The following is a 72,089-nucleotide window of genomic DNA, read 5'->3' as shown; positions in this document are numbered from 1 at the left end:
AATTTTGTACAAGAATTTGATCACCTTATCTTACATTTGAACTTCTTTGAAATTCCTTTTAGGTTTGGATTCTTTGCATTAACTGTGCAGAAACATCTGAGGTTAGCTTCCATATAATGGGATGGCACATAAATGCCTCAGCTGCAGTCCTATAATAACTGCAGATAAGAGGCACCAGTTCATGCACTAATATTACCGAAATGGTCAGATGAGGTTCTTAATTGAGACTTAAGACAAGAAACGTTGCCCGAACCATGTTGTATATTTGAGCAAGGTTGACCTCCTTTGCTTCTCTCATGGTACACTCCTCTACCCGCCGAGCCCCTTCTGCTTCAAATTACTCTTGGCAAGCATCGAATGATGAATTTAACGCCTAGGACTGCAACATTTCTCTATGATTATACCTTAATTTTTTTCCAACTAGTTTTCTCTAAGAAGCATTGAGGAGCAAGTTACTAGTCATTACTTGTAAACAGGGAGATGTTGAAACAGTCTTCACTTATTTTTTTCAAGTAAACTTTCTGTATTACTCCATGCGATGGAATTTCTCAGTTTTATCTGTATGTCTGCTATGAATATCTTGAAATGTCAACTGATGATATTTCCGACCAAATATTAGCATATACAGACGCGGATGGGTTAAAGTTCTTAGTATTAAACCTATTATATTCTTAAGAGATTTTTACATTCCTATGCCACATAGGAAACCTTGTTACCCTCAATGTTTAAGGTTTGACTTAATTACACTTAGTATATCATTACCAATTCTATACTATAATTAATTAAGGGTATAATTAATTGTACATTTTTTACTCCTTAATTAAAGGAATCCGTACGTTTCTCTCTCCTTACCCCTCAGTCCCACCCACGTTTTACCCATACTCACGTTCTTTTTGCCATTTTCCATCTTCTGAAACCAAATTCTCCCTCTAAATTCACAGAAAATTGAAGAAATCCTTCAACAAAGTTGGTTCCCCATTTTACTCCAGTTGAAGTTCATCAATGAAGAACAACAAAGTTCATCAAAATTGAAGTCAAATCTTCAAAGTTCATACATACATTTACCTTCAGCTTCAAATTTTCTCAATGAAGAAGAACAAACCTTCAAAGAGACAAGAGAGCAGCAGTTCCACCATTGACAGCCATTAAAAAGCTTTGAAGCTTTGAATTCAAATTTGGGTTTTCAAAAATCATTATTTATTTTGATTGGGTGTTGTTGAAAATAATTGGGAGTATGTTTTGGAGTTTATATCTCAATTTTGAGGGGTTTTGGTGAAGATTAGACTTGGTTTTGACTGAAATTCAGATTGAAACTCGAAGAAGAAGAAGACGACGACATATTGCAGAAATTGTAGATAAATTATAGATAAATTGTAGATAAATTGTTGACTGTTTTTTGCAGAAGATTTTGTAGAAATTTTAGTCGTTTTGGATTTGTAAAAACAGAAAACAATGCATCTACAATCAGAATACAAATAATCTACAATTTATCTACAAAATATCTACAAACTGGATACATTGAATTTTAATATCCCAATTCCCATTTCAATTGTAGCATAATTGGCATTTTCGACATAATTGCATTTTTTGTAGAAGATTTGAGAGAAGTTTTAGTCGTTTTTGATTTGTGAAAACAGAAAACAAAGCACCTACAATTAGAATACAAATAATCTACAATTTATCTACAAAATATCTACAAACTGGGTACATTGAATTTTTATATCCCAATTCCCATCCAATTGTAGCATAATTGTGATTTTTGACATAATTACGTTTTTTTCAGAAGATTTGTAGAAGTTTTAGCCGTTTTTTATTTGTGAAAACAGAAAATAAAGCATCTACAATCAGAATACAAATAATCTACAATTTATCTACAATTTATGCAATATGTCTTCTTCTTCTTCTTCTTCTTCTTCTTCTTCTTCGAGTTTCAATCTTAATTTCAGTCAAAACCAAGTCTAATCTTCACCAAAACCCCTCAAAATTGAGATATAAACTCCAAACCATATTTCCGATTATTTTCAACAACACCCAATCCAAACAAATAATGATTTTTGAAAACCCAAATTTGAATTCAAAGCTTTCAAGCTTTTTAATGGCTGTCAATGGTGGAAAATATCTGGAAGAATATTTACTTCCATAATTGTAGCGCGCCTAAATAGGAATATCTGGAAGAATATGATTTGATCTGATTTACGCCAAATCTTTTTAGAATATTCTGTTCCTCAATTTTAGCTCGACAAATTAGGAAGATTCAGCTACTATTAATTAGTATTTAATGATTGGTATAATAACTGTAGAAAAAATGTGGACATGGCAGGTAAATTAGAAACTATGCACATTTTTGGTAATGAGGTTTCATATATGGTATATGAAAGAAAAAATCTCTATTCTTAAAGTTATGGGTTTCAGACCCACTATGTATTGCAATTTTAATGAATTTTTACACTAAATTTATTCTGCGCATCAAAAGTACTGAATTTAGATGAACCGGGTATTATAACACTACATACGCCTATGAGCATATATGAATATTTCTTGAATGAACTTTTGAGTAGCTGGTCCAAGTGTCTATAAAACTTAAGCACTAAGCAGCAACACTATGTACTTTGATGACTGCTCCTCTAGCTACCACTTGGAAAATGAAGACAATTTAATGATGGTCCAGCTTAAAACAGCAGTATAGATTTTTTGCTATTTTTTATATTTGAATTTGGTTTTCAAAACTCATTGACGACTAATTTGGATTCATGCCACGTAGCGCACACTAAAGAGAGAATGTTCCTGAGTTTCTCCATCCCGAGGCTCAATATCTGGTTAAGAGTGGAGGGTTTCTATTTAGAGAAAAATACACAACGGAGCATCTTTCAAAAAGTATTTAAGAAAATGATATTAGTTCTTGTTTATTCCATATATAGCATATTTTTTTACAATAATAGCATACGGTGAAGATTATGTGCACAATTAATGAGTAACATAAATTATGGGATCAGTTTAGTTGCTAAATTTAGAATTCAACTCTCTCTCTCTCTTTATTCGAAATTTCTTTCTTTTAATTTAGCATTTTAAAATATTCTTTGAATATTTGTAGTACTTTGAATATTTATATGAATAGTATAAATAAAATATGTCATATACATTGTTTATATATATATATATATATATATATATATATATATATATATATATATATAAGATTCAGTATACTCTGTATATTTATATACTAAAAATACCATTGTAATTTATAAACTATTAATACCATCATTATACTGTGTGTTAAAATTTATATTGACATATAATTAAAAATAAAACTTTATACCAATAGTATATATAATTATACCATTTAATTCGATATTGTTTGACAAAAATTTGTATGGTCATGTTAATTTGCAACAACAAAGAGACATAAAAAAAATTGAAAATAAATGTATGATATGTTTTCAAAATGAAATAGTCCATTATTCTCATATATGTACGTAGCAAGTAGCAACAAAAAAAAAAACGCTCTAATCTCATCATTATTGCTCGGTGCTAATTTAGGAAGTATATTTGCTTAAGGAGAAGAACTGGGATGCTTTGGATATTTTTAGGAATTAAATGCTTTGGATTTTTTTAAAACGTGATTCTAGATCCATATTTATAGCTTGCTGCTAAGAATGTATTTATTTAGCTGCCTATTTTGTAAAATACCTATTGCTGCTAGGTATATGAAATTTTTTCTTAGATATTGCCTACTTATGTTTTTTCCTCTTCTATTTATCCCGTTACACTCTTAATTTGAGATAATTTTGGTGTTTTTTCTTGGCTGAAATCTACTGGATTGGCAAGACATTGATTAGGCCAACTTGAGTTGTTTTGGGCTGACATGTCTGTTCAGTGGCCCAGTTAAACTAGGGGTTTGAGTTCAGAACCTTGAGGTTGCAAACAAGCTAAACTAACTTTTAAAAAGAATGTTTCTCTTTATCATCAAGATGTGTGGTGAGATGGATAAGATTCCTCTATTATTAATCAAAGGTCTCGAGTTCGACCTCAGGAAATTGAGAAATCTCTTATAGGGAGCGCTTCTCCTTTATGCGCCCCTGTTGTACGCAAATCCAAATTAGCCGGATTAGTGGGTTATGAACGCCGGATGGTTACATCTAAAAACAATAATGCTTTGCTTTCAAACTTTTCAATAACTACTGTTCAATATTCTTTTTACAATCACTAGTAAGACATATAAATTAACTTAATATACAAAGTCGTGTGCTTAGTTTGTTAGGATTTGAGGAGTCCATTACTCAAATGGTCACTCAACTATCACAAATTATATTCTAAAGTTACTTTTCTTTCGTTTGTAATAACAAAGTCACTGAACTATGTCTATTGTACTCAGAAGGTCACTCGACTACATTTCTCAAATTTTGGATTGCCAAATACCTATTTTACCCTCTAAATTATAAATATTTATCTTCTTTTTATTTCTTAAAACCTTTTAATATTATGATTTTTTCTTTAATTTATATTATGGACTTACCTATAGAATAAATAAATATTATTTATAAATTAAAAAAATAAAAAGTATTCAAGCATATATAACAAAATAATGAGCATAATAAAAAAAATTAATTAGAATAATTTGTTAGTAATAATAATTTTAGTATTAACAAGAAAAAATCAAAAATTTATTTACAATTCAGAATGAGAGAACATAAATGTTGTAAAATATATATTCCATGCAGGTAATATAAAAATAATTATTTAAATAAAGGTATTTTTCTAATATACATTATATATTCTTGAAAATTATGCTCAATTATATTATATATATTCCATGCACGACATAACATAGCATATTTTACCCTATACAGATAGTCCCCCTGCTTTCCGGTGACATAACTTTGTGTCGTCGGAAAGTTGGTAGAAACATAATAATATAATTGAGCATAATTTTTAATAATATATAATGATTATAAAAATACCTTTATTTAAATAATTATTTTTATATTACGTGCATGGAATATATATTTTTCAACCTTTATTTTCTTTCATTCTGAATTATGTAAATAAATTTTTGAATTTTTGTTGTTAATACTAAAAGGTTTAAAAAAATAATTAAAAAAAAGATAAATATTTATAATTTAGATGGTAAAATAGGTATTTGACAATCCAAAATTTGGAAAATCTAGTTGAGTGACCTTCTGAGTGCAATTCGCATAGTTCAATGACTTTGTTGTTACAAACGAAAGAAAAGTGACTTTAGGAGATAATTTGGATAGTTGAGTGACTATTTAAGTAATTGACTCGGATTTTGCCCTGAATTTCTATTCTATTAGGATTCTCTTTCTTGAAGGAAGGGAAAAAGACTCCTAAAAGGATAAATCTCCTTAATATTTGCTTCTCACAACGACACAACAACTTCCACAATGTAGTCATAAAGAGTTTTGTTTAAGGGGGAGATTTTTCTGTCGATAGTTTTTGAATTCCGCATTAATGAAACTTCTCTTTTATATTAATTTGATCATATGTAGGTCAATTGACCAAACCATATTAAATTATTATGCCTAGTTTAGTATATTTTTCTTTTATACTCTAATTTATTGTCCATCAAGCTTTGTATTGTTAGTTTCCACATGCACCATGTTATTTCGATCCCAACATAATTAAGCATTGTTATACAAAATAGAAAAGGAGGGAGTGTATTTCAATAGGTGTAGGTTCAATTCCACTATTCTCTTAGCCTTCCCCTTAACCAATTTATGTTTTCTTTCCTTCTCTGTGTTGAAGAAAAGCATAAACTTTAGAACACTTGCCCAGTTGCGTGGATAGTGTTCTTCAATATCATTTCCTATATCCTTTCTACATTTTCATAAATAGTCGTCCATTCAATCGCTTAATCTAAATAGTTGTTCATTCCATATAGCACGGCTTTCATAGTCATGGATTGTAGTAGTAATATTTTGGAAAACTTACACAAATATCCCATATAAATCTCAACTTACCAACAGTGGCGGATTCAAAATTTTAAAGTTATAGGTGCTCGCCGATAAAAACTTCAAAAGAAAAGGAAAAATGAATTTACTTGTGGGTGCTCGCTCAATATTTATCTAAATATTTGTACAGTTGCCTATATAAATTTATTAATATGTTCAAAGCTAATGGGTGCTTAAGCACCCATAACTCCCTATGTTCATCCGCCACTGCTTACCAACCTCTAGCCATTAGTCATAGACTTACCAAAACTAGCCAACAAAAATTGAAAACCCAAATAATAGGGTTCTTTCTATCAAAAGAATCACATGCAAAAATCACCTTCCATATTTTTATGCGTGATTAGCAACATTAGATACAAGACGGAAAGGAATTTTCATGGACGGGGTAGCAAATAAGGTGATGAAATGTAAAAATCTATACAATATTTCAAAAATCTATTTTTTTTTCATGTTCAGCTTTACTTCGAATTTTCAATTCAAACCACCTCAAAACTTCACCAAATCATCCCAAAAATGAGATTCAAGCTCCTTAAGTTGTTCCCAATCTATTCTAATAACACCCACTCAAAATAAAGCAAAAATTTGATATTTTTTTGCTACAAATAGCTAATTGGCTAATTTTAGTAATATTTTATCAATTGGCCAATTTTTGTAATGAGCTACTTATAAATGGACATAGCTGGGTAATTTCCCTAATATTTTCGGTGGCGATGAAGACAAAATGTAGTATTTTATGGAAGATAAAATGACCAAATCTTGATAGAAAATGACCGAGTAACTAACTTGTAGTCACTATCATTAGATAAAGGAAAGAAAAAATAGTACTATCATCTGTCATTTCCTAATATGATAAGAACTCTAAGAAGCACAACAAAAGAAAACTCTTGAACGAAAAAAAAAAAGAAAAAAAGTAAGAGATATATATGTATAAATATGAGTTTTATTTTCTTCACCTTTGCTTGAAGATGAGGTTCATCCAATGAAAAAGGAAAAAAACATAACATCACTATAAAATAAAATTGAGAGAAAATTGAAAATTTGTTCTCATTTGGTTACTTTTAATTAGTAGGATAGTACTATATCCCATATTTTGTTCCTTGATTAGTTCTTTTCAGATATATTCGTGAAAAATCACAATAAGGTACAAGCTTTGGCCACCATATTAATTGATGCTTCTAATTAATTGTTCTAAAGAAATTGGCACTACAACACTTCTGTTATCAAGAATATCATTTCACTTTAAAACAATCTTTAGAGTTTAGACACATCAAATCAGGGGCGGAGCTAGAAACGCGAGTACGAATTCTGTCGAACTTAGTAGCTTTTGTTCATAGAATGTATTTGTGTAAAGAAATACATCAGCTACGAATATTAAATTTAGAACACAATTATAAATACTTGAAGTCGTTATTCTAAAATTTAGAACCCATAAAATTAAAATTCTTCCTCCGTCCCCGCATGAAATTGATGTTTTTGTGATGTTGCATGCAATAAACATCACTGTGCCCACCATCTTTCACTCATCGGCCACACTCAAATTTGATTGATACATGCAAAATTCTTATAATCAATGAATCTCTTTCATATTTGCAACAAGAATAGTGTATATAAGTAGCTAGTGATTTGAGTAATTCACTTGGAATATGTATATTTATCATTAGATGAAAACCAAAAAAACAATGAGTTGGGTAAGCATGTTTATTATTAAAGGAAAAACAATACAACTTTTTACACAAGTAGATTGGATTTACTGTTTACGACCTAACTGGTATATATAGATTATATATTTATATATAGTTATACGTAGAGCTGTCAATATGGGCCACCCAGCCCAGCCCATACGGGTCTTGGCATTTGATGGGCTGGGCTTGATCGACCCACTATTTTTAAGGGTCTTAAATTGGTTAGCCCAGCCTAGCCCAAACCTACGTGGGTTGCGGGCTCCTACGGGTCGCCCACTATTTTTTTAGAAATATTTGTCATATTTATTTAATTTAAGTTCTAATCTAAAAAATAAATATTTACAAGTCATATGATATCTTGTTAGACAGAAGATTTTACAAAACTTAATAACTTTTGATATTGTTTCAATAGATTACAATAAAACACACACGCACAAAAATAGGATAATATTTTATTTATAACAGTCAAAAGTCAAAATAGACTTCTCAAAAAAACTTCAATGGAACTTATTGCATATCCAACACCATACATTATATTCATCAAGCATATTTGAATTTGCTTGTGACAACAAAATTAAGGGAGAAAAAGAAAATCAAACACACCTCTATAAAAGTGAAAGAGAGAAAATAACACTACGTCTTTTTAGGGTTTAGGAAATTTAGGATTTTATTATTTATTTATTTTATAATTTTAAAATACTTAACTTTATTTTTAAAATTTTGAAATTTAATACTTTGTTCTTTTAGTATGATGAGCGTAGTAGTCTTTGAGTTTGGGCTACTCTTCTTGTTATTTTCAATTTTCTATTTCCTTTTAATTTTTTATATTTTTAATTAAAAAAAATTTAGTAGGCCAACGGGCCAACCTATTCCAGCCTAGGTTAAGCCACACGGGTCACGAGCTTACTTTGGTCGGGGTAAAAAAGTCTTGCTCTTAAATGGACTCCAAAAATCTTAGTCTGGTCCTACTGAATCAGGGGTCGCGTGCATCAGCCCAACGGACCAATATTGACGATTCTAATTGTACACATATTATAGATGAATTTTATATCCGTCGATTACTTTTAATTTAAGCGGTTGAGTGAACAACTATTTATATAATCTTCAAACTAGGAATAACATTGAGTTGAGTCACTTACATAGCTAGTCAGTCTTCATATGTGTCATCATAATATAAGCTACTATATAAAATAGTACAACAATGTCCATGAATTTTTTTTTTACACTTGTGTGACATGTGTATGCAACTTTTATGCATCAAAATTTCATAGGTTATCATAGGTAGATTCTTTAACCTCGAATACATACAAATGAGAGTTTCTCCACTATACAAATAATGTAAATTATTTCATTTTCAACAAAATGTCCACTTTGAATTGGACAAAATCCCTTCCAAAAGCATCCAATATCTTCTAAAAGTTAGACCATATTAAAGTCCTAACCAATTTGAATAGAATATAAAATAATAGTGATAATAAAATAACATGATATAAGAAAAAAAAAACAAAATAGAAAACATTTTTTATAATTAAAGATTTGTTATTTTGTGCTTGTGAAAGCCTTGAAAGATTGTATCTTTGATTTGAGAAGCATCTCAAAATAGTGCATTGTCCTTTTGATTTATATTATTTATATTATCACAAGAATCTCAAGCTTAAATTAATAACCAAATGGGCCCATAGCCCATACCCCACCAACGCTATTTTGGGCCACTTCATCTGTCGGTAATGGGCCCCATTTCCCTTTTTTCCCTAGTCCTTTCCCATTTTCACTTGAGAGAAAAAGATTCTTAAATTTCTTTCTTGTGTTTATGTTTTGATAATGTAAAACATAATTCATATATTCAAAATAATTATAGATAAAGTCTTATACTAATCGATAATTGATAATCTGTTAAAAAAAAAAGCAATGAACTTACTATAATATATTAAGTTACATTAATCGTATAAAAAATTGCTCCCTTCATTCCAGTTTATGTGAACCTTTTTACATGTCGAGATTCAAACTATGTAAACTTTGTCAACATTCTGAAATGCATTTTGTCATCATATTTACATGACGAAAATTGTAATTTATAGTACTTTTCATATAATTTTGGATATCTGAGTTAAGATTTAAAATATTAAGTTAATGTAATTAAATTTAGATTCAAATATTAGTCGAGTCGAAAAGCGAAAAAGTTCACATAAACTGAAATGGAGGAAATATTGAATTTCAGCAGGGGCAAAACTAGGGGCGCAAGACTGTTCATTTGAATCTCCGCTGGAAAATTACACTGTCAAAATTATTTTTATTTATATACAGTAGATGTTAATTGCCTTGAATTTTTCGTATGCTTATTTCTTTATTATTCCAATCCCCTTACTAAAAATCCTGCTTCGCTATTAATTATCAATGAATATAACTTCATTACTTTTTTCTTTCCATTTATAGATTATTAAATCCAACGGCCGACAAAACAGTGGAATACAAATTGTTCAAGATTTGGTCTAAGAAAGACGCTATTGGGATGCAAAGTACAGAAATTTGTAGTCAAAAATATAACCAGAAAGTCAACCTTTTCAATCTGGCAATTTCATACACACAAATCTGTAAAACCTCTTTGAGGTGTTAGTTTTATAAAAATGTCAAAAGATAGAGAAAAGAAAATAATAACAATAATAATAATAATAATAATATAATAATAATAATAATAATAATAATAATAATAATAATAATAATAATATGGAATGACATGCTTGGAAATTTATTGCCTATTAGTAGTTAGTAGGTATTAACATTTATTGCTAACAATATGTAGCCATACATTTGATTTCCTCTTCTTTCTTTTTTATTTGTTTTATTTTTTAATTTCTGGTTTGGAAGATAACATTTGATAATTTGTTTATGGAAGTATTAAAACCAAAGTTCATATAAAATTTGCATCCCTGTTCCCTTCTTTATAAAAAAATATTTGTGCAAGTTACACATTTGACCCGTCGGTAAATTATAATTAGATCTGCTAGCTAAATATGTAAATATATATTATACATTTAATAAACAAAAAATATATTTTATCAACTATTATATTTAGAAACGGCTATACTATATAGTTTTTCCAAATTATTTTCTTGCGTTCTCTAGTCCTTACGACCCAAAAGAAAGAAAAGAAAAAGAAAAAATTTCTTGAAGAAAAAAGAATAGGATATTTTTTTATCTTTTTGGACACTGGCGACTTTTTTTGTAAAAAAATAAATAGATAACTTCTGGTTATGTCAAGGGCAACTCTTGCTAATTATCTCTCTTTTTCAAGTCCAATATACTAAATGAAATATGATAAGCAATGTCTGCTAATGACGTTATAAATAGCACGGGCAAGCCAGTTTTCGGACTGGTCATTCAAAAATAGCCAACGTTTGCCCTAGTGGCGAAGTCAGGAATTTTCGCGAGGGTGTTCAAATTTAAAATAAGTAAAAATCATTTTCGATAAAGAGTGTTCAATATATATTATGTATCTCTAAAATCTAATATTTTACCTGTATACGTAGTGTAATTTTCCGACAAAGGGTGGTCAATTGACCACCCTAACCAAGGTGTGGCTTCGCCCCTGGTTTGCCAAGTCATTGAGAAATATATAGCCATTATTTTGCTGCAACAGAGATCGATCCAGCATAATTTACTGGAGTTCGGTGCACTTGTGTATGAACTTCCATATGCTGGACCGGTATACTTTGCTGGCTCCAGTATAAGGAGTTCCAGTAATATACTGGAGTTCCAGAAAAGTATACTAAAATTATACTGGAGTATTTTCCGGATTTTAAACAGTGTTTTCGTTCAAATTTATTTTTACATGAAAAGTGGTAAATTTCGATGTCTTCTGAAACTCTCGCTATTTTTGAATTTCTCGCTAATGACATCTTATTTTGTTTTACTTTTTTCAAAGAGGACAAGGAAGGCTTATGGTAGTAAAATTGAGTTTGACATCTTACTTTGTTCTACTTTAATTTTTTTTAATTATCAAATAAATTTTACGTTTTGTTTGAATAATTAAAAAGCAATTGTTAGTTGAAGTAAACACACTCATTTAGTAGTTAGGAACGGCAAATGGGGCGGGACGGAGCACGGCGGGGCAGGGCAAAATCTTGATGGGACAGGGTAGGGCAAAGTTTTAATGGGGCGGGACAGAGCGGGACGGGTCAAAATACATTTTCAAAAACTAGTAAATGGGCAGAGCAGGGGTAGGGCGGGACTTTAGCTCAAACTCACTTGTACGTGCTTACTTCTCTAGCTATTTTAGCATCAATAGATTTGGTGCCTCAAATTCTTGTTGTTTTGTTTTCTTTTTTAAAAAACTTGTTTTGTTTGCTTGCTAACATTTGTTAACTAGTAGCATACTTGCAAATATAATAGTTTTACAAAGTATCAAATTGTTTATTAACGATTCTATTTTATGCCTAGCAAATAATTTATACATTGGTTGGAGCAAGTAATTTATAATAGTAGTATAACTCGTGAATCTGTTGCTATAAAGAAAGTCTTACGGGATAGGAGATACAACAACAGAGTACTTCAGATTACGCGCACGCTTGATCATCCTAATAATATTGTTAAACTAAGACATTGCATAAAAGAAAAAAATAATGGTATTTATTATTGTATTGAAATTAATAAACTGATGTTGTGTTTAAAAAAATTAGAGGAAATTAATGGAAGTGATGCTTCGTCATGCAATTTTACAGTCAAATTAGTTCACTAACGAAGTATGATAACTAAAGGAAACAAACCGTTCCAGAAGTGATTTAAACAATTAGCTAGTTACTTGGAGTGGAACTTTAATATAAGAAAAAATTTAGTCTTTGATAAATTATATAAAAATTTATATTTTTTCAATCAATATGCGCAAACAACTTTTATTGACATGTCAATTTTAAATATTTAAATAGAAAGTTGAAAAGGTAAAAGAAATTAAAAGCATACTACAAAATAAAAAATAAAGAGAAAAAAATGAAAAATAGTCTAAACGGGTCAGGGGCAGGGCTTAATAAGGCGGGGCAGAGCTTAATAGGGCAGGACACGACAGGGCAAAATTCTAACAAAAGGCTAAACGGGACAGGGCAGGGCGGGTCAAGGCCTGCCCGACCCTATTTACATCCCTATTAGTAGTAAAGATAGTTAACTAGAAAGCTAAAATAGATATTGCATCAGTAGAGTAAAATTATTTTCCCGGTAGATTATCATTTTAAAATTATAAGAAAACCCTTTCTACTAATTTATCCCCAAATATGTCTTATAAAGAAAGGAACGAGAATTGACAAAACGAAGGAACAAAGAATTGGAGTTAAAATCACATTAGGAGAAAAAACGAAACATAAAGAAGGCAAAACCTATACCTTTTACATTGGAGTTGGAAGCGGCAGAAGTGCTGGAAAAAAAATTACGAAGACAAAGTATGTTATAGGTTGGAGATTTGGAGTTAAAATAAAAAATAAAAAGTAAAATACTAAAATAAAATTATGGAGTAATAAGTTAGGGTATAATTGGAAAGAAAATTAGAAAATAATCCCACCACACCAAATCGGTTGTTTAAAAAAATGGAGTTTTCATTGTTTCAGAATAATAGATTTAACGATACAATACAATCAATTTTTTATGAAACAATCAAAACAAATATTGTTTTAAGATAACAATACAATACGATACAATGGGTAACAACCATCCAAACAATCTGTTTGTACGGCTGAGTTGTAGAAAGTATTATTTTTTTGAAATTTTTTCCTGATAATTATTAAACCACGTTTCTAGAAAAAATGTCCAATTACGTACATATTTTTTTCAAGAGTTAATCACGTAGCGCCCTTCCACCATCAATATAAGATTATCAATAAATTTCTTTTAAATCCTAAATAAAAGTATATAAAACAAAACAATGCTTCACAAGTGTGAAATATTATTGTTCACTTTTGGCTTCTTTTCTTGACGATTGCACGATTTCCTTTATTTCCTCTTTTTATTTATTTATTATATAATTATTAAAAAATTCATCTACGTCCTCTGCATTTGTTAATTTGTAGATGGACACTAGCTTTTCAAAAAAAAATGTGAACGACAACTTAGAATTGATAAATATATTTTATGATAAAGAAAGATTACGTTATATAATGCATGAAAGGTGATAATATTTGACTGATAAATAATATCCCTGTTTTAACTTATTTAAATTCGTGTTCAAGATTAATATAAATGTATGAAAGGTAATAACATTTGACTGATATATACAATATAAGTTTGGCGAAAGGTATGCAACTAACCACCTTTCGACTACTGTAGCTCCGCTCTTGAATACTTATACTTAACTTTTAGGAGATCTGATGGTGTAAAAACTCTTTTATAATGTTAGAATTTTTTTTTAAAAAAAATTAAATAAAAAACTCGTCAAAGAAATAATACTTATTATTGACTTTCACTATTTTCGTCCAAATATTACTAAGTATAACGGCTCCTTTATATATCCATTACATTTTAAGTGAAGGACAAGTTGCTGATTTTTCTTACCAAGCCACTTCAGATGTTTAAAAACTACTTATGTTTTTTTTTTAAATTCTTTTTATTATTTCAGTAAAATTGTTTCACTGTGGCCTATAGGTCACGGGTTTGAGCCGTGGAATCAGTCACTAATGGTTGTTTTAGGGTACTACATTGCCTACATGATATCCTTAGAGATGCCGCCCTTCCCGTACCTTGCATGAACGCGAGATGCATTATGCGCCGAACTGCCTCTCTTTTTATTACATCGGAGAAAGGGAACAGACTACAGAGACAAGTCGAGGATTTGAAATATATTAATCTACAATTAAATATTATAGATATTCAGTAAATTTCATAATAAATATATAGAGTATTATTTCGATAAAAGTCACATAAATCCACTGGTTTCTGAGTGTAATCGTCTCTTTTCCTAAAAAATATTTGTATATGTCTAGTTCTGAAAACAGAATTTGACTGTACAGAAGAAGGTGTAATAGATATAGGAGATAAAATAAATATATAATCAACTTTATTTAAAGTAGCAAACAAAAGTTAAATCACTCGCTATCTTTAGCACTATGGTTCACTTTCACAATTGTCTATCAAATTATAATTCATTGTATCTGAAATAAAGAACTGATATGTACCCAAAGAAAATGAAATTTACTAATAAAGACTCTACAAGGAGACCTTATATACATTCTTTTTCTTCTTATTTCCCACTTGTCTTTGGTATTCGATCGGAAACAACCTCTTTGCCTTTACAGGGTAGGGATAAAATTGCATACACATTACCCTCTCCAGACCCCACGTATGGAATTAAGCTGGGTTTGTTGTTGTTGTTGTCTTTGGTATTAGCATGGAAGTCGTGACTAATCCGAATTCGCATCGCGTAAAGCCTATTAAATGAAGAACTGCTCCCTATAAAAATATATATTCTTGAAACTCAATCCCAAGACATCTAATTAAGAGTAACAACAACAACAACAACAACAAATCCATTATAATCCCACAAGTGGGGTCTGGAGGATAGTGTGTACACAAACCTTATCCCTACCTTAAGAAGGTAGAGAGATTGTTTCCGGTAGACTCTCGGCTCAGAAAAAGTAAAGGAATCATATTCATCCCACTACCAGTTAGCAGAGCCAACTTGTGTTGAGGGCTGTCAATTAAATTCCATTGGCGGGAAAATTACACTGTTTAACTAGGTCAGAAATTTATTTTTATGTATATATATACTATACGTTGGCTCCCGTTATTTTCTTTATATATTTACTTTTTTGTATTTTACTACCCTTAGATAAAATTTTTGGCTCTGTCACCCGCCACCATCCTACTTATGAGATTATACTGGGTCGTTGTTGTTGTTTTAACTGCCCACCATCAACCTTAATGGTCTCCTGTTCATCCCACCACATAAAGAAAGGTTCCAATACTATCAAAGACATCATTATTCACCATATTTACATCAGCATTGCTCAAAAATCAGAAAATGGACCCACTTTTCGTCCTTCATTTCTAGTACACTGACATTCATATAGTAAAAAGAAGGGTAAAATTAATCTTACCGAAATGGCAAAAAGATTTAAAAAAACATACCTACTTCATTAATTTATTGCTTTAATTTAAAGGCAAGAGTGTCTCCCTCATACACCAATATTGCCTCTTGTTGCCGTTGCTTCCATTCAAGGATAGACATAAATCATTGAATCTCTAGAGAACCCCATTTATCTTTTTCTTTTTCTTTTCTTTTCTTTTTTATAATATCCCCGTATTGCATTTTTTAAAATTAAAAAATAAAGTACACACGGACAAATAAAGAAAGGAGCACATTTAATAAACACCGTTCTCATCTACCTCCCTTTCTTTTTTCTTTTCACATCTCATTTTGTCTTCAATTGCTAAGTTTTTTCCCTTTTAAAGTTTAAAAATGACCATTTCTGCAAATGGCCTCTTTTTCAATTTGTCGAAAGGAAATAACTTGAAAATGCAGTGCATCAGGTGTTAGGGTTTGCCCTAAATTCTACCATAATTAAATTACAGTCTCTTAGGTTTACCTTGTTAGCTTTCGCATGACGCATTATTATTTCGATCCTAACAACAGGTATATAAGATGACTCGATATTAGAATGGAGAATGGATTTTTTTTTTAAAAAAAAAATGCTAGAATGTCATGCATGGGATTCAAACCTGCAACGTAAAGTAACTTTTTTAACACATATTCATTATATAGAAGTTTCTCTTATATAAAAGGAACTCGACAGTATATATTAAATGTATAAAATGTGTTGCATACGTTTATAAGATAGTTCGGTGCATAAAGTATTTCGTATTCACACAGAGTCCGAAGAAGGATCACACCCCAAAGAATGTGATGTAGGCAGTCTACCCTAATAAATCAATAAAAACTGCTTTTACGGCTCGAACCCTGAAAGAGATTCAATTAAACTCCCCTTGAACTCTTATGTTCAAAAGAATTATACAAATCTTACTTTAGACAAAAGGAGAAAATATGATACTGTTTAACCAAAAAAGAAAACAAAGAAAAAGAACCAATGAAGTTAGTGTTACACTGTTACTATATGTTATATATGTTGGGGTCCACTCATCTTTTTTATTTATATCAAACTGTACTACCATTGCTCTTCCCCTTCTATATACACCTTCCTTTCAACACTCTCTTGTCTTTAACCTGCATTCATATATATACACGTATAATAGCTAGCTCTCCATTTACTAAGTTTTCAATTTTTCTTCATATTTTCTCTATCATTTTCCTTCTTCAATTCAATAATGTCAATCTTTTTTCTCCCTTTTCTTCTCTTCTTCATTTTGCTCCCTTCTACAAATGCTGGTTATTGGCCACCTTCTCCTGGCTATTATCCAAGTTCCAAGTTTAGGTCCATGAGTTTTTATCAAGGTTTTAGAAACCTTTGGGGTCCTAATCATCAAAATGTAGATAATAATGGCATTAATATTTGGCTTGATAGAAATTCAGGTAGTTTTAATTACTCCCTTCTTTACTTGAATAGTATTAATTACTACTTCCTAGTTTACCCCGGTGCGCACAGCATACTTACCACAGAGTGCTCACCTGAAGGGCAAAGGCTATTGCAGAAACTATAGCGGCTGCGGGTTTTCCTGGGGTTCCAAAAAAAAAACTACAAAAAAGTCTGGATTTAGTTACGAAGTTCGTTGCGAATCCGTCACTAACATAATTTACTGATAATCTGTCGCTAATTCGTCGCTAAATAAGATTAGCAACGGTTTGCGGTTTAACTATAGAATATTTCCGTCGCTAATTTCAGTTTTTTTACTAGTAATTATATGGAAATTCTTCCTCCTCATTGACATATATTCTTGGCGATGATATATATAGGAAGTGGATTCAAGTCAATTAAACCATTTCGATCCGGATATTTTGGTGCTTCTATTAAACTTCAACCTGGTTACACTGCTGGTGTTATTACTGCTTTCTACGTAAGAATTTCGTTTATATATACAGTGTAAATATTTTTAATTAGTACATTTTAGTTGATTTAGTTCATTAATGAGTGGAATATATGGCAGCTATCAAATAGTGAAGCTCATCCAGGGTACCATGATGAAGTGGACATAGAATTTCTTGGAACAACATTTGGGAAGCCTTACACATTGCAAACAAATGTTTATATTAGAGGAAGTGGAGATGGGAAAATTGTAGGAAGAGAAATGAAGTTTCATTTGTGGTTTGATCCAACAAAGGAATTTCATCACTATGCTATTTTATGGAGTCCTAGAGAGATCATGTAAGCACTACTTAATTTATTATATGAATTCTTTTATTTATTTCATTCAAGTAAAGTTAATGATAGCACGGGAGTTTTGGAGCAACAACAAAGTTGTCTCTGTGTGATCTATAAGTCAGGAATTCGAACCGTGGAGTCAGCCACTGATGTTTATATCAGGCTGCTTATATCACACCCCTTGAAATACGGCTCTTTCTGGAACCTGCATAAATGTCGGATACTTCGTGTAACGGGATGCATAAGTAGAGTTAATGAAGGAAATATTCTACCGACAAAAATCATTTGACACTAAAGTATGGTTGTCCTCCAATTGAATTTAGTCATGGTTGCCCACCAATGAATTTAAGGACATCTGTTATATTTTATTTATTACTTTAATTTCTCTTTTAGTATAGAGGGGACCATGTTAAGAGGATTAAATTCATGTTGTAGTCCTTTTTTCCATAATAGCTAAAAGGTCCACCATTTTTTTTCACTCACATAGATTGATTGTTAGTTCCAAAATACATTAGGCCCCCACACACACAAAAAAAAAATTACACTTTTTTTTTTTTTTTTGTGAATTTCCTAAATCTGAAAAATAATTCATTATTTGTTATTTTGATTGGTTTTGGTTCAGATTTCTTGTGGATGATGTGCCAATAAGGAGGTATGCTAGGAAAAGTATTGCAACATTTCCACTAAGGCCAATGTGGTTATATGGATCAATATGGGATGCATCTTCATGGGCAACTGAAGATGGAAAATACAAAGCCGATTATAGGTACCAACCATTCTACGGAAAATTCACGAATTTTAAGGCAAGCGGTTGCACCGCGTATTCACCACGATGGTGCCACCCTGTGTCCGCTTCGCCATCCAGGTCCGGAGGCCTTACCAGGCAACAACGCCTAGCAATGAACTGGGTTCATAGTCACTACTTGGCCTATGACTATTGTAGAGACTCCAAAAGAGACCATTCCCAAACACCGGAATGCTGGCGTTAAGCCAACTGCTGAAGCTGTGGGATGTAAAAGTACATCGGTGCAAGTGTCAATCTTTCATAGGATTATCCTATTTTGTGTGAACTACCCTTCTTTTTTTTTTTTTTTTTTTTTGTATTGGGTGTGGGAATTGTGTGGTGGGGGGATGGGGAGGAGTCTTGAGACGGGCCCACTTTGTTAATAGCAATTGTTGGAGTAGTTGAGCGTCCAAGCCTATATCCTCCAAAAGGTAAAAATACAAAAGGGATGAAAATGGTGTGTCTTTTTATTTATGTAATTTTGTGCACATTAATTTACCAATTTTATTAGCCTATATAAACAAAACGAGAAGTGCATTCACTTTGTTATTTCTCAATAAATTAAAGCAAAAGTGTATTGTCTCTTCTTCTCCTCCATCAATTCTTGTTATGTGTTGTCCCTTTTTGAACATCACATCTCTAGGAGTAACCTACTGAATATATTATTGTTTATGTTTATGCCATCTTCTGTTTGTTACATTTTTATTGTCCATAATTTGTTAGATTACATGAGAGTATGAGACATCCATGTAGAATGCCCGTTTTAAAAACATTTAACTTAAATCAAAAGATGACATTATAAAAATTGTTAATCCAGCTCGTTGGTTTATAAAAATTATTAGCAGCAACAACAAGAATAATAATAATTATGCTTTAGTCCCAAATATTTAAATGTTTTAGCATTAAACTCATTATATTTTTAAAGTTAAGGCAAAAAAAAGTGTTATGTACGTAAAGATTGCAAGCTTCTTGGTGTGGAAATGTAAATGTTTTGTAGTATACCACTTTATATCTTTCCACATACAGAGGGAAAATCGTATTCGCTGTTTAATTATATTGATCTAATAAAGACATGACATATATCTTTTTAAGAATATAATCTTCCTACTTAAATTCTTAGCAATATCAAGCCAATTATACAATCTACTAATCACGTTTGGGCATGCAATATTTTTTTGAAGCACTTCTTTGGACAATGGAGAAAAACCCTCTAAAAACAACTATCAACCAAATAAGTTAGTAATATTTTTCTGAAACTTTACCGAAAAAATATTTTGAAAATATTTCCCCAAAATATATTCCTGGAAAACAGTCTAAACATGACATCGGCTTTGTATATTTGCTTAGATGCCCAAAAACTCCCAAAAATTTAGAGCATACACCACATGAAATCTTTCAATATGGCCCTACAACTATTTCATACAACTAATTTTGCACCTCAAATTAATTATCTGACACATGTCCTTTCAAAATGATGTGATTTAGTTTCTTTAGAACACTGTTAATGAAGTGATTTTTTTATTTCAAAAATTGCACTCCTGAATTGAAAAATAACAACAATAACAACAAGCTAAGTAAATTTCCCAAGTAGGATTTTGGGAAGGTAGTGTATACGTAGACCTTACTCTAGAGGTTGCTTCCGATAGACTCTCGGATAAAGAAAAGATGGAAAAAAGCAGTGGCAACAATTAATAACAACAGCAACAAAATATTAAGACAACCGACGCGAAAGATAACAATCAAACAGTAGGTAGCAATAATAATCGAAGAATAAAAGGATACCATACTAATACTAAAACAACGGTACAAGAAACAAAAAGTAAAACGCTCGACTATCTACTAATCTTCTATCTTAATTCTCGACATCCACACTGTTATATCAATCTACAAAAATAACAGCAATGAGATTCAATATTTCATGCAATAAATAACATTTAAAAAAGGACACATTTCCTATGCACTTTTTCAAGTACATATTCATATTCACTAAGATTTAGAATAGGTCTATTGTTAGGCATGTGAGAAAGTGTATGACATGATTAACTTTTATTTTCAACATATCATGTGATTTTACTATTTTCTACCTATCTTTTCTCATCATTCAAAAGCAAATATTCTTGATTTTCTTTCTCCAAAAAAATCTAACTAGACTTTGCCTACAACAAATGAGTAATGATTGATTAAATAATGGTATCTTAGAAAAAAGGGAAGATTTTCTTTTGAGCAATATTGTGTCTTATATGATGGGATGCAAATATTTAAGTCTCTTTAAATATTGCACTCTAATAATTAGTGCAAAAAGTTATTGGAAAGTGTCACTAAATTACATTATGGAACAAATCTTCTTGTTTTTTCTTTTTTCCTTTTTCTTTTCTACTATTAAATGAATCTTTATTGCAGTTGTACGCATCCTATGTCCATTACTTTATTTTTTTTATCATATATTTTTATCCAATTTTATATTAAAGTACCTCTATTCCTCTTAGTGGTGTCTTTTCTCTATTACATATATTCCTTGCTTTTCCAAATTTATTAAAACAAGTTTAATTACAACTTAAAAGGGAAACATCTCCCTTCTATGTTGACAACTAGTAATAAGGGAGGTCCAAATATCCATTTCTTTACATGGTTTAGAGACATACTAATCTCACTTCTTGGTTTACTATATTGGACCCTCATTTTATATTGTCTACGCTCCAGATATTCAGTCATCGACATGTCGGAAGGTGTGTGAGCCCCACACAATTGTGGATGGTGTCTTTGGTCTCGTTATAATATGTTGTTGGGCAATACTCACCTTATGAGTTAGCTTTTAATGTTGAGTTAGGCCCGAAATTCATTTCTTTACACCACACCAGCTAATAAAATTATTTAATAGCATTACATATTAGAAGTACTTAGTAAATTACCTTTATTTCTTTTTTTATTGAGTAATTAATTATATATGGCTTTTTAGAATAGTAAGAAAAGGATGGGAAGAAACAAATTTAGTGTCTTCTTGATTTTATAAAGTAACAAATATTCTAAATCAAATATTTTTGGGATAATGACATCGTATAGCCGCTCTCAATATAGCAACCAAAAATGTATATTTTGTTGTGTTTATGTATGTTTCTGTATGATATATATAAATTTCTCACTTTTGTGATTATTGAATGTATATAATTTCGATCGCGGGCTAAAAGTAATATTTGCCCAATAATTTTTATTGATGTGACAAATAAAAAGACCGGATGGAGTTTGTATCTAGGAATTTAGAATTTTTTTTTTTGACAGATTGCAATATATCAGAAACAAGAAAATAGTGATTTCAATCAATTTAAGAATCAATAGATCTCATTTTCAAAGTACAACAGTACAAGCATGACGATATAATAGGAATTTCGACTTTTTAGTGGAGGCATCTTTCTGTGATATTAATCACTCAAATCTTTATTCCAACTTTATAATTATTAGAGGGACCAAATTAAAGACAAGATTTTTTAATAAAGAATCAAACAATTAAACACCATGACAAAAGAGACATACCAAATCAACCCAACACGGATTAATTGGACTTATATCTAAACCCTTTTATGGTAGCACATGTTGTATGGACAACACATTTTTATTTTTAATTTAAAATACCCCACATGTTAATTATTATAAAAGCAAAGAACATTTCAGATGAAAATTAGGAACATATTGGGAAACTAGATCATACAATAATTACATGGTTATTGTTTACCTTAAAATCCGAGTAACAATTAAACTTGTATTGTAGTTTTAAAGATATGCGATTTAATCCAATACCAATTGATAAACAAGGAGTTAAATATATTAATTGAAGAAGTTAAGCAAACCAGACCAGTGTGCAAGCAAGTCTCCACCTCGAGCTATGGCAGCCTCGAGGTGGGTCAGCGAGAATAATAAATTACAAGGCAATTCAGATGAAAAGTAAGCAAGAAAGTGATGTATGTATATTCTCTTGTCAAATGATTGATGTCGTTACAAATGAATGGGCTCCCCTTTATATAATAGGGGAGTCCTAAATAAGGTACATTTCTATTTTTAGTAGGGAATCTTATTGGACAGCTGTCTAACCGCCTAGTACAAATCCATTCCAGAATTTACGCCGTGAACTTAGGGTCGTTGCGGGAATCTCGGTCTTTCTGTTATAAAACCATGACGGTATTATCTCGAGGTTTGTCATACTCGGCCTCGGTGTTCATCGAACACTTCGATCTTCAAGTCTTGTAATCTGCAATCGGGCTCGAGCCCGGTCCATTTTGAACTTAGGCTCGAAGCGACTCTCCGAACCTACGAAATCGAGCATACCTGATTTTGACCGTATACAGATAGTCCCCGCGTTTCTTAGAGTAAGATGATAAGAAACGATTTGATCCTTGATCCTCTGATGCCTCGATCATGATGTCAATCCCATGACGTCAGTGGCAGAAGTGATTGAAGGGTCGCATCCGCATAGTTCCCAAGGCCATTAATTGAAGGCGGCTGATGGTCGTCCATTAGCTACCTCAAACCGTTGAAGCGGCCACTATAAATAGGCCAATCTCTCAACCTTTGCAATCTTTACAAACACTTTCTCAAATCTTTATAAACTTCTCCATTTTCTTTGAGTCCATCCTTCTCTTCAATTTGTGCTTGTCACAACATCAACTGCTTCTTCCTTCTTGAATTCCACAAAAGTGATTGCTAAAACATCTAAAACTGTCCCTCAAAAAGAAAAAGCCTCCTCATCATCGCGGTCGGGCAGTGGTATAACGACGGTGGAACCTCGTATCGAGGAGTGCATTCTTGGGCCATGCGAGCTATCTTCCGATTTCAATATCGATAGGCCTGCATCAGTTCTAGGCCGATGCGAGCCCATGTCCCCGATACATCTGCTCGATATCTAAAGACGATCTCGAGCAGGTGAAAAAGGACTGCAATTGGGAGGATAAGGAGGTGGTGATTCCTTCCCCTGAGGAGGACATCATTACCCATGTGGAAGGGTACTAAGTGTGTATACTTACCCTTTCACACTGGGTCCCACAGACCTGGTCATACTTGATTTCTGTCATCAATATCGGGTGACCTTCGGCCAGATATACCCTTCTTTCTGGAGCATTGTCATTTTGCTCAGGTATTTCTCGAGCAAGGTCAAGGGGATGTATTTTATCCTCGACCATCAGGTTGTACAACCCTCGCCTCTATCGAGGTGGGTTGATAAAGCTCCAGCGTCGGTCCATGAAGGCGTTGTTCTCGATCATTGATAAGGACAAGGACCGAGGGTGGATGGGTCGGTTCGTCCGAATCAAGACCTCCGACCTAATTCCTGCCGAAAGAATTCCATTCCCCGAGGAATGGAACATGAAACGTAAGTACAACTCCATCGATGATACTCAGTGTTTTTCTTTCTTTACTCCTCTTCGATTTACTTTCTTTTTGATGGTGCAGCTTCCCTTGGTTTCCTGGTGCGATTCTGGACCTTGCAGGTTGGGTTCGACAATTGGCCTCCACTTTTTCACATGTTGAACGTTGTTGGCGCGATTTGGCTAGGGGTCGGTGGGAAGCTAAAAACCATGGTGAGNTCAATTAGACATGCTTCCCTAAGCTAACAACAGGCTTAAATTGCAAGTGGTATAAACAGGAAAAAGAAACACAATTAAAGTTACTTAAAGAAAACCGGATTTTCAACAATTTTAGCACAAGTACGCACTCGTCACCTCACGTACCAGGCATTTCAAATATCAATAATACCAAATCCTAAGGGGAGTTTCCCCCACACAAGGTTAGACAAGCCACTTACTCGAACCGGCTCCAAATCAACCCGAAACCATGTTCTTGCCACGAGTATTCGACTCCAAATAAATTCTAAGCTAATACGCAAAATTTGGTAAAAATGACCAAAATGCCCCTCGGGCCCACGTCTTGGAATCGGGTAAAATTTATTTTCAGAATCCTCATACTCTCACGAGTTCATGCATACCAAAATTATCCAAATCCAAGGTCAAATTCCCAATCAAAATTTGAATTCTAGGTCTAAGAACTTTCTTCCAATTTTTCCCAATTTTCATCTCCAATCCGAAATTAAATGATAAAACTAACAATAGATTAGTGGAATACAACTAGAAAGGGATGAGGAATTATTACCCAATGATCTTCTCTTCAAAAACCCCACAAAATCGCCCTACCCCGAGCTCCAACTTAATTTTTCCAAGTTTTGAACTAAACCCTTGATCTTCTTCACATGCTGAGTGTTGTTGGCGCGATTTGGCTAGGGGTCGGTGGGAAGCTAAAAACCATGGTGAGTTCCTTTGTTCACATGTTGATGTTTCTCTGTAAAATACTTACTTTCCCCTTACGCAGGACTCGGAGACAATGTTGTTATGAGACCGCCTCCACCCGGTAAAGAGGAGATCCCGAAGCCAACCAAAGAGAAGAAAAGGAAAAGGGCTTCGCCACTAAGGACCCCGAAGCCCAGGAAAAATGGGGCTCGAAAGCCTAGGGCCGACCCTATAGCCCTGTCTGCTGACGCGGTCTAACAACTTTGGGATGACAAAGAAGAAAGAGAGGACAGTGACTGCTTGCTGGTAGCTTGGAGAGGGGAAGCACCGAAGCTTCAAAGGCCACTTAACTGGCGGTGGCTGATGCGGTTCAATCTCGAACCGAAGAAATCTCGAAGGGGAACTCGAGTAGAGTCCCCGAGCCATCGGGTGATAAAAGCGCACCTCGGCGTGAAGAACGTCTGGCGGGTAAGCCCGAAGAGCCTAATTTCGAGGCCTCTCAAAGAGAAGAGAATGTCCCAAGTGACTCACTTGGGATAATTAACATAGGTGAATCGCTGTCTGGCCCTATGTTCTCTGAAGGGCAGTTCCGAGATGCACGGGCTATGAAGACTCCCAACGTGGGGACGACCCACGAAGGGAATGATATTTTCCAGGGATGCTTTGCGGAGGTCGAAGATGGTCGCGACCCGGACGCTTCATTTATTTTTGACGAGGCCCAGCGGCTTCTTGCACAAGTAAGTTTCGGCCTCCATAATTATTCTTGTGTTTTATTCTCGTTTTTCCAAGTCTGACTTTTTTCCTTTGTGTGAAGGCCATGACGCTCCATCGAGAAGCGCTTTCCAAATCTTGAGCCGAGCTTGCCCGATGTGAGGCCAAACTCAAGAAGCTCATGGAAGAGAGGGACAACCTCAAACTCCTCTACGTTCAAAAAGAGGAGGAGATCAGTGACCTCCGAGCCGAACCGACGAGGGCTCATCGAGAACAGACTAGGCTCATTTGAGAAGGTAATGTAACCTTTTGGGAGTTTGTTACGTGTTCATTTGACTTAGCGATTAACATTTTGACTTTGCAGGCCCAGCAGAATGAAGAGCTGGTGGAGCACCTTCGAGAGAAGGTCAAGACGAAAAAGGTCGAGACCCTAGGGTGGAAGCAGCATATGGATCGTCTTACCTTGGAGAAAGACATGCTTCGGGCCCAGTTGAGTTCCGTCAAATGCCAACTTCAAAATGTAAAGGGGGAAAGCTTGGCCCGGAGCCAGAAGTTTGAGTAGCTCGAAGCTAAATAAGTCACCGAACTTGCAAAGGCTAAATCTGAGGCAGAGCGTTTGTGGCCTCTTATCGAGCTGACGTCGAGGCTGCCAACATTCGGGCACAGGAGATCTCTATTGTTGCTGAAGTTAAATTGCCGTGCACTATCGATCACGTCAGGCGACAATCCCGGAGAGAGACTCTCAAGGAAGTGCACGCTCGTGGCTTTGACCACTCAGCTGATATTAAAAATGCAAAAGCTTTGGAGGACGAGACTACAACTTTACTCGCCGATGATGAAGACTACGTTAGTGGTTCCAAGAGCGGAGGAGATGAGGATGAAGTCCTCGAGGAGGAGATTCTCGAAGATGTGGCTCCCAAATATGCGGCTCCCAAAGTAGACTAGGCCCTTAGGATTTTATTTTTTGTGTAAGGCCCCTTGTGGGCATTGTAAATACCTTCTATGTATAAAAAATTCCTTTTCTTTCCGCTCCAACTCCGATTTGTAGTAAAGTCTGCTTTGTTTTCGTCTTGTGAAATTTTTGGATGTTATAACTTCAATAATTGAATGAGAACTGGCTCGGACTTAAAGTAAAACAAACCCTTAGGTTTTTTAGTAATCAATGGGAAATCTTTGAACTTATAATAGAATACCTCTTAAGGTTTTTTGATGAATCCTTGAGCTATGCTTAAGTCAATTTTATGCGAGCTCAGGATGGTGCGACCCTTAGGTCCGAGTTGAGTGAGAACAAGATCTCGAACTCTAAATGTTTTGGCCCTTAGGTTATTTTAGGTTGGACCGGTATGGCCTTTGAAAGATGGCTATCATTTCCCCCTTTTTGGCTTAAAAGACTTAGTAAAAATTTCTTTATGCCTTAGCATGTATTTTTTACCCATTGGGTTTTTTGGGGGTCCGATGTCGATTGGAACCCCTTTGCCTTTTGTGCCTGAGCACGCTTGTGTTAGAATAATTTGATACCTCTTAAGGTTTTTCGAGGGCTGATTTTATAGAAGCCCTCTTTAGTCGTTTTTACGGGGATAGCCTTTTAACCAGTTTTTTTGAAGTATTTGAAGGCCTGTTGTTTATTGCGGGATTCGAACATCTCCGAGCCGCGTTATTTGGCCTTAGCCTTTATTTTTATCGTAGCCTTTAGTATGGCCGTAGCCTTCGGGTATGCCTCTTGGACTTAATTCCGATAACATTTTGAACTTGTTCGAAATGTCAGTCCCCGAGTATGATGGCCTTGGCCTTTACGTCGAGCGGTGCCTCTTGGAGGTCTTATGAATTCGAGATTAGATAACTCGAATGTGTTGACCTTCGATGACACTCCCCGAGTATTCGAGGTGGATTTGCGTTTTGGCCCTAGAGCCATTTCTCATAGAATCACAAATATGGAGCTCGTATTGTAGCAAATTTCTTTGAGACACAAAGCGTTTGATATAGAAAGAATGCTTCTTTGTATAATTCATACATGCGTACATGTTTTGCCATCGAGACTCGAATATTCTATATGGACACGGTTCATCCGATCGTTTGGCCCATTACAAGGTTTTCCTATCGAGACCCTTTTTGGCGTGAAGTATTTTTCTCGAATAGATAACCTCTGAGGGTGATGCCCCCCAGTATTCGAGGTTGATTGAAAAGAAGCCTTGGATACTGTTGAATTTTTCTTAGGTAGCACATAATTGTTGCCTCGTTAAAAACCTCGCCGGAAAAACCCATTCGAGATAAAAATCGATCTTAAGGGAAAAAGAGTGCAACGTGTGCTTTAAAACCTAAGACCTTCGTGCTGAAGAGTTGCCTCGATGCCTCGATCGGGAACCTGTAATAAGTTAGTACTAAATACAAATGGAAAAGAGAGGGAGTCATACCTCAACAATAATATCGTTTGAGTAGTGATATGTTCCAATTGTTCGGCAATTGTTCTCCTTCCACCGTGCCAAGTTTGTAAGATCCCTTTCCGATGACACCGATGACTTGATATGGTCCTTCCCAATTCGGGCCTAGTTTCCCTTCATTTGGGTCTCGAGTATTGAGGGTGACTTTCCTTAGAACTAAGTCCCCGATTCCAAAGTGGCGAAGGTTGGTTCTTCTATCGTAATGTCTTTCGATTCTTTGCTTCTGTGCAACCATCCAAACGAGTGCAGCTTCTCATTTTTCATCTAATAATTCGAGGCTAGTATTAATAGCCTCGTGATTTGATTCCTCGTTCATATCAAAATCTGGCACTGGGTTCTCCGACCTCGACTGGAATTAAGGCCTCGGAGCCATATACTAAGGAGAACAGGGTTGCCCCCGTGCTGGACTTTGATATCGTTCGATACGCCCAAAGAACTTCGGGTAAAACTTCTCTCCATTTCCCGTTGGCGTCGTTCAACCTTTTCTTTAAGTTTTGAATGATAGTCTTGTTTGTCGATTCGGCTTGTCCGTTCCCGCTCGGCTGATACGGCGTTGATAAGATCCTTTTTATTTTGTGTTTTTCGAGGAACGTTGTTACCTTGCTGCCATGAACTTCTTTCCGTTATCGCATACGATTTCGGTAGGTAAACCGACTCGACACACGATGTGATCCCAAATGAAGTCTATAACTTCTTTTTCTCTAACCTTCTCGAAGCCTGCACTTCCACCCATTTACAAAAGTAGTCAGTCATAAATAAATGAATTTAGCTTTACCTGGGCTGTTGGTAGAGGGCCGACGATGTCCATTCCCTATTTCATGAATGGCCATGGGGACAGGACTGAATGAAGTTGCCTCCGGACGGACAAATCATCGGTGAAACCTTTGACATTTATCACATTTTCGAACAAACTCTTTAGTGTCTTTTTCCATGTTATCCCAGTAATACCATGCTCTAACGATTTTGCGAATCAAGGACTCGGCGCCGGAGTGGTTTCCACAAGTGCCTTCGTGGATCTCCAGTAAAATATAATCAGTGTCCCCTGGCCCTAAACATACCGCCAATGGTCCATCGAACGTCCTTTTGTATAACGTTCCATCTTCATCCAATGTGAATCGAGCAACTTTAGTTCTTAGGGCCCTCGACTCTTTATGGTCCGATGGTAGCTTTCCATTCTCAACTAAATATTGAGTATATTTATTCCTCCAATCCCAAGTCAAACTTGTAGAATTTATCTCGGCATGACCCTCCTCGACCACAGATCATGATAATTGGATGACAGTCCTTGGGATAATATCATCTTCCTCAACTGATGATCCCAAATTTGCAAATGCATCGCCTTCACTGTTTTGTTCTCGAGGTACGTGGTCTAGAGTCCACTCCTTTAAGCGATGCAAAGTTACATGTAGCTTGTCCAAATACCTTTGCATCCTGTCCTCTCGAACTTCGAAGCTTTTGTTTACTTGGTTCACCACCAATAAAGAGTCGCATTTAGCTTCAATGACTTCCGCCCCCAAGCTTTTAGCTAGCTCGAGACTTGCAATCATGGCCTCATACTCGGCCTCATTGTTAGTCAATCTAGAAGTTTGATAGATTTCCTAATAGTGTTAACTGTGGGTGGCTTAAAAATGATGCCAAGCCCGGACCCTTTCATATTCGAGGCACCATCCGTGAAGAGGGTCCATACCCCCGATGATGTACTCGATTTTAGTAGAAGTTCCTTTTCCACTTCGGGTACGAGGGTTGGTGTAAAATCGGCCATGAAGTCTGCTTAAATTTGAGACTTGATAGCCGTTCGCGGTTGATATTCGATATTGTACCCGCCAAGTTCGACGGCCCATTTGGCCAATCGGCCCGATAATTCGAGCTTGTGCAAAATATTTCGGAGTGGATAAGTGGTTATCACACATATGGGGTGACACTAGAAATATGGCTTTAACTTTCTAGATGCGCTTATTAATGCAAGTGCCAATTTCTCTAAGTGTGGGTACCTAGTTTTAGCATCTCCTAAGGTCCGACTTACGTAATAAACACTAAACTGTGTACCTTTCTCTTCTCAAACTAGTACACCACTTACCGCTATTTCAGAAACTGCCAAGTATAAGTACAGCTTCTCATCTGCTTCGGAGTGTGGAGCAGAGGTGGGCTCGATAAGTATCACTTCAATTCCTCCAATGCTTGCTGACATTCCAGGGGTCCATGTGAAATAATTTTTCTTTTTGAGTAAGGAAAAGAACCTATGGCTTCGATCTGATGATCTCGAAATGAATCGGCCCAAGGTAGTTATCCGTCCGGTTAGCCTTTGTACGGCTTTCACACTGTCTACGACGGTGATATCCTCGATGGCCTTAATCTTATCGAGGTTGATTTGGATTCCCCAATTTGATACTATGAAGCTGAGGAATTTTCCCGGACCGACCTTGAAGGCATATTTTTCGGGGTTATGTTTCATGTTGTACTTCCTCAAGATTTCAAATGTTTCCTGCAAATGATTCAAATGGTCCTCTGCGCGCAAGGACTTAACTAACATGTCATCAATATAAACTTCCATTGATTTACCTATTTGTTCTTCGAACATCTTATTTACTAGGCGTTGGTAAGTAGCTCCTGCATTTTTTAGCCAGAAGGGCATTACATTGTAACAGTATGCGCCATACTTGGTGATAAGCGAGGTCTTCTCCCGGTCTTCCGGGTTCATCTGAATCTGATTATACCCGGAATAGGCATCGAGAAAGGTAAGGATCTCGTGGCCAACCGTGGCATCGATCATGCAATCGATGTTAGGCAGTGGAAAAGAGTCTTTAGGGCATGCCTTGTTTAAATCCTTGTAATCCACGCATATTCTAAATTTGTTCCCCTTTTTAGGGACTACGACTACATTGGCTAACTATTCGGGGTACTTTACCTCCTGAATGGACCCTATTTTGAGAAGTTTAGTTCCCTCATCCTTTATGAATTCATGCTACACCTCGGACTGGGGTCTTCTTTTTTGCTTCACCGGTTTGAACCTGGGGTCGAGGCTTAACCGGTGTGTTGTTATCTCCGGTAGGATCCATGTCATGTCTAAATGGGACCAAGCAAAACAATCCATGTTATCAATAAGAAATTGAGTAAGTTTTTTCCTGAGTTCGGGGGCCAGCCCTGTTCCCAGGTATACTTTTCGTTCGGGTAGATACTCGATCAGTATCACCTATTCCAGCTCCTCGACCGTTGACTTGGTTGCATCTGATTCTTCGGGAACAATGAAAGTTCGAGGAGTAAGGAAATCCTCTTCTCCGATTCGGTCGAGGTTGGGGACGGTGATTGCTATTTGGCCATCTGCCTATCTTTGGTGCTCGATTTTTCTGAGGTCGAAGGTGCTGATATCGGCGTCACCTCGTCGACTGCAAACATTTCCTTTGCAGCGTGTTGCTCCCCGTAAACTGTTTTCACACCACCATTGTCGGGAATTTCATCATTTGATGAAGGGTCGACGGTACTGCCCTCATGTTGTGGATCCATGGCCTTCCGAGCAGTGCATTATATCTCATGTCGCCTTCAATGACATTAAATTTTGTATCTTGGATGGTCCCGGCCATGTTTACTAGTAGGATTATCTCCCCCTTTGTTGTTTCACTTGCCATGTTGAAGCCGTTTAGGAATCGAGATGCTGGCACAATTTGGTCCTACAGGCTGAGTTGCTCTACGACCCTCGATCTGATTATGTTTGCTGAGCTACCTGGATCCACTAGAACACGTTTAACTTGAATTTTATTTAACAAAATAGAAATTACCAAGGCATCGTTGTGCGGCTGAGAAATGCCTTCCGCTTCTTCGTCGTTGAACAATAAGATGCCTTCGGGCACATAATCCCGAGTTCGCTTTTCTTTGATGATCGACACCTTGGTACGTTTGAATATAGGCCCTTGTGGGACGTCGACCCCGCCGACGATCATGTGAATAATATGTTGAGGCTCTTCCTGCTCGTTCTTTTTGTTGGCGTCTCTTTCTCTGAAGTGATTCTTAGCTCGATCACTGAGGAACTCTCGACGGTGGCCATCGTTGAACAATCGAACTACCTCCTCCCTCAGTTGTCTGCAGTCTTCGGCCCTATGGCCATGTGTGCCATGATATTTACACATCAAGTTTGGATTCCTTTGAGAAGGATCGGTCTGAATAGGTCTGGGACACCTGGTGTCTTTGATCCTTATGATGGCCGATTCAATCCCCGATGCATCGACACTGAAATTATACTCCGATAGCCGAGGCGCTTCGGTGGGATCGGCGTGCTTATTAAAACCACTCTTGCTCATAAGTCCCCTAGAATTTTGTCCTTGATCATTCCTCTGATCATTCCGGGGAGGGTTGCGTCCTGAGCCCTTGTTCCTTTGATCCACGATATATGGTTGATATCGCTCCATATTCGACCTTGGTTCCCTGTCGACGTCCCTCTATGTTTTAACCGCTAACCTATTTGGATGTACTGAATTGGAAGGGGCTCCTAATTGGTCGTCCTCAACCGTGATCTTCTATTGATATCGGTTGTGCACTTCTGCCCAGGTTACAGCTGGATACTCGACCAAGTTTTGTTTTAACTATCGTGGGGCTATTGAACTCCGCTCGTTCAACCCTTGGGTGAAATCCTGAACGGACCAATCATTTGTGACCGGTGGCAACTCTATGTGTTCTATTTGAAATCGGGATACGAACTCCCTTAGCATTTCATCACCCCTATGTCTTATCTTAAAAAACATCCGATTTCCTTATTGCGACCTTTATGGCCCGGCGTGCGCCTTCACGAAGGTGTCTGCCAGCATAGCAAATGAGTCGATGGAATTCGGTGGCAAGTTGTGATACTAAATCATCGCTCTATTTGACAAAGTTTTCCCAAATATTTCAACAAAACTGACTCGATCTCATCATCATTTAAGTCGTTTCCTTTGATCCCGTATGTGTACGAAGTGACGTGTTCATTAGGATCGCTTGTCCCATTGTATTTAGGTATATCCGGCATCCGGAACTTCTTAAAAATGGCTTCGGAGCTGCACTCTGAAGAAATGGATTTTACACGAACTTTTTTGCATCCAAACCTTTTAAGATCGGGGGTGCCCCCAGTATTTGATCAACATGGGAGTTGTATGTTTCCACTTTCTTGTCATTAGCTTCGATTTTTTTCTCTCCCGACTCGATTCTTTTGGTGAGCTCCTCGAGCATCTTCATAATTGTAGGATCAGTCCGCGATCCATTACCATTCGACCTTTCTGGCACTGGTTCAGTACGGCAAGTGATTTCTGATTCGACCACACTCAGAGTTTTATGTTGACTTTGAAGCTGAGCGATAGCAACCTACTGAGCCTGTAGCATCTCGAATATTACCTGGAGGCTAACTCCCCCATCTCCTACACCCTTTGTTCCTTGGCCACCAGACCGGCCTTCCCTACGTACACTCCCTTCGGGATTTGCGCCTAAATCCGTATTCAAAGCAATGTGCGAACTGATATCAACCGGATTGACCGACACCTGGTGGTACCCCGGCTCCTAGAGCAATTACGTTATCATTTTCCCCGTGAAATCCATTACCATCATCACCATGTGCGGGTGTGTTTTGAGAATTTGTCATGTTTTAACCTGAGAACGAAAAATTCTTGACAAGAACAAGTGTAAAAATAACGTGTATCAAAATCAGTACCGAAACAATCACTATTATCCTTATCCCCACGGTGGGCGTTTACCCTAAAATCCGAGTGACAATTAAACTTGTATTGTGGTTTTAAAGATATGTGATTTAATCCAATACTAATATATAAACAAGGAGTTAAATATATTAATTGAAGAAGTAAAGCAAACCAAACCAGTGTGCAAGCAAGTCTCCACCTCGAGCTATGGCAGCCTCGAGGTGGGTCAGCGAGAATAATTTATTCCAAGGCACTTCAGATGAACAGTAAGCAAGAAAGTGATGTATGTATATTCTCTTGTCAAATGATTAATGCCGTTACAAATGAATGGGCTCCCCTTTATATAATAGGGAGTCTTAAATAAGGTACATTTCTATTTTTAGTAGTGAATCTTATTGGACAGCTGTCTAACCGCCTAGTACAAATCCGTTCTGGAATTCACACCGTGATCTTAGTGTCGCGCCCCCTTTTTTCCTCTTTTGGCAGGGAAGTCCGGGTTTCGACATTCATGGGGGGAACACTCGTTTCCTTTTGGGAATTGGGTGTTTGAAGAGTCGTCACCTAACAGATTATGGTGCATTAGGGCACCTAGAATAATTAACTCGTGTAACTAGTTTGCATTACCAAAGATTAGGGTAAGGGCTCGAAATAACCTTGAGGGGAAGGTGTTAGGCACCCCTCGCGATCCACAACGGTGGGTCCCGGTCGCACTTAAACTATGTGAATTAGTCATTTTAACAAGTAAACAATTTCAACACATATTTGCAAATAAAGGTATGTTTTCACATCCAAGTACGATTCAGGTAATGGGAGCAAGAGAGAGGTTTGAACAACTTGCACATGTATATGTAAAGGAAAGAAAGTTTATAAAATTTAAACACATAGGGAATTGGTAAAGGGAAGTCCTAGGTTGATTAGCCTACAGGATCATACCCATGTAATTCCCGGTAATCACTCCTCAATGAGGGGCTACACGTGACATTAGCGCGCAGTCATCATATCCTTTTACTACCCATTACCCTCCCCTTGGTAGTTATGTAAGCGAGTTTAATTTAACGACCTCTAAGCGTGCTGCTACCCGTCCCTTTCTTATGGTCCTGGAGGAATTTGGGACCACTAAATCTGGACATTTCTAGACAATCTAAGGTTTCTAAAAGGTAAGAATCTAGGCGACCGGCAAATAACATATAGGACAAGCAAGTAAGACATGCAGTTAGAAGGCTCACATTTACCTCCGCATGTATATAGGCAAACAAACAGCACGTCTAAAACACAATTTTTGAAGAAAGTTCAGAAATCCTAAGAACATGATATCTAGATGAACATCACAAAACAGAACATGCAGCGTTTGTTTTATAGGAAAGTGGCAGGATCCTAACCAGTTTGCCTACTGGTTATACAGCTTCTTAAACCTGGATAATTTCACATATAAACAGAACCGGTTTCACAATTATTTAACGCCCTAAGGCTTGGCTAAGTGCGTAAATGCAACCACAATTCTGAGAAGCTTTTTGAAGTTCTTTATCTTATAGGCATGCTTTCTAGTGATATTAATTAACACAACGTTGAGGACTATTAAAGAAACGAGTAAGATAATTGATTAACTGATTCAGAACCTATAGGCATGATTTCTAATTAAACTGATTTTTAGATCCTATAGGCATGATGTCTAGGTAAAGCTGATTTTAAATCATATGGGCATGATTTCTATGATTAAAGCTGATTTTAAATCCTATATGCATGATATTTAATTATATATAAAGTGAAGCAGGCAGAATTTATTTGACCAAAGCGAAACCCTATAGGCATGTTATCTAACAAAATACATTTGAACAAAAATGAACCCTATAGGCTTGTTATCTACCCATCTATACCCATAGTATACAACTACCCTCCCTTTTCACTAGTCACCCCAATATTCATTTACAATTAATTATTACAGACCAAGGAGTGAATAAAAAATTACATATATAGAATAGAAATTAAGCTATAGGGAGCCTGAAGTAGGCCCAAAGCAAATCCTGGTGTACCAAGCCTTCACTAGTCTCAAATGCCCAAGATTTCATAGCCCAATTCATGTCCAGGTGTGTCAGAGTTCCCTAAGGACCTCAAAGATCCCTGGCAGTTCTCACACCCAAACATTCATCAAATAAAGACTGATTATGTGCAGTGTGGAAGTGCCAGCCCTGATATGCGAGAGTTCAGAGAGATCTCATGGACCTCTAAGCAGTACACATACCAGAGGGGCAGAACTTAATAACCTAAGAATAAGTGAGAATGCTTGACATGATTTGAAAGAGTTTTGATAAATAGTATAAAGAAGGGCCTTAGGAGTGAAGAGATTTTCTGAAACCAGCACTAGTTAGGGTGGTAAAATAGTTTGAGAAAAGCATGAAAAATATTTTTTTAAATCAGAATGCAAGTCACAAAAACAAACAGCTTGCAGGAACATTTTGCGGCAAACAGATTCCACACATGGAGAGAGGGGTTGGGGACACATAGAATACACCCTAGTGTATAAGTGAACAGATGCACAAACTTCTCAAGAAACTGTAAGTTAATTACAAAGATTACAGCAAAGACATGTTGAAAGCACATAGATCTTGGACACACAATCAGAGTACTTTGTAGGGCTAGATGACTTAGCAGGAACTCATTAGTAAAGTAGAGTAAATAAGATTTAGATGAATAAACTAGGCAAGCACTTCATGAACATTATAGTCTAGATATACTAAGCACAGATAGAACAAGCAGAATTTAGACATGCTGGGGGGACAGTAAACAAGCAATGTAGCTTGGAAATGCTAGTGAGCAAACAAGATGCATGCAATTATCACAAGGCAGAATTGGGGATGCTAAACAGTAAACAGATCCTTGTGGGTAAATAAACTAGTCATAGCTTCTAACAGGACAAACTCCAACATGCTAAGTGAGACAGTAGTTAGGCAGTATGGTCTAGGCATGCTGGTTACACATTGAGCAACATGATAGTAAAATAATAAACATGATTAGAGGTCACAACTAATGAACTGAAACAACAAGGAAACACATAGTTTGGAATTTGAATTGAATCAGGACATACCAGCTAAGGAGATAATACAGAGTAAAGAGCAGAGATGGTGCAAATAGCCAGCCTTGGCTTACAGTCGGCTAGGTTAGTGAGAATTACAAGTAACAGAAGAGAATAGAGATCTTTGAGAGTGTGAGAGTATTGATGAACTAATGTTCCTCCCTTCAAAATCAGAATGGGGAGATTATATAGCACTTAGCAGAGTAAAACAAATAAGGCAAAGAATTATTAAGAGTTCCAAATAAGGTATGCAAGTAAAATTAAATAGTTAATTGGGGCTAAACTCAATCAAATAATTCAACAGAATCCGAAAAGCACCCCTTAAATTAGGGAGAATCAATTAACAACCAAGTTAGAGGTTCAATAAGGTAAATAAATCAATCAAGGACCATCTAGGAATCGGTTAAAGCAATTAAATCACATAAATCAGGCTAATAAACTAATTAAGGCAAGTAGTACCAATTATGAGTCACAAAATAAGGAAAATAGGTATTTAAAAAAACCACAGAGAAGTACCAATCTCGGCAAAAAATATAATTTGAACCCTAATTAGGCAAATAAAATCAGATCAATCTCTTTTAATTGACAGAGCTAAAGAATAACGGGCAAATATTAAAATAATCAGTGAAATAAGCAGAAAAACCTAGGGATTAAAACATAGATATAAAAAATCAGTCGAACAGGTAAAGAGAACCACAGTCCAACACTTAAGAAATTTAAATTTTTTGCAGAAAACTTAAATGGATGAAACCCTAGTTTGAAAACACTTAAAGAAGAAAACTTGAAGGCATGTCAATACACAGAGATTCGAACAAACAGAAATCATAAAAGTCAAACCCTGAAGTATTGTAGTGTTTAAAAATCGGTTAGTAGTAAAGAAGTAAAAGAACCCAAAAGAATAACCATGGAAGTTTGAAAATGCTTCAGATACCCAGAGGTTCGACCAACAAATAACAAGAAAACAAACCTTAATATAACAAAAAATGTTCAGACATCAGTTAACTAGTAAAGAAGTAAGGGAATTTTTTTAGGAAAATCAAACGATGAACTCAGGATCGCTCCAGATCTACGGAGATCTTAACTGATTCAAGTCCAAACATTAGGTTTCTTGAAGAAAAGAGAAAGGGTAAGAGAATCTGGCCTTTGAATCAAGGATTTGAACCGTGAGACTTTGATAGAAATCATTCACGGACCATAAACGGACTTTTGAAGAGTTTAAAACGAGATCTGGACCAGATCTCTTCGAAATTCTTCCACGAAATAACACCAATCGAGCGACCAAGGGAGATAGGAGACAAGTAGAGGCCTCGTACAGCCATGGGAAGCCATAGATCAGACAGGGATTAAAGGGATGAAGGTTGGTTTTGGGTGGCGGCGGCTAGGGTTAGGTTTAGGTCTCAAAGAGAACGGAGAGGAGAGGATTTCAGGGCGCTGTTTGGTGAAAATGGCCAGGTTTGGGGGGTCGTTTGGAACTAAAAAGGAAAGAGGTAATTGTGGCCGTTGATCTCTGTGATCAACGACCAAGATTGAAAGGATTTGGGGCCGGGTTGGATATTATAGGTTTGGGCTGGGTAGATTTGGGCTGATTTAATTGTATTGGGGTTAAAAATTGGGCTAGGTAATTAGGCCAACTCCGAAAATAAGAGGGTCATTTGTTAAACACCCTATTTAATTGATAAAACAATTTTTAAAAATAACTAATAGGCTGTAAAAATGATTTTCATGCCTGAAAATATTTTAAAATAATTACATATAATTTTTGAAAATATATAAAAGGCTATTTTCTGGTAAAATAATGTAGTAATGCGTGGGTGGGCTATAATTGTAAAGTAACTACAATTGCAGCCTAAAAATACAAAAATGGCTATTTGTGCAACAATTGAAACTTAGTACAAATGCAAATGATAAAATTAAACCACAAAAATTATTATAAACTATTTGTGATGCAATTAGTGATTGTTTTATAAATAAAATGCTGGGAGAAATTAGTTAAAATATCTTTTTTAAATGCAGAAATTGAATAAAAAATACTAATTGATACCAAAGCATAGTTTTGAAAATATTATGGAAAAATTGGGTATCAACACTTAGGGCCGCTGCGGGAATCTCGGTCTTTCTGTTATAAAACCATAATTGTATTATCTCGAGGTTGGTCATACTCGGCCTCGGTGTTCATCGAACACTTCGATCTTCAAGTCTTGTAATCCGCAATCGGGCTTGAGCCCGGTGCATTTTGAACTTAGGCTCGAAGCGACTCTCCGAACCTACGAAATCGGACATACCTGATTTTGACCGTATACAGTTTTATATATATATATANATATATATATATATATATATATATATATATATATATATATATATATATATATATATATATATATATATGTTACACATCTATTAGTTATGTTTAATTTAAGTGGTTAGATGGACGGCTATTTAGGATAATTCTTCATTAGTTATTGGACTTTAATGCTCACTTCTGCGTGCAACATTAATATATAAGTCTTAAACAAATAATGTTTTATGGATATTCAAACACGTTCTTTTTTTTATTTTCGTGGTTGGTTGGCTAAATATTTTTCATTCTAACTCTTTTTTCTCCAATTTTAAGAAAATAATTTTTCTATTAAGGAAAAAAATATTTTTTGAAACTTTCTTTCAATCCTCCCCACCCCACCTCCACCACATACCCTGCACCCCGACCTCCCGACCCTCATCACCCATCCTGGACCTCAACCCTGCCCACCTCCATTTGCGGGACCCATCCCACCCTGCCCACCCCTAGCCCGCACCCCGCCCACCCCTACGCCTACCTCTCGGCCCACACCCTTTGCTTGAAGGAATTGTTTGTATATATAATTGTGAAGATGTGCTTAAATATTTCATTAAGATACTTTTCATTTAATTTTATTTTTCTCCAATTCAGAAAAATAATTTACCAAGTAGAGGGAACATATTTTTCGAAATTCTCTTTCAACCCCCACTCCCAAATCCAACCCCGCCTTACCTTGCACCCCAATCCCCCGACTTCCCGACCCACTCATACCCATCCCCACCCCCACCATCAGCAACCCCCCCCCCCCCCAACTCCAGCCCCCACACCCTTCGATTGAAGGAATGGTGTATATAGTTGTGAAGATGTGTTTGTTTTAAGCAATTAAAATGACTCCTCCAAAAGGAGATACTTTGTCCACATTAACAATAATTATAAGTCTGGGAAATGCTACGGAATGATTCAAACAAATGGGGTCGGTCACGTTGGTGGGAAACTTATCATATAATAATTGAAAATAAATGTAGAAAAGATAGAATGTCTTCAAACATATATAGATGTCAGAGAAGTCAGTCACAAGTATTCGGACGCGGAGTTAGGATTTGAATTTATGGGTTCTAAATTTTAGGTTAACGATATAAGGTGTTACTAACTGAGTTCTGAATTATATTTTTATACATATTTAGTGAGTTTTTTGAGACGTTTCTAGGGTCGGCCAAACCCGTACTTCGACTTCTAGCTCCGCCCCTGCAAGCATTCACTAAAATTCAGACTTTTCCTTCTTTAACATCTTGTGTGGGATATGATAACCAAGAAAATGTGTTGTGTTGCAAATTAATATGATCTGATGTTTCAAGAAAAAGAAAAGGTGTAGGGCATATATAATTATCACCTTATCAACATTTCATTTTCATATACTTAAATTTATATATAATGCCAATATTGCCTTATTCACACGTCTAACATGGACAACCACATAGAAATTATACAATCAATACGACAGTCGAACTCCTCTGAACTCATCTTGTTGTCAGTCTTTACTTCTGCGACAACCTCTACCTTCCCTATCTCCCTGTCCTGATAAAAGTTGGGCTGATTGGAAATGAATTATAACGAGGCGGACCTAGAATTTAAAGGTCGGAGGTGTACTTTTACTTTCAACTAAAATCTGCTTTTTATACAGGGTATCACTACTAATATATGAGTAATATCTAAGAACATATATATGTATTCATGAAAATTTCGCCGAACTTTCCAGGCGTCGGTGACTCCTCACTTGATAACATAGGTCCGCCTCTGCTTATAATGATCATATAGACTAAAAAGGTCTGCCCTGCGTACAAGGCATTAATTTCGCGTTCACGTAGGGTTCAGGCAAGGTCCGCACTCAAGGAGTGTGATGTAGACAGCACGCCCTAACTTTTTTCAATATATCATATAGACTCGTATAATTTTTTTTTAATAAGAGACTAGGAGTTTCGTCAAATTTTATTTATATAATATTGGACTGAGACGAGCTTAAATGGAGCGACAAGGACAATGATGATTCATACCGTGATCAAGGTCAACGTTTTTGGGATTGAGGTATAGTTGTTGTTGTTGTAGTAGTAGTATAAGATTAAAAGTTTTCTTTTTCTTTAGCAGAGATTAAACGTTTCAATTCAGAATCGGAACCTACATGATCCTCCAAAATTGGTTAAAGCAAATATTGAATAATTGTGTGCTTTTTGTGGTGCTAACTGAAACATAGTTCATTGTATACATCTGTCTGATTGAAGGAAATTTTTGGCAGTGTTTTGTTCTTGCCGATCGAAAAATTAATCAATAGCATGTTTTTGGTTTGAAATTAATTTTAAAATCAACCATTAAGCGTATGATACTCCCTTGTTATTAATCGGAGAGTTAAACAAGGGTTTTTAACCACAATTTCCTTTACAAAAATAGCTGCCGGATTCACTGATTACTTTTTCTAGCTAGTATACATAGATTATACACTTATTATACATATTATATATAAATTATACATATATTATGTATCCTGCCTATTTTTAGTTTAAATGATTGGGTGGATGACTATTTAAATTAATTCTTCTAAATTTTTTTCTATGAGATGTTGTATCAATTATTAACTATTCTATTATGTGGTATTTTTTATGTTGTTTCTGAATATACATTAAAAAACTTAAAAGTTTTATATCCAAATTCACATAGAAATTTGAGTCCAAATTGAGGGGCAAGTGCACAGATAGTCATTTTCAGGGATGTTATTTAGAGATTAGCCAATACTTATTTTGTCCCGAAATTTTATACTAAAAATTTTAACTTCAGGACATTTTTGTCCTGAAAAATTAAAATTCAGGAAGTACTGGCAACTCTCTAAATAACAAACATTTAGAGTGGTTATCTGGTGTCATTTCTACCCGAATTGAGCAGTAACATCCAGTGTCCTACGGGGATTTGCAGTCGTACCCTATATTTGTGCCACCTTTTAACTGTACCCTATTTTTAAAAATTATTGATATGGTAGCCAGTTGACAAAAAATTCGTAATAATATGACACTTACCTCCCTGATAAATCGCGTGATCTGCAACCTCATTCATGAAAAAAGATCTCCTCCTCTCCTCTCAGCAGCTTTATCAAAAAAACAGAAACTGCATGCTAATGTAGCATGAAGTTGTTTCATGTTGAAGCTAGTTGTTTTACATTGAAGCTAAAACTTCATGCTAATGCATGCTGAAGTTGTTTATCCTGCAAACTACAGTTTTGTCATGAGTGCTGAAGTTATTTAGTTCATTTGCTAAACCTTCAGTTTAATCATGCTGAAGCTATTTAGTTCATTTGCGAAAACTTCAGACTAAAAAACATGCTTAAGTTTTTGTCTTGCGGTATGTAATTTTCTAGTGAGTTTTTGCTAATGCATGCTAAAGTTATTTAGTTCATTTGCTAAAACTTCAGACTAAACATGCTTAAGTTATTTAGTTCATTTGCTAAAACTTCATGCCAAAACATGCTGAAGTTTTGTCCTATAGTCTACAGTTTTGTCAATAGTCATGAAGGGCAAAATCATCTTTTTAAAACGCTTTTAACAAAAAAAAATGGGTACGGATACAAATGAAAAAACAAAACGGATATAAGTTAAAAGGGGACGACCAAATAGGGCGCCCCATGCAATTTTTCACGTGTCCTACCATGTTAGAAATTAGAATGACCCATATATACTTCCATGGCTACTCTGTTCAGAATGATCCAAACATCCATGTGCTGGTCTATGAACTATGAAGTGAGACCCTACGAGTTTACAACACAACTTTTCCTTTAACAAATTAGATATTCCCTCGAGTGTATACCTCCAAAATTTGATACTCTTACATAACAAATTTATCCATTTTTGCCTTATAATGTGTGGAGTAGAAAGGGGAAAAGCTGAAGCTTATAATTTTGCTCGAATGATGGGTCTATTACCCCTTCCTTGTTAGGGTATGGGCCATATCATGTAACAAATGTATCCTTCCATGCTATTATGCTACTCCCTTTATATTCGTCTTGAATTAATATAGGGGTCGTTTAGTTACAGGGATAAAGATAATACTCCGGATATAAAATTTGAGACTATATTTATTTCATGTTTGATTGTGGATATAAGCTAACACTGTAATTAATTTTATACCAAAATCATAATATTAGTTATTCCATATTGAATGTCGGACTATAGTTCATAACTTATTGTAGTTCCTAGATAACCTTGTTTTAAACCAAACGACGAGAGTTATAACACTAGTGACAAAACTATCAATTGGCTTCTAATACGTAAAATGACACCAAAATATAGAATTTAGAGGCTAGTCATGGAAATTTAATAGCGAAATTTAAATCAGTCAAGACAACGCATTTCGACCTTAGCTCAGTTGGTAGAGCGGAAGACTGTAGTGGGTGTTACCCGATAGCTATCCTTAGGTCGCTGGTTCGAATCCTGCAGGTCGGATTTTTTTTTTTTTTTTTTTTTGCGATTATGTATTTTAAGAAATTCTATTAACAAAATATCTTAAACGTTAAGGACATTGTTCTGTGGTCAATAATTGCTGCATGGCTAATTACTCTCTCTAAACACCCAAAAGTCTGAATATAATCTTTACTGGACGTTTACTCAAGTCTATCCTTGTATCGTGCAGCCAATTCACATATCTAAACCTCTTTCTGCTTTGAGAAATTATGAGGTTATTATCATTGATTTATGATTTATACCCAAAGGACGCATGAGTTATTTATATAGGGCAATGGGGAGAGTGGTGGTGAGCAGTGACTTAAGTTTAAAAGCTATTTCTTCTGCATGTTAATACATAATGTGTGATTACATCCAAATAATCCAACCCAAAACCTTAAGGCCATGGATGGAGTAGATATTGTATCATTAAAAACCCTTTGGAAACCTTACACAACCGGTGAGAAACAAGTGTAGTATACTCTAACACCCTCCCGCACGTGTGACCTAGTTTTAGGATTCACACATGAATTTTGCTTTTTTGCTTTTTGCTTTTTTTTTTTTTTGAAGTAGGGAGAGAGAGGGCTCAACCAGAAGGGTTTGGAATATAGAGCATCAAATTAGTTTGAGATTTTTACATTCCTACGCCACATAGGAAACCTTATTACCCTCAATGTTTAAGGTTTGACTTAATTACACTTAGTATACCAAATTACCAATTCTATATCATAATTAAGGGAAAATGCATAAGTACCCCTGACCTATACCCGGATTCCCAACTGCACACTTTTTCTTTGCGGGAATCCAATTACCCCCCTAAACTTATTTTAAATAGAATTATTTGCACCCTTAACGCTGACAACCAAACTCTTGGCAAGTGGTGGGCTACACGCGCCCCCACATGTATTTTTAGTACTTTTTCATTCTTTCTTCTTTTTCTTATCCTTTTTTTCTTATTTCTTATTATTGTCATTTTTTTTTGGTTATTTCATTCTTTTCTTTTTATTTTGGTCACCGGCAGCATAAAATGGTGGTCGTCGGAATTTCACAAATACCATTTTTTCCGGCGATTTTTTTTTCCGGCGATAAATTTTTATCCCGATCTAAGTGTGTTTTGTTTTATATATATATATAGATTCTTGAAAGTGTAATTTATGTGTGGGAGGAAGAGCAAAAGAAATAAAAACATATATAAGCTGAGAAAACTTTTTTCAGTTAAAATTTCAATACATCATTTTTTTTCCGGTGTGGGAAGGTTTTCCGATGATGAATTTTTTCCCCCAAATCTGAGTGTATTTTGCTTTGCTTATGTATAGATCTTTTTGAGAGTTTAATTTGTGTGTGAAAAGAAAAAATGGAAGAAAAACGGTTAGACAAAGTCGCCGGTGAATGAATATCCGCCGGAATTAGAGAAGAAACGAAAAAAAAAAGTAAAAGAAAAATGACAAAGAAAAAGGAAAGGAAAAAGGGAAAAAAAAGTAAAGAAAAAAATGGTAAAAAAAGAAATAAAAAATAAATACTGAAAAATCGTTTTTTACTTGCTTCTCACTCTCCTTTGGGAGAGTGAAATACACACTCTGCCACGTCAGCGTTAAGGGTGCAAATAATTCCATTTAAAATAAGTTTAGAGGGGTAATAGGATTCCCGCAAAGAAAAAGTGTGTAGTTGGGAATCCAGGTATATAGGTCAGGGGTTACTTATGCATTTTCCCCCATAATTAATTAAGGGTATAACTAATTGTACATTTTTTACTCCTTAATTAAAGGAATCTGCACGTTTCTCTCTCCTAACCCCTCAGTCCCCCCACGTTTTACCCATACCCACGTTCTTTTTACCATTTTTCATCTTCTGAAATCAAATTCTCCCTCTAAATTCACAGAAAATTGAAGAAACCCTTCAACAAAGTTGGTTCCCCATTTTACTCCAGTTGAAGTTCATCAATGAAGAACAACAAAGTTCATCAAAATTGAAGTCAAATCTTCAAAGTTCATACACACATTTACCTTCAGCTTCAAATTTTCTCAATGAAGAAGAGCAAACCTTCAAAGAGACAAGAGAGCAGCAATTCCACCATTAACAGCCATTAAAAAGCTTTGAAGCTTTGAATTCAAATTTGGGTTTTCAAAAATCATTATTTATTTTGATTGAGTTTTGCTGGAAAAAAATTGGGAATATGTTTTGGAGTTTATATCTCAATTTTGAGGGGTTTTGATGAAGATTAGACTTGGCTTTGACTAAAATTCAGATTGAAACTCGAAGAAGAAGAAGACATATTGCAGAAATTGTAGATAAATTGTAGACTGTTTTTTGCAGAAGTTTTAGTCGTTTTCGATTTGTGAAAACAGAAAACAATGCATCTACAATCAGAATACAAATAATCTACAATTTATCTACAAAATATCTACAAACTGGATACATTGAATTTTAATATCCAAATTCCCATTTCAATTGTAGCATAATTGGCATTGTCGACATAATTGCGTTTTTTGCTGAAGATTTGTAGAAGTCTTAGTCTTTTTTTATTTGTGAAAACAGAAAATAAAGCACCTACAATTAGAATACAAATAATCTGCAATTTATCTACAAAATATCTACAAACTGGGTACATTGAATTTTTATATCCCAATTCCCATCCAATTGTAGCATAATTGTGATTTTTGATATAATTACGTTTTTTCAGAAGATTTTGAAAAAGTTTTTAGCCGTTTTTAATTTGTGAAAACAGAAAATAAAGCATCTACAATCAGAATACAAATAATCTACAATTTATCTACAATTTCTGCAATATGTCATTCTTCTTATTCTTCTTCTTCTTCGAGTTTCAATCTTAATTTCAGTCAAAACCAAGTCTAATCTTCACCAAAACCCCTCAAAATTGAGATATAAACTCCAAACCATATTCCAAATTATTTTCAACAACACCCAATCCAAACAAATAATGATTCTTGAAAACCCAAATTTGAATTCAAAGCTTTCAAGCCTTTTAATGGCTATCAATGGTGGAAAATATCTGGAAGAATATTTACTTCCATAATTGTAGCGCGCCTAAATAGGAATATCTGGAAAAATATAATTTGATCTGATTTACGCCAAATCTTTTTAGAATATTCAGTTCCTCAATTTTAGCTCGACAAATTAGGAAGATTCAGCTACTATTAATTAGTATTTAATGATTGGTATAATAACTGTAGAAAAAATGTGGACAGGACAGGTAAATTAGAAACTATGCACATTTTTGGTAATAAGGTTTCATATATGGTATAGGAAAGAAAAAATCTCAATTAGTTTCAATAGACTAATGGGTGGCTCAATGGGCTTGAATTGAGAGGGAAGCCCAGCGCAAACAATGAGAGAAATTAGTGTAAGCAAGATCAGCAAAGTTTGATTCTATGTTTAACTCTATTAAATTTTGAATTCTGTGTTCCAATAGTCTATAATCCCAATTCTAAAATATCATGCTTTAAATACGTCAATTTGTATTGAAAAGAAAACCTCAAATTATCAACATTTCCTTTCATCAAACGGAAAGATATCGTAAGATAAGCCGACGCGAGCCTAAACGATGAGAATGTATCTTGGAAGATACAAAATATTTTCAATACCGCAAGAGGAACAAACATACCACCAAACAGTGAGATGTAATGATAAAAGTTCTTCAACCCTTAATCAGCGAACTCAGATTCCATCCATAAGTTGTAGACACCAGATTGTTATACAAATTATGAAAAGAAAAATTAGCAAATATTTTTCTCCACTAAACTCATTTAGATGACAAATAAGGTGCCCCTGGACATTCAAACAGTTTCTTAAACGTAGCTCTTTCCTTTTCACCAGTAAATAATTTTAGTAATATACACAAATAGTGTAAAACTTTCACACTTATCAATCCAATTAAACTGGTTATAAGTTATAACAAGTTCTTTATACTATATCAAACTTGATAAGAAGGTTTATCTGTTGTTGCAAGTCAATTTTACTTGATGGTAAGTAACATATACATTTGTTGGTGCATAAAACTTAAACTCTTTATTAAATAACCATTTCTACAACCTGCCTAAGCTCTCTGACCCCAACTCTCAGCTGGATCCCAAAGCTACAAAAAGGATGCTACTTCTTCGCTCCTACCTATTTCTACAATCAAAGATGCTATACTACATCGTTGAAAAGTCCAAGTCGCATGAATGAAGAATATAACATACCAGTGATTTAAGAAGTCATCTGAAGCCACCTGCAATAAATTCAGAATCAAACTGACAGGAGACTGCAAAATCTTCTAGTAAATATCATAAGCGGTAGAAACTAATTAATCTGCATCTACATAACTCAAAATTTTGACAACAGAAGAACTCCAAATTCAAGAACGGGAGACTAGACATTGCAATACTTGAAGTCGCACAATAGGTGTAAAAATGCATCTGGGAAACCATTCTATTGCCAAGAAGCTAAGACAAGGCAATCAACTCTAGCACAAATTACCAAGAGTCTAATTCGGAGTTCTGATGAACCTCATTGAAATATGCAGGCAAAACTCTAATGTACCCAACACCAATTCTTTTTTCTCTTCTTTTTGCCAAAAAGGCATAGAGATGTCAAGCAGAAAGAACAAAAGGGCATTGCTGGACTGTAAACATAAACAAAACTAAAACAAAGAGAGGCAGAAAACAAGCTATGATACGTTACCTTACTTCATTGAAGCTTGGTTGAGCAAATCTGCAAGTTATCGTCACTCAAACAACCAAGCAACCCTGTATTTAGGAGTCGTGTATACCTCACATCACGAATAGGACCATTGAGGGATTTAACACGCTGAGCCACATTTAAAGATGGCAATTCTTGTAACACCAGTTCCATTGTTGCTTCATCACCAGAAGCAAACAAGGGGTTCTGATTCCCTCTATCTATTATAGCAGATTTTGGAAGTCGAATGCCACTCACTTTGGCACAAGAAGCTCCTAACTTCTGGTATCTGCTACCCACTCTCCTATAAAGAACATGAGAACCCTCTACGGCTTGCTCCATTACTGGAGGAGTAAGCGGTACTTGAGAAGCAGCCATGTCGCCAATGATCTCCAGTTTAGGACGGAAAGAGGCAACTATGTCATCATTTCTATCTCCACAAGCGAGAGATATACAGATTCCTTGATTCTCTGATTCAGGAACCAAGCACGGCCTTCAGTGATAAATGAAACTCTGTTATTAACATGGAATTCATAGAAACTACTCACAGAGCTTCAAGATAAAAGTAACTCTTTTAAACCAGCTTGAAAAGTCACCAAAACCATACTGTTGATCCAGGTTCAAATATATTTACATATATCAGATGCACTCTGCCCCTCAACTCCTTTAAGGAAGATTCTGAGCATAGTCAGACATATTCAAACAATGTATTTGGAAAGCAATCCTGTCTACTACTAGGGAATAAGGCAGAACTTCAATATAAGCACTCTTTTAGACCAGCTTGAAAAGTCAACTAAACACATAGTTGGCCCCGGTATGATTTACATCAATTTTCAGAAGTTCTTATCTCTCAAAATCATTAATGACAATATGGTACACCTTCACAACAAAAAATCTCTCGGACCAGCTTTAAAAGTAAACTAAAAAGCATGTAGTTGATCCCAGTACATCCACATCCATATAAATCGCCATAACTGCCTGCTAACACTATCCAGTCAACTCCTCTTAACATGATTCTGGACATAGTCAAGCATATTCAAACAATTTATCAAGAAAGCAATTGTTTCTACTGCTAGGGCTTAAGCACATCGAAAACCAAAAAACAGTTGGCACATGAGCAAAATATTCTGCAAACAAAAAAAAAACAATATACTTCGCCACTAAGAAGGTTATATACCCTCGACGTTAGTGGAAATTGTAGGTTGAAATGTGAACAAGGACCTGAACACAGTAAGGTCTCATTTGTTTTTTTTAAGATTGAACGTCTGAATCTGAATATCAAGATGTGTATTAAGATTAAGATATATTAATCTGAATACACATCTGAATATTAAGATGCATATTAAGATCTGAATACTAAATAATTAAGACGGTTTGTTTTCTTAACATCTTAAGGTATATAAGTAAACTTTATTAAAAAATTAATTAACATAAAATTCAAATAAAATACTAAATAATCTAATATTTTATTAATAAAATATTTTTTTTAAATATGGTAGTGGCGGTGGTAATGAGTAACGGAGGTGCTTGTGATGCCGACTAGAGGCGGTGGTTGATGGTGGTTTTGGTTAATGATGGTGGTTCTAGGTAGTAGCTAGTGGTGATTGGTAGGATGGCGATTATGGTTCAAGATGGTGGTGGTGGGTGGTGGTGGTTGTAGTTGCGATTGAGGACGGTGATGGTGGGTGGTGGTAGTTTATAATGGTGGGCGGTGCCGGCTATAGTTGTTGATGGTGATGGGGTGATTGTTGTGGTAGTTGAGGTGGGTAAGTGTGGTTGTGATTGAAGATGGTGGTGGTGGGAGTGGTGGGTGGTGGGAGTGGTGGCGGCTATGGTTGAAGATGGTGGTGGCGGTAGTGGTAGTTGATAATGGTAGGCGGTGGCAGCAATTATTAATGAGTGAAAATAAGTTTTTGTTATAGATCTTAATCATACAGACCTATTCAGACCCATTAAGTGGTTGTGAAGTAAAAAAACAAACACTCCATGATTAAGATTCAAACTTAAAAACAAACGCACTTAATGTCTGAGACCTGAATGATTAAAATTCATTAAGGGCAAACAAATGAGGCTTAAGTCCTCTACAATAAAAAGTAAGATTGTACTATTGGCAACTCAAGTAGTGAAAGTTCTTTACAACTTCAAGATTCTTCCAATCAAACCGCCCCCAAGGGTGGCTTTGGTCTAGTGGTAAGAGCAATACTAATAATGTGTGGGTTAGTCGCACCTCACCCTGCCGCCGCAGACAAAAGCCTAGTATTTGTGAAGAAAGGTATAGGGGAGTGATTATTATTCACCAAGTTCCCAACCGTGCGTCAACTAGTCCATGAGGAATTTTGGTTATCAAAAGAAAAAAGATAATTTCTTGCAAATCTTAATAATAAGTAAGTAAAGCCTTGCCATGGCTTCACATTATGAAAACATCAAGAGACAAATCATGTTTGTCTGCACAACTAAACTAAGTCAATAAGAAATTAACAACCATGTTAAATCCTTGACATTAGACCAGAACCTTAACAATAACAAAACAACAACAAGAAAAAACAAAGACACAACGTGTAATAACAAAGTTCTAGAAATAAGATTAGACCAGAACCTTGATGTTCCAATTAAGACGTAAGAGTATCTTTTTTACTAGACTGGAAAAGGATAAGAAGGATTTCCATGAGAAAAAATCTGAACCATACAACTCAAAGTTTAATTCTATTAGGAAAAAGAGAAATGCAATAACAAACAACTTCAAGGAACAAAAAATAATCAATCACCTCCCACGCATCATTGCTGCCTGAATAAACTATAAGACTTACACTACTTATATATTTTTTTTAAAAAAAGATTATTCACTAACCTACTTTAGCAATATAAACTGTTTTACCATGACAAAAAAGTTACATTTTGAAGAACATAACTATTGAACCATACCAGTACTAGCCAGCTGGACTGTTTAGTGAGCAACAATTTGCATCGAACACAGTTAACTCTTAATCTCACCACAGTATGTAAACTATTAGAAAAACAATTATGACAGCAGTCTGCACCTTCTTGAGCAATTTCTTTTTCAAGAAAAACTGGAAAATGGTCAGCTAAATGTCTTCATCCATTTCTTCTTCTATACCACTCACCAGTTTTCCTACTTACTTCAATCATTTGTTATAGGATGAATGAGTAGTTAGAATGTATTCAGAGACCAGACAGTCTCCTTTAAGAATATACCGTGGACCTAAATTTGCAGTTAGGCTCCTTCGGGAATATTCCTAAGATCTAAGTTGGCAGTTAGTTAATGATTACAATTGTCGAGTTACAGGAATTATCTACTGAGAGATTCCAAAGTGCAAATAATCTTGAGTCAGTACTCAGCAAAGATTCGTCAGAATCAGATCCTAACAGTTCTAAAGATACAGTGAGGGATGGTGCAACTCAGACAATATTAGATATTAAGAAAAAACTTGTTCACCTCAAGAAGCAACTAAGAGAAATTTAGAAGAGCAGTAAAACATGCTAGAATTCACCTTTCTTCACTGCTACCAAAGTTCCAGTGGCACAAGCCTACTGAAGATGCAGAAAGAACACTTCTGACGCCGGCGCCAACTGTAGGATCAGCTGAAAGAGAGCACACAGTATGAACAGGATTGCCTGTCAACCCAGTCATACATTCCACTGGCCTCGCAGTTTGACGTCCATCAAACTGCAAAACCATACCATTCTGCACAAGACAAAACAAAAAATATGATGCATTATTCAGAGAAAAAGAAAGAACAGAGACACCAACTATTTTTTCTGTTCGATAAATAACAATGGTGTTGCCTGTACTTGAAAGAGAGACTAACTAGTGAAAACAAATAAGTGCTCCCTCAATACCAACTTGCTTGTCACTTTGGATTCATTGTGGGTCAATTTAGCTTCTCAGCAAAATTAGGTATATATTTATTCTTGTTTTTTAATAAGTATATATTTAATCATTTTTTGAACATTAGATATTTAAAAACTACATCAAAAGTAATATAAGTTGTTATTTTCCACCATGTCAAAATAACGAGAGAATAGATTCAGAATTATTAGTCAAAGTTATTTTGTTCGACTCCCAACAAACGAAAAAGTGGGACCATTTTTTGAACAGACAATGTGTTAGGACCTGTAATCCGGCATACATGTAATGCGAATTGTTGGGATCCCACGAACATGACCAAGGAACAGTCTGCACATTCCAAATAGACAAACAAAATGAATCAAATTAACTTGGCCAAGAGTATCCATTAGCAACAAACCTATCCTATAGAGAAAGGTCAATAACAGTAACAAATATTGGGGAAAAAACTAATAACAGTAAGAAAAGGCTTATTATCAGGAAAGCATATTACTGAGAGTAGAAAAGTCGAAGATGCAGCAATTGAATCAAGCAATCATAGCAGCAGGACATTCGGGAGCATGCTATAAAGGCTGTACTTTTTGTAGTTCAGGAGATGCATTTGTTACATTGTAAATCAGGTCACTATTTCCTCTAAAGTTTCAAACATGGAATTGTCTTTGATGATTGCAAGAAATTCCCCACAGGCTCTAACAACTTCCTTCAATTACTTGACAACTTACCGAAATTTAAATCCAAGTTAAAGTAGCCTTGGTTGACAAACTCATGACCCAGCAACGGGACATGGGAAATTATGCAGAAAATTTTACTATTATCCCAAGTAAGCTGTTGGGCCCCCTACCAACAACTAGATGACAGGGAAAAATGCAACCCCACCATTCAGACAAACATTCTGAATCAGGTAGAAAGTATAGATTTTGAAAAATTCGGCAGGCGCAAGTAGTATAGTCAACCACAAAGAAGAAAAAATCAAGACAAAAGGCAGAAAGTTCAAGAGAAACAAGGCAAGCAAAAATCAAACGTAGGACATAATCTTCTGCCGCAAAAAGACTGAGATTGAGGTCTATGAATTAGGAGGGTGGGGTAGAGCAAAAGCTAATTGATGTTTTACGAAAATTTGCATTTTGTCAACTCTCAAGTTGTCAATCAAAACTAAAAAGTAACAGCTTTCACAAGATGAATAGGTGGTGTTAAAGAACGTCTTCTGATGCTAGTAGTGAAGGTCCAGTCAAATCAAATAAGCTGTTCTGTACATTTAACTGTGAAAATGACGGACCTTAGCAGGCCTTACCAGTTAGCGTAAAGCGTGTACACAGTAAGTACAGAAAAACTACTCCATAAGAACTCTAATCAACAATCACTCAACCAGAGAGTTTCTCATCCAAAGAGCTTATCAACCAAAAATAATAATACGTTATCCAACAACTGTGCGAGCAATCTTTACTTTACACAAACTTAAGAATTGAAGGCAAAAACACAACTATAAAAGGCCTAGAGTTATTACCGGTAAGTCGTATGTCAGAACAGCATGGTTGTTTTCAGCACTGCAAAAAGAAAGAGATCAAATAAATAAGCTACCTACCAGGAGGGAAGCACAGAATAGAAGCTGTTCTACAGCAATTCTTTTGATCAAGTACATTTAGCTGTATGCAGCAATTATTTGGCAGAAAGTGGATTAGGGAGGTTATCGACCTAAGAACTGACAATTTCTTCCCTAAGGAAGCCAAGAGTATGACTCTTTCATGAGGAGAAACATGCAAGTCCTTGATAGTTTTCATGCTCGCGGGAAGCAGAATGTCTTCTCTTTCATGCGGAGGTAATAGGCTGATCTGCAAAATGTAAAAGTAGAAAAGGTTGAAGCACATACGCAGAACAAAAACCATCAGATAATTCCAATAAGGCAACCTAAGAAATTTACTTTCGTAAGCATATGCTGTCCTCCCATTCCAGCGATCCTTCTAGCAATCATCAAATTCTCACCGTTGCTATCCACATCAAATAGGCGAGCACCATCAATCCGAAATTCTTTCTACAAATGTATAAAACATAAGGTTACTAACTCATTAAAACTTCAGTCAATGGCGCTAATTGAACAAACGTATGCTGTGTTCATTCCCAATACAAAACAAGTAAGAAAAAAGAGTAAGAGAGAAAAGAACAGAAATCATATTTTGGGACAATAAGAAGGAAGGGAACTGACCATCCATACTACTTTCTCAGTCACCTACAGACTATTGATGATGTGAGGTAAGTGTTAACCCAAAGGTGAGCATATTTCCAGTGCATCTTTGTACACAAGTAGCAATAAATGTGGAACAACAACGGATAAAGGACTAATGATTACTCTGTTGATACTATCAGGCAAACAAGTTGCAACAGATGTGGAGCAACAATGGATAAAGGAGTAATGATTTCTGAGTTGATACTATCGTCTATCAGTAACCAAACGTGTAAAAAAAATTCCTATAGCTCAATTTTCACATTTGACAAAAGTATAGGAGATGGCAAACCTGTAAAACAAAAGCATTCGCATATTCACGTCTTCCCAATTTGGAGTCAATATTGCGTCCTGCACGACATGGATAGGTACTGAAACTTCAGTGTGAAACGACGATAGAACATAGCCAATAGGATCAATATCCCCAAGTAAAGATTTCTCAAGGACTGCTTACCAAAAATGTGTCCAGATGACCTGCTCTGCGTCTCGCTTTGCGAGCCCTCTACACAAGTTATTCTCTATGAAGAGCAGATATGCAGTAAGTAATATGCCGCTTTAGTAAACAAAGGTTAACAGAGATACCTATACCACTACTAATTGCACCGAAACTTGTTATCCAAATTTTCTCAAGCCAAAGAAACGACAGAATAAATAAAAACCCAAAGAAGAAAGGGCTAAAATAAACTAACAAAGGGGATATACACAATTAAGAATATTTCTTAAAAAGCCCAAACAAGTACCTGCCTTATAGCATTGAAAGATGCCATATTCTGAAGAATGTTAAAAGGGAATACTGGCAGGGAAAAGAGGGCCACAATATGTACTAAAGAAAGTGCACCAAAGTCAGTCTGTATTCCAGGAAGAGTGTGCAAATAATTTAACAATAGGCAAAGACTAAAGAGAATATAACGTTGGAGTTTTCAAACAAGGGAAAAGCAATAACGAGTAAACACGCATGAAGTAGAGTTGATCATCTCGTTTTGCAAACCTAGGAGAAAGTTTAAACAAAATTCACAATGGGTGTTTTGGTAGTAAACATATCACTTAAAAAGACAACCAAGACAAAGGAAAAGTGATTCTGGAAACAATCTAATCTGATCCTCCCCTCCCCCATCTCCCACCACTAAAGAAAAGCCCCCTACACTTCCAACCAAACAAAAAAGATGCAGTGAAGAAGGGATGTGTGAAGAAGCAGCACATAACAGAAATAGCACACAAAGTAACACATACCTCTTTGAGGTGCTCCACTTGCTTATGCAACTCAGCTTCTCTCCTCCTCCACTCTACTTCTTTCTTACACCAATCACTGCACTGCGCGAATTGAATATCGTCTTATAATCACCATGAGAACATGTGAAGAAAAATGTAATTTAGCAGAGGGGACAAAATTGCTTTCAAAAGTCAGTTAAAGCAGAAGTATCATTGTTGTGGCTAACCCACGGTGATTTTGATTCCTGACGAAGCATAAGCTGCCAGGTGACTTGAATGCCCTTACACATAGCAATGAAGCTAGCTGTTAAAAGCAAGCAAATCCGGTTTACATAGTGAAGAAGGTACAAGGGAGAGGAAGAGAACAGAAGGGAAAAGGGCAACAAAGGTGTCTTCCCTTTAGGTAAAAGCTTCAACATTATGAGGGAAGAAATTATGTTTATCTTACTCATTTCTGTCTAATTTTAGACGATTGAACTCTTCACGGATACTCATCTTTCTCCTAGTGTTCCAATTCAAGAAATGAGAGAATTGTCCTTTACCTATAACAATTGGTAAGAGGTTTCTATACAAAACATACATTGAGTTTTTAAATCGTGAGCAATTTGGTCCATTTGAAAACTAATCATCTTCAACTACATTGTTTCCTTCTAAATTGAGTAAAGGAAAAGCCTAGCCTAAGACATAAAAAGATAACCATCATCAAATCGTCATTTTGTTTCTTTTCTTTTTCTAACATAAGGTTTCATCAAGCTTTCACTTTTTCGATCGATCTCGATGACAGATGATCGAATGCCTTAGTTGGTCAGCCCTGTGCATGGAAAAGCTTGAAAGTTTCTACTGTGAATCTTCATTTATAGGTTAGACCTGAGATGTATCAGGAGATAGCAGTTACGAAATCAAAAACCTTTCTTCTTTTCTCTTACCTCTTTTTCAAGAGAAAAACATCTAGATTCAAGAGACCGGATTTTCTGCAAAAGAGGAAGGAATTGGGTCACTATCTCATGGAGCAAGCTTCAAATTATAAGCATCAAATGAAGACCTTTTGAAGCTCTTCATCAACAGCATGAAGACGAGAAGCATAAAGCACTCGGACACCCTTCAATGTGCATTTCTTATTACATTGAGGGCACTACAAACAAAACAAAAGAAAGAATGTGAGGGGCCAACTGAAAAAAGGATGTCAAAATACTGCATAAAACAAGAACCAAATTATTATGAGAAATACCTTTCCTAAACTTCCTTTTTGTTGCAACCACTTCTTGATACATGACAAACCATATATATGCCCACAAGGAAGGCAGCTGCAAAAGATTAAAAGGTGGAAGATAATGGAAGTATTAACACTTGAAAACTGTATTTTCAGTTGTCAATTATATATCAAGCAATGAACTAAACCTCAACTCCAACTAGTTTGTCGACTATATGAATTATCCATATACATTCCAATTTATTTGGGTCAATGCCATTCCATTATTAAAGAAGTTGTGTTTACGTCAAATCAGGTGTTCTCTAAAACTAGAGATTTCTAAATACCATTTTTATCCCTACAGTGACATGTAAGTCTCTAACCATAACTCCAATTAGTTGATATTGCCGATACGAGTCTTTTACTTGCATTGTATTACATTCTTAGCTAGGTCCGCATTGATTCAGTAGATTAAAGGACTTTAATGACAACTGTTTTTCCATGTGATTTTAGTTCTTTATCTCCTTCTAACACCTTAAATCATCATATCTGCGCACCAACTAACTGATGCATTTGGATGGCTACATAGAACATCCACAAACAATATCAAACAACCTTCCATCATTTCATCCTCTATGTGTATTACACTATCTGTCAGATGTGAACTGTGATCATTCAGCAGTCACTTATTCAAAAGAACGGAAAACTCAAGTGCTTTAATTGGGAAGGTGAAGATAGTTATTCAGTTTCATGTGTTACAGCCATATTGTATTTCTTAGAATTTACATGAATGTTAGTATAATCAAGCCAACTGAAACAGACTCCTATTATCTATAACACAACCCACATACCCTCTAAATTTAGTATCCATTGTTTTCATCTTCAAGGAAAACAAAATAGAAGTCCTCTGCAGCATCTCAATTTTTTCTTTTCAAGTTATATCATTGTACTTAAATTGTCAAAATAGAAGCTGCTTTTAAAAATCTTATTCCCTTTTACATTTTGATCGTAATTTTTTTTATCAAAAGGTAAAAGTTTGTCAACAAGACTAAGAAAGATCTTGACAAAAAAACGGAAACAGAGATCAGTACAGCAGAAATAATATTTTATTGTGCTATACCATTCCCCCAAGGCTTCACCTTGTCTGTTTCACAATTGAATATAGATGATTATTTTCTTCTTTTTCTTTTTCATAGGGTTGCATATAGATAATTTTAACATTCATAGGCATAACACATTCAGTTACATAAAGCCGAAACTTAACATTACTAATGATAAACAATCAGCACGAACCAACTTTTTTCAAAATTGAAACAGGTCCAGTGGAGGGGAATGGATTATATGGATTCATATAGTTGATGTTGCTCGGACTCTCCAAAAGTGCTACCGCACCCATGTCGGATCCTCCAAAAATACACTAAATTTGGAGGATCCGACATGCACCCAACAACATTTATGAAAATCGGGTAATATAGGTTGATCCAACTAGTTATTGAACATAGTTTGTTGTTGAGGTTGTATGCTATAGACGTCACCACAATCAGAAAAGATTAAGTTATATGCACTCACAGTGTAATGAGTGTAGATTAACCTGAGGTTAATTACCATTTATTACAACAACAGCATACCCAGTGTAATCCCACAAGTGGGATCTAGGGAGGGTAGTGTGTACACAGGCCTTACCCTAGTTTGTGCAAGTAGAGAGGTTGTTTCTGATAGACCCTCGGCTCAAGGAAAGCATATTCACAACAATTTTGAAAAAGAAATACGGAAATTTAAAAGGGAAGCAGTAGCAATAGCAGGATAATAAGATAACTGAAGCAAAAGCAACAACAAGTAGTAGTATAAATCTAAGAATAAGGAAGTTCTAGCAACAAAAACAAACCCAATGTAACCCCACAAGTGGGGTCTAGGGAGGGTAGTGTGTACACAGACTTTACCCATACCTGGTCAAGGTAGAAAAAAGAATAAGCAAGTACTAGAATGATACTAATATTACTGGTATGGAAAGGAAATGCGGTCGACTACCTACTAACTTTCTACCTTAATACTCGACTTCGACATCCTTCTGTCAAGGGTCATGTCCTCAGTAAGAAGAACAGTCATGTCCTGTCTAATCACCTCTCCCAATACTTCTCCGGCCTACCTCTACCTCTACTTAGACCCACCATTGTCAATCCCTCACACCTAGTCACTGGGACATCTGTGCATATCCTATTCACATGCTCGAACCATTATTACCATTTATTTTAGGTTAATAATCAACGCTATTAAATAGATTACTTACTTGATTGTGTAAATACATCACCACAATCAAAAAGGACTTAAGTTATATGCACTCACAGTGCAGTGCGTGTAAATTAACATGAGGTTAATTACCATTTATTCTAGGTTACTAATCAATGTTATTAAATAGGTTACTTTGTGTAAATACATCCCCACAATAGAAACGATTTTTAAATTTTATGCACTCACAGTGTAACGAGTGTAGATAACTTGAGGTTAATTGCATAGAACTTGAAACTCAATAATAGTAGATGGAAGGACAAATAAGTAAATTACCAGATTTGGTGGTCGCCGTCGTTGGTCCAAGCTTCCATGCAAATCGGGCAAAACAAACCTTCAATCTCACTCCGATTCCACTCCCCTTCTACTTCGCCTCCATCGCCTTCTTCCTTATCAACATCTTGCGACGCCTTTCCCCCGCTTTTGGTCCTCCTCGTAACATCTTCACTTTCCATAGCGGAATTATGAAAATTCTCGGCATTAATCGCCTGCTGTTGAGATGAAATTGTTGCAGCACTACGATTCCCGTACAAAACCGTACGCAATGTCGTCCTTCCAGTACTCGACTCTTCATTGCCAACTTCTTCATCTTCTTCTTCTTCGTCGTCTTCTTCATCTTCTTCTTCTCGTTGTTCTTCTTCTTCCTCTTCTTCTTCGGTCTCTTCTTCCTCTTCTTCTTCCTCGTACTCTGCATCATCTTCTAAAAACCCGACGTCCTCTGCCAGTTCAACATCGCCACCCTCGTCGCCGCCGACGCCGATTAGGTGGAGGAATCTCTCGTAATCCGGGTCGGCGTCATCGGCCATTGCTATAATTGGATTATTACGCGCCTTAGGTCACAGCATTCGGCACTCAATTTTGTGAGAGCAAATTTTTGGGCAAAAGTGCGTTTGGCGCTGAAAAAAATAGGAGGGAAGTGAAAGTGTGAAACTCAATACGCTCTCTTATATAGTAATAGAGGACAAAAAAATACAAAAAGAAAAAGAAATTAGGGAAGCCACTTTGAGGTAGAGGGGAAGAATATTTGGTTTTACTAATAAATTTAATTTAATACACATGATTACACATTAATTCAATTTAAAGAAATCAGTTTTGTATTTCTTAAGGCAACTGTAGAGATTTTCTGGGCATTTAAATATAGTGAAAATGAGAAGAATGAAGGGGTGAATAAAAAAAAGAGATGAATGATGGGAAAAATACAGAAAAAAGGAAAGGAAGAAAAATCGAAAAACTTATTTTAAATATTTGAAATAATATTTTCAGATTAATATTTGGTTTACAATTTGATGTATTATTTCAACTACAACTCAAAATAGAGATTTTATATTTCAATTTTTTATTTTAGAAGTATTTCAAGTGAAATAATGATTTTCATATCTAAACACTATATACTTTTCAAAAACTCTTTTACAACTTCATTTTCAAGTTTTCCTTTTAGCATCAATGGAATACCATCCAAAACTCCTACAGGTTTGTGAATAAAATTATTTACTTACAAAAAAAAAAAAATGATTACGCCCAATTATGCCTTATAAAAAAGACTAAGCGGTCACTGCAAATATAATCCGATTTACGAGTCCGTAGTCGAATCTCACAGGGAATTAACATACTAATCACAATTGCTAGTTTCGCAAGAATTCAAGTAATCAACTTCCAAAAATATTAAATAATGAGTTGAGTGTTTACTAACTAACACAGGATAATTAAAAAAATGTAATTTTATTACTAACAAAGCAAATGTTGTAGACAAGATTGGAAAGGTCTAGGATTACGATTTCCCCTTTTATCGGAATCCTCTCTGCTACGTCTCCTATAAATTCGCCTAGATACTCTACCGATCATGAGCACTTTAGGTGTCGTAATTCTCTTCGAGCAAATACAACAATTTACTAAACGTATTCTTCCGAACTACGTTAGCTAGCACTAGTTTACCGCTCATTAAGATCGCACCAAGGTTTTGTCATTCCTAATCTCACCTTTAAACCATTTGTATTGATCCCTCAAACACGTTAGGAGCGATGTTGTTCAACAACTACCTAAATATGTACCCTTTTCCAAGTAATACACACTAAATAGGCATAGCTGATTAAGGGCCCTCCAATCAACTACAATAATCACGTAGTTGAACAAGCAGAGAAAATTCAATGGCAAATTTATATTAAACGCAACAAAATTTCATCCTCCAAGAGGGTATCCATCAAACCCTAGAATAAGTAGTTTAGCTACTCATAATTGTTTTCACACCCATAATATAAGAATTCATCACCAATAATAGAACAAAGGGAAGAAGAAAGATAAAAACTCGTTTCCGAATCTTCTATCTTGCTCTTTGCGTGTTATTACCTTCAAAATTCTTCTAAACACCAAGATGCCCTCTTTTTTGTAGCTCAAAATTGCTCTTGTAAAGCATAAAGTACTCAGTCAGAGCAATTTACTATCATTTAACGCTCAAACATCAGTAAAGTACAACAATTTAGAGTGCAAATAGTGGCCAACATAGTTATAGCCTACCATCAAATATCGTCCAAAAACATGTTATTTTGGCATTTTTTTAAAATGAAAAATGATATTGTATAGCCGCTATTAAAATAATACTCAAAAAATATATAGTTTTTTTGTATATATATACATTATACAAATTTTATATAATTTTTTTCCGTTATTGAATGTAAATAGTTTCTAACGCGGACTAAATGATAATACCCCATTTTGAATTGCCATACTTGTTTATTAACGGACAGCAGCGTTATAATGCCATACTTGTTAGGAAAACAGAACATATTTGGCTTTGAAAATCCATACTTGTTTAAGGAAAATAAAAAAGAAAAACTGCAATTTCACTTATAGATTTTGTTCTATTCAGTTATGCATTGACAAAAAAATAAATTAGAGATGAACAAATGATGTAACATACCAAATAATAATTAGTTTGCTTTGTCGAATCCCATCTGTTTGCTTTGATTACATTTTCTTTAATAGTTCAAAAAAAAATCTAAATTTTCAATCATGAATTAAAAAAATTCAAAATCCTCTCATGAATAGTTGAAATGAAGGAAATTAAGTAGTAAATATGACCGAATATTTGTGTAAAGACCAATAGAAATCTAGCACAAAAATACTCTTTCACAGACTCACTTCATAAATAGAATAGAAACATTTAAAACCTAGCCATTATCGGCATTTGACGCATGCCATAGTGCCGAAGGTGTAGCAGAACCAAACACAATGGGTTTTGAGAAGAGTTCTCTACATTCTTAATGTTTCACTAAATTGAACAGGTCCAATCATTATAAGTAAATACAATCTGTAAAATCTGACCGAGACGTGTATATTGACCAACATGTTTCATAATGTTTCGTGTACAAGTAAAACTCTAAAAAAGATATTTCGTGATTTGAAATTGTGCAAATGGAACATCAAAAGGTTTTTAAAATTTTTGTGAACTTAAAACTTATATAAGTGGAACTGAAGTTTAAATGAATTTCACCGTAGTCTAACAAAAGTTCGAAATCCGAGCACACTATGTTGGAGTTGTACGATGAAAAAAGTTTCAAACATTATAATAGTGTGCTAGAGTTTCACACTCTAATACAGTGTGCTATAGTTTTACATGTAAAATTTCAAAATTTTGTCATACTATGCTGAAAATTTTCGTATTTTTAGGAGTATTTGGGAAAAATTAAAAAATAACCAGATTTACAAGTGATCATTCAAAAATAGCCACAGTTTCAAAATTTAGCCACTTTTCATGTAAGGATAAATCTGAACGAAAATATTGTTCAAAATCCGGAAAATACTCCAGCATAATATAATTGAGTTCTAGCATAAGTATACTGGAACTGCAGTATATTATAGTGGAGTTCCAGCATAAGTATACTGGAACTCAAGCATAATATACTGGAGTTCCAGTATAATATACCGGTGCAACATAATATGCTGGAAGTTCATACACAGGCACTCCAATCTCCAGTATATTATGCTGGAACTTTCCGCATGTTGGTGTTCCAGCATAATATGCTGGATGTTCATATACATGTGCATCAATCTCCATTATATTACGCTGGACCGACCCCTGTTGCAGCAAAATAGTGGTTATTTTTCAATGACTTTGCAAACGCCTGTCACACCTCCTTTTTTACACCACCCGACGAGGCAGTATATAAGGGAGTTTTTTCAATTAAAGTGGCATTATTCGAAATGGGATTAATTATTGATCAGAGTCGCCACTTGGAATAAATTATGGTGTCCCAAGTCACCGGTTTATTTTAAATCCCAAATCGAGGAAGTTTTATTTTTTTGAAGAGTCTGCGAACCAGAAATTCTAGGTAAGAAATTTTGTTAACCTGGAAGAAGGTGTTAGGCATTCCCGGGTTCTGTGGTTCTAGCACAGTCGCTTAGTGATTATTACTTGGCTTAATTAAATTATTTAGTGACGTATTTTAGAACCTATGTGTACTTTACCTTTTAATCGCTTTTAATCACTTGATTTATTCATAATTAAGGAATTATTTTTAAAACGAGTCACGCGTACGTGTACTCTTTTGTTTGGCGCGTCAAGAATCATGTCACGCGTACGTATCTACAACTAATCACGCTTTATTATTATTAAGAAAGTTTAGTCGGAGTTGCGCGAACGCATACTCCGATTTTGTTTTTTTAATATCGTAATTATGTCACGCGAACGTGTACACAACCACGATGGTATATTAAACGTGCCTAAAGCAAGTTACGAATATTCATTTAGAAACCATAATTATGTCACGCGAACGTGTACATAATCACGGTAATAAATTCAAAACGTGCCTAAAGGTTCGTCTACCCGGGTGTGGTCGGCCTAAACATACTCCTAGCGATGTAATAATAAAAGGGAGAATAAATAAATAATAAATAAATGAAACTCAAAGAAAATTCGTTACGATGGCTCACTCAATTTGAAAGAACATATGTCTGCTTGAACTCAACCATGTGAATATTCCTCCAATGCATGTGACTTGAAATTAATAGAGAATTTTGAAGTGCTAGTTAAACTCCAACTTCAAAACAGTGACTTGCTGAATTTCATTATACTCAAGAAAAACCTTTGTAGGATTAATATAAATACTTTTATACTCATTTCGTACTGATAATGGATGAAGGAAACAAGCAATACTGTTTAATTTTAAGAGCACACCTCAAATAGTGAAACAGATTCATCGTAATGGTTCTATCGCAACATGAAATCAGATCAAATTTACACTCATTTGAACACTAGCAAAATTCTAATAGACAGAAAGTTGGAAGAAGAAACAGACCAACCACAATTAATATAAAAAAAAAACTAAACGAATAAGAAAATCAACAAACACACAAATTACATGAAAAAAATGAAAAGGAATAAAGGAAGGAACCTGTAAGGCAGATTTCTTTAGTATATGAAAAAAAAAGTTTCCGAAGCAGCTTCACCAAAATAAAGATCCGAACGAACAAACAACAGGGAGGCAAATCACAAACCGCGAACAAAACTCAGGTTGGAATCCGCTTGACACGACGGAACCGCAAACGGACTTCGAACGGCAAATTCACCTCAAATCAACTAAACTCCATCTCCTTTATGAGACTCCAATTTTATCTCTCAAACAAAATGTCCAAGAAACAAAGTTCTCTGAAATTTCAATTCCTGCCCCTCTTGTTCGTTCCGGTGAGGCTGAGAGATTTCTTTTTTTGGTCTAGGTATTTTTGTTCTTTTTTTTTTTCGTGTGTGAAGAAGAAAGGTGTTGAATAGTTTTTCCGATTTTGTTTTTTGTATATCTCTCTCCCCCTCTCTACTTGTCTTCAAAGTGTGTATATATATGCAAGTAAAATCTCTTTGTTAAGGTGTGTTCATGGAGAAGATGAGTGGAAAAGTGGGGGAGGATCGTGAGTGTGTGCTGTGAGGGACGTGAGGGATGGTGAGATGGGACGTGAGGGAGAGGGAAGTTAGGCTCTTTTTGCTAAAGTTTATTGCTAAGCTTTTGGAAAAGTTTACGTGAATTTAATATTTTTTTTTGTTTTCTTTTAGAACTAAAATTCAATTAAACATTATCACAAAAATATTAACCAACTAACTTTAGACTAAGAAAAATATAAAAAAAAATATATAAGAACTAAATATTTACATATAATTTAAATAATACTAAAAATACCATAGCTTACTTATCAAAATACTAATTAAAGAAACTAAATATTTTTTCTTTTTCTCTTTACAAATAAAAACAAAATATTCTATAAGTATATATATATATATATAAATGACTCGTCTACTTTTGGGTCAGAGAGTCGACTTTTGAATGAGATCCGAAATTTTTATGAAAATGGGTTAATAGCCACTTTTCAGTAAAAATAGCACGGGCTAGCCAGTTTTACTGAAAAGTGGCTATTAACCCATTTTCATAAAAATTTCGGATCTCATTCAAAAGTCGACTCTCTGACCCAAAAGTAGACGAGTCATCTTCTTCGATAGCACATCTTCTTCTCGATACAACGCACGAGAGAGCAAAGAGAACAAAGCCTTCTAAAGCAATCGAAAATGGTAAGAATTAAATCCAATTCCCTCTCCTTAATTTAATTCCATAATCTTTTTTATATCAGTTTCTGAATTTTCATTTTTTCGCAAATATTATAGGTTTGCGTAGCGTGTTTAATACCGCTGTTCCTCGTCCCGATCGTTAATTTATTACCTGTTCTCTTCCATATTCTCATGGTAAGATCCTTAAATACTAAATTAACCCGTTAATTTTGATGCTTACAACGCTAATTTTTCGTTTTTTTTTTCTGTGTGGTTTTTTTAGGCAAAGATTTATAGAATGTTTGGAAAGGAGTATCAGAGACCGGAAAGAGCAGCTCCTGCTTGTCCTTTTAAACCATCAGCTACTAAACCCAATAATTCTGTAAGTTTTTCAATTATAAAGGCGTGATCTTTTGTTTTTACGTGTTGACTTGCTTGAAAAACTTGTAAGCTACCAAAACCAATAATTATGTAAGTTATTTGATTATAAAGGCGTGATCTTTTGTTTAGACGTGTTGGCTTGGCGGAAAATTTTGTTCTTGTTGGGAAATAAATGAGCTCGATGATCTTGTGTCATGGACTAGGTCCAACTGCCAACTTATCGTCCGCTCTGGACTGTCCTCTATGCACCAACATAAGTCTTTGGGACTCACGGTCTTGTTCATAATTTTTCACGACCAAAACTAGGGGGCAGTGACTTTTTTGCTTAGTGTGTTTGATTGAAATTTATTGATGCACATTTGTGTATACTGAATAGACATACATATCTGAATAAGCGGTATGGAAAACTAATTGGAATTGGTGCTAGTTGATTGATATACTGAGTGTGTGTTTTGGGTGGTTGGATATATCTTTTGTTTGGGTAATTCGGTGAACAAATTGTTTGAAATTTGGATATAGGAAGTGCAAAAACTGTTTAGCTCTCTTCAGGAAAGAGTTCTTTTTGTTGAAAACAGCGACCTCCTTGTGCCTGTAATACCCTTTCATTAGGGGAAACATCGAAATTTGGTGAATCAACTGAAAAATAGAGAATGAGGATGTGTTTGGTACTAAGGAATATGTTTTCCGTGGAGAGTATTTTCTTGAAAAATGCTTCTTAAGTAGTAGTAGTATTTTAACTTATTTTTCAGTGTTATGTTGGTGAGTAAAAAATAATTTCCGGAAAATATTTTCTAATATTTGATTGGTGAGTGGAAAATAATTTCTAGAAATGAGCATCCCAACTGAAATGACTTTGGACCAGTTGGATATTTTCCAGCCTGCAGTTAACCTTACGGTCCATCATGGAAAATCCATACAGGGACGGGGAAGCTGCCATCCAAACTAGTAAGTGCAAGGTTAGGTTGGTCATTTACCACCCCCTTCAGTCTATCCATTTCACCTGGTGTCTAGTCTAGCCAACTAGAAAATAGATCAGAAGCTTGGAAAATTGCATCTTTGGAAAATGACTTCCCCACTCTTCCAAAGGAAGTTATTTTCTGGAATTAGAGGAGAATGTGTTCTTAAGGAAAATATTTTCCCAAACATTTTGGCCAACAAAATACCTGAATATTTAGTATTTTTTCCTTCATATTAAGAATATTTTCCCAAACGTTTTGGCCAACAAAAAATACCGGAAAATTAGTATTTTTTTCCTTCATACCAAACACGCCCTAACTCTCTGAATACCCCAACAGTATTCTTGATGATAACGTTGAGAACATATTATTTTTCTGAATATGAATGTAAATTTGTAAAGTATGGGTTGACGAATCAATCTGATGAATCTTTGAGGGCATTCTGATGCGCATGATGCTAGAACTCTGGGTATTTAGGTGATTATGGTCTATTCTTGTCCTCTTCCAGATCTTTATGATGGCGAGTACCATGAAACTAGAGAATAGAATTAAATGAAAGGTCTAACCCACCATGAACAAAGCACACAAAAGAACTTAATGTCAACTTAGACTTTCTTCTCCGTTGGGGTCTTGAGTATAGTTATTTGCTTCATTTCTTTAATTTTACTGACAGATAAATAGAAGAAAATGTGTTCGGTACTTGGAAAAGAAATTTAGGTCTATGTTCCTTATCCAATCATTTCTATCTGGTATGCTGAAAAGTTCCTATAAAAATATTACTGTCTGCATGAGGTCATAATGGAAGGGAACATCTTCTCCGATGATCTACCATTCGAGTTCAAGACTTCTGTACAGTATTTGAAATTTGTTTGATGAAGTTTAAGCGTTCAGTTATTACATTAATATGAAATTAAGTTTTAGATATGACTCTAAACGCAACGAAATATTTCTGCGAGGAGAGGGTGTAGAATTACTTTATTAAAAGGAACACTTGCAAAAGTCCTTATATTTTGTTTTATGTTGTCCTAAGACTGTTGGGACCCACATATTACCTGCAGAAATATTTACAGGCAAATAATCAAAATAAAATGGTGAAATAAGGACTTCGGGATCTAAGGAAAAACCTAGGCCCAAGAGAAGTTAAACAATATTACTATAGCGAGATGATACTCTGCACTTGAGTATCACAAAGTCCTCGATATTCAAAAGAAATTTCCACTTTTCAAGTATCCTCACTAAAAAGCCACTCAAAACTCTTTGTTTTGTCCTCCCGTATGTACCTTTTAAAAAACTGGCATGATACAAATGAGAGAAAACAGAGAAGTGCCCCTATTTATAGGAGTAGACTACCATGATGATGTTATTTAAAACACCGCGGTGGAAAATGCAAATTCTAAGTTTGCATTGTGAATTCATTTAATGGCCGGTTGGCCAAATTCAAACTTGCTGAAATTTTATTGTTTATTTTTACATTCATGCCAAAAAGAAGAGCTTCTTCCTTTATCAGTGGGCCAATGGGGTCGGAACTCACAAATCTCCCCCTTTAGAGCCATGCACCTAAATGAGGTATCTTTGATTTCTTAGATAGAGCTCATGCAGACAAATCTATTTATAATATTCGAAGTTGTCTCTCGGTACCACCTTGGCCAACATATTACCAGGACTTTAGCTCGTGTGGATCTTTTTTGAATTTGTTCTTTACTTGCTCATTAATCCAATAATATCTCACGTTTATGTGTTTTCTTCTTGGACGGTATATGGTGTTTTTACTCAAGTCTATTGCACTTTGACTATCACAATAGACAATATACTCATTTTGCTGCAATTCCAAGTTCTTGAAGAAACCGATCGAGTATGGAGGGGAGTTTTGTGGGGTCAAGCCTCGAGACACAAGTTCTTTCTTTTGGAAAGAAGGTCAAAGTCAACCATAAAATCTGCAGCAAGTTTGGATTTGACCAACTGGCCATTAAATGAATTTACAATGCATAGTTTGAGTTTTGTATCTTCTTGTTGATGTCATTGATGACATTAGCATGACCTTTCTACCCTATAAGTAGGGGCATCTCTCTCTCATTTGTATCATCCAATTCACGGCTGAGATGTGACTTTTTATGAGAAGGAGATTCAGAAAACATGAATAAGCACTTGGTTAATTGAAATAAGGTTGAAACTGCACATAGTACATTGTTTATTTGCCATAAGTATCCTCTGGGAGCTGGACTCTTGATCTACCAAAACGTACCTTGACCACTGGTATCATGCACCTTTAGAAAAATTCAGTCTTTCGAGACCCCATAACATAACAAAGAACTTTCTAGCTGGGAAATCAGTCATATTATTACCCCCGGGCTTTTCAACCTCACTAATCAGAGCTAATTTACGTGGAGATGTATGGTAGGTGCGCGTCATGAGTTAGAAGCCTGGTTGTTGAACAAAGTCTAGCATTCGAGTGTAGAAAGGTGAATTTAGATCAGCTTCGTCGTTGCTACAAATTATCATCTATTATGTTTTGTACTATCTTGAGACATCTTTATATTTCTTTATGTCATATGTCATTTTTTGGGATTTTTGACACATTGTTTGTAGTTACATAATGGATCAAGAAAATCAAAATGTGCAAATTGGCACGTCTCTTTATGCCTAAAGTTGTTGATGTAAGAGATTTTTCTTTTATCTATCTATGTCATACTTGGGATTCACTCACTTCGTTTCGCTTGTTTTCTCTTTCCTTCTGCCTACAAAAAAAGTTATGAGATTGGTTTTGTGTGTGTTAGCTATCATCAAACCTGTGACATAGATAAGATTTACGTTCATACAGTTGGAATGGCCTGAGATCCAAGGTATTATGAGCATATGATATCAAGTGAGGAATAAGTGGGTTTACCTTTTACTGATCAAAAAGTTAGAATAAGTGGTATCCCCAACTTGCTAGAGATAAACTTTAGATATAAATATGCTATAAGTGAGTATGTGTGTTAACGATATTCAAGTATATGGAACACAGCCTGTTTATGGTGGCTAGGGGCAAAGCTAGCTGAGTTTCTAGATATGCTTTTACTACATAATTTTTTGCTAGTCAAAAACTCAAAGATTGCAGCTCCATTTTTCTTTTCATGGACATACTATGTTGATGACTTTCATTTATGGAACTAGAAAAGGTTTCATATTTTCTAGGGATAGGCTTATTTGGAGTTCGGACGATTTGATCCATATAGTTATAAAATTTGTAATTAAAATACTAGTAATAATTTTTAAGTTACATATCATCCGAAAAGTTTAAAAGGGTAAAATTACAAAGTGTATGCTAATTTTTATCGGGTTGAGTTGAATCTGTATACACACATTGTCACTAAATTATGGAATAAAGAGGAAAGATACGGATAATCAGGTTGATTGCAACCCAAGTGGACGATGTATTTTCTTGGGGACCTCCCATCTAAATTTGCTATTTGCTATTTGCTACTTTGCTAATCTCAAGTTGCAGCACTTGTAGTCTGAGCTTCAAAACTTGATCAATCTGTAGCCCTGCCTGAATTAGTCCGAAGAAAAGTGGGAAAGGAAATAGAAAATTTTGCATTTGTTTATCAATGAAACAAAAAAGTGAACTCCATAAATCTATTAACTTCTAAAAGCTGGTGGCTTTACTTGTCTTTGTGCCATTTGAACTAAATTTTATGTCCTTTCGTCCATCTTCTTATTTATTGCGTTAACCAATGACTCGGTATGAATGAAAACTGTATGTTTTACAGGTCACAGGAGAACCAGGTTCTGGCACCTCTCACCCTATACCTAAGGCAGTTGGAGTGGATGATTCCAAGCAGGATTAACTTTGGAAGAATTGGAAACTTCCATTCTATTCAGAAAAAGCAAATATCGGTTATGTCTTCCTTGAGATTCTGCAGGTCCCCCTAGCCATTGGCAAAATGATATGTGTGCTACCAAGATCATCTTGGTTAATTTAGTTTGTGGAGATTTGGATAATGTAAACTGAACTTTCTTACATTTTTCTCGTTAACTTGTAGATCTCTGTTTAGAAGCACACATATTGTTATATAATTGTGTCTCCAACTTTATAATCTCTCTTCAGCCATGTTATGTATTTGGAAGTGTCGAATTATGCCTTAATCGATGTCAGTAGCGCGCTTAATGCCTCCCCGTCCCTTATACTGTTCTTGACTCTTTGCAGTCTCTAACTATACCACTGTATGAGATTGTAAGAGGGGGTAAATTGAAGCGACTTTAGCTTCCCTACTCTGTAATTGGCAAAATCTTGCTTCTTCCTCCAGAAAGAGTGAATTCTTTACACCGATATGTCGTTCTCCTTTACAGTGGCGTAGCCACATACATTGAAGGGTGGTCAACCGAACATCCTTCATCGAGAAGTTATAATGTGTATATAGAAATTTATAATGTGTATGTATGTCAAAAGATATTTTTATATGTGTATATTAAATTTTGAACACCCTTTGCGAATTCCTAGCGTCGTCATTTCTCCTTTAACCAGGTTGCCCGACAGATTATGTGCAAGCTGGGTCGGAAACTACTTTATCAAAAGACAATATTGTGTGCAACTTGACTTAGACACGTTATCAAAAGAACAAAGATGAAGAAAGAAGGGCATGCTACAATAAATATAAACTGTCAGCTTTCAAGCATTAGCTAAATGGTAGCTAATATTTATTTTCGTTTGTATTTGATATCTTTTTCTTGCTTGACTGGCAAATGAAGATCTGCCATAACGATTTTGTGGGATCCTTTACAACTGGAATGCTTGTACCTGCAGATTTTTGGGGCCATTTTGTTGAATGTGATGTATATTTCTTTTTGAGGTATTATCACTTTTAGTCTGCGTCAGAAACTATTTATATTTGGTAGTCGAAAAAGTGTATAAAATTTGTATCATTTTTGTATATTACATACAGAATATGCATATATACAAAAAATATATATTTGTTACTATTATTTTGAGAGCGGCTATACAATATCATTTTTCTTTCTTTTTTCCTGGACATGTCTTGTAAAATTGTGGGCATGTGGTTTTTATTCAATTGATTCAACGACATTCAACTTAGGAAAATGTTTGCTTTTGTCAAAAGGTGAAAGGTATTAGGCTCGAGTCGTCTCTGTTATATGATATTCAATTTTGTTTGCCAAGTCTATGAC

General features: G+C 35.3%; 3 protein-coding genes, 1 long non-coding RNA gene and 1 other non-coding gene across 12 annotated transcripts in view; 4 read left to right on the top strand and 1 right to left on the bottom strand.

Moving 5' to 3' along the window:
- LOC109229666 overlaps positions 1-559 on the top strand; it is a 16,680-nt gene extending 16,121 nt beyond the window's left edge. For all 7 annotated transcript variants that reach the window (XR_002068592.1, XR_002068591.1, XR_002068590.1 and 4 more), the window contains one exon: positions 63-559. This is a non-coding gene — a long non-coding RNA (uncharacterized LOC109229666). The remainder of the gene's footprint in view (positions 1-62) is intronic.
- LOC109229665 (probable xyloglucan endotransglucosylase/hydrolase protein 32) lies at positions 16,812-19,324 on the top strand. The gene is made up of 4 exons (XM_019395193.1): positions 16,812-17,156; positions 17,538-17,638; positions 17,729-17,946; positions 18,566-19,324. The coding sequence occupies exons 1-4, from the start codon at positions 16,952-16,954 to the stop codon at positions 18,930-18,932; spliced, it is 891 nt and encodes a 296-aa protein (XP_019250738.1). The 5' UTR covers positions 16,812-16,951; the 3' UTR covers positions 18,933-19,324.
- TRNAY-GUA lies at positions 43,534-43,625 on the top strand. Its single transcript is given in 2 exon segments — positions 43,534-43,570; positions 43,590-43,625. It is a non-coding gene; the product is annotated as a tRNA-Tyr (tRNA).
- LOC109229664 (E3 ubiquitin-protein ligase RFWD3) lies at positions 47,486-64,539 on the bottom strand. Of its 2 annotated transcripts, none has more exons than XM_019395192.1 (15): positions 64,454-64,539; positions 59,343-59,962; positions 56,820-56,895; positions 56,634-56,723; positions 56,518-56,562; positions 55,613-55,693; positions 54,837-54,900; positions 54,675-54,733; positions 54,083-54,193; positions 53,857-53,993; positions 53,669-53,708; positions 52,432-52,494; positions 51,809-52,002; positions 48,303-48,792; positions 47,486-47,840 (listed from the first exon to the last, which is right to left on the bottom strand). In XM_019395192.1, exons 2-14 carry the CDS (start codon positions 59,870-59,872, stop codon positions 48,309-48,311), a joined length of 1,974 nt encoding a protein of 657 aa, XP_019250737.1. In that variant the 5' UTR covers positions 59,873-59,962; positions 64,454-64,539; the 3' UTR covers positions 47,486-47,840; positions 48,303-48,308. The 2 variants fall into 2 exon arrangements, with proteins under 2 accessions (XP_019250737.1, XP_019250735.1); XM_019395190.1 differs by having other exon boundaries at positions 47,488-47,850.
- LOC109229663 lies at positions 65,478-71,051 on the top strand. Its single transcript, XM_019395189.1, has 4 exons — positions 65,478-65,613; positions 65,707-65,784; positions 65,873-65,971; positions 70,676-71,051. The coding sequence occupies exons 1-4, from the start codon at positions 65,611-65,613 to the stop codon at positions 70,751-70,753; spliced, it is 258 nt and encodes an 85-aa protein (XP_019250734.1). The 5' UTR covers positions 65,478-65,610; the 3' UTR covers positions 70,754-71,051.

The sequence above is a fragment of the Nicotiana attenuata genome, chromosome 7 (assembly GCF_001879085.1).
Source record: "Nicotiana attenuata strain UT chromosome 7, NIATTr2, whole genome shotgun sequence".
Taxonomy (NCBI): Eukaryota; Viridiplantae; Streptophyta; class Magnoliopsida; order Solanales; family Solanaceae; genus Nicotiana; species Nicotiana attenuata.
The sequence above is the reverse complement of the archived record's forward strand: the minus strand, read 5'-3'. Positions and strand labels throughout refer to the sequence as shown.

What these genes read in the sequence shown, in the direction of transcription:
- LOC109229665 (XM_019395193.1), top strand. Translation starts at nt 16,952, where the DNA reads ATGTCAATCTTTTTTCTCCCTTTTCTTCTCTTCTTCATTTTGCTCCCT. An exon ending in GTGTTATTACTGCTTTCTAC is followed by an intron (nt 17,639 to 17,728) that starts GTAAGAATTTCG and finishes AATATATGGCAG; the next exon opens with CTATCAAATAGTGAAGCTCA. An exon ending in TGGAGTCCTAGAGAGATCAT is followed by an intron (nt 17,947 to 18,565) that starts GTAAGCACTACT and finishes GTTTTGGTTCAG; the next exon opens with ATTTCTTGTGGATGATGTGC.
- LOC109229664 (XM_019395192.1), bottom strand. Translation starts at nt 59,872, where the DNA reads ATGGCCGATGACGCCGACCCGGATTACGAGAGATTCCTCCACCTAATC. An exon ending in CGAATGCTTTTGTTTTACAG is followed by an intron (nt 54,194 to 54,674) that starts GTTTGCCATCTC and finishes ATACATTTGTAG; the next exon opens with AAAGAATTTCGGATTGATGG. An exon ending in TTCTGACATACGACTTACCG is followed by an intron (nt 52,495 to 53,668) that starts GTAATAACTCTA and finishes TGGAATGTGCAG; the next exon opens with ACTGTTCCTTGGTCATGTTC.
- LOC109229663 (XM_019395189.1), top strand. An exon ending in TTCTCTTCCATATTCTCATG is followed by an intron (nt 65,785 to 65,872) that starts GTAAGATCCTTA and finishes TGGTTTTTTTAG; the next exon opens with GCAAAGATTTATAGAATGTT. An exon ending in CTACTAAACCCAATAATTCT is followed by an intron (nt 65,972 to 70,675) that starts GTAAGTTTTTCA and finishes TATGTTTTACAG; the next exon opens with GTCACAGGAGAACCAGGTTC.